This window comes from Crocodylus siamensis, unplaced genomic scaffold, assembly GCF_052110815.1.
Source record: "Crocodylus siamensis isolate JL-2025a unplaced genomic scaffold, ASM5211081v1 HiC_scaffold_210, whole genome shotgun sequence".
In the NCBI taxonomy this organism is placed as follows: domain Eukaryota; kingdom Metazoa; phylum Chordata; order Crocodylia; family Crocodylidae; genus Crocodylus; species Crocodylus siamensis.
In genome coordinates this window covers 91,286-161,916 of record NW_028324620.1, presented here as the reverse complement: position 1 = coordinate 161,916, position 70,631 = coordinate 91,286, and the positions used below count along the sequence as shown (strand labels likewise).

Sequence of the window (70,631 nt, the reverse complement as noted above, 5' to 3'; positions counted from 1 at the left end):
AATGTTGCCCATACCCCTGACTTGGTCTATTGCCTCAGCATTCCCTAACCCGGCAACCAAGTTGTAGCCAATCAAGTTTACATCGGACTCCCATAGTGGGACCAGGGAATGTATGGCCTGGGATGCCTAGTAAACTTACTTCTGCTTAGAGTGGTGTGGGGGCGGGGGAGGGGGAGAAAAAGTCCTTTGTAAATCCAGATTAGAACTGGTCTGATAAATGCTGAGCTGGGTGTGTGGGTTGATGAGCATTTGGAGCACAGATTCCCCATCATGCAGTGCTCCCTGCTTCTCTGATCCCAGAATTCACTGCAGTCTGCTTCAGGCTTTCTGTTCTCCATCTCTCATGTAAATGAAGGGTCATCTGGTTGCATCTTGGATGCAAATGAGACCTAAGGCAGTTGTTTCACTCTTGTCACCCTTATCTGGAGGGTTTTAGGTGCGTCTCTCACTGCATCTTAATCAGTGTCCGTTTAGGTGGGGGGAGGGGATTCTTTCTGAATCAGACAGTCTGCGTCCTGTGTCGGGGTCCCCAAGAACATGGAGCTGAGAGGTAAGACTTGCCATGTCCCACTTGCATCTGGCTTTGAGTCCTTTGGGTATAGGTGCCCTGGAAACCTGCTGAACAGTGACACTATTCAGTTAGCCCAGGAAGCAGCAGGGGCCAGCCCCTCAGTGGGCATGTGGGGCTGGGTGTGCAGGGGCTCCAACAAAGGCTGTATCGTCATTGCTTTCACAGAGACCAGCCCTTGCTTGGACATAAGGATTTAACCACATGAGGAAATCTATTGCACATGATGATGGGCCCAGTAATGGGACCAAGCTGGGCTATTCCAAGTGGGGAAGGTGGCTGAATCCACTGCTCCCTCTTGAAGTCTCTTCTCTGCTGAATAGAACAAAAAGGACCTGCCCGGGATTTCCTGGGGACTGGAGCGATATTTGTAGAGCTGGGCCAGGGGACAATTTTTGTCAGGGCTGATGGAATTGAAAGGAGCCTTGTAAGTGTGATTTGCTCTCCCATGTGCTGTGCATCTTCTCCTGTCTCTGTGCAGGGCTGTAGTAGGTGGGGACACCCACCCCACACATCACCTTAAAAGGGAGGTTCTGAGCTGGGTTTTTGTATTGTCTTAAATAGGGTTTGAATCACTGTACCTGGCGCAGTAATATTGGGTCGTGTCCTGAAGTTTCAGGTTGCTCATCTGCAGGTGCAGCAGGCTCTTGGAGTTGTCCTGGGAGATGATAAATCACCCTTTCACAAGCAAGGGGTGCCACTAGCTGGATCCAGTATTCCTTATCTCAGCCACCCAGCCCAGCCCCTTTCCAGGAGCCTGCTGGACCCAGACCATGTAGCAGTCCATGAAAGTAAACTCAAAGGATTTTCAGGAGACATGCAGAGACTCTTGAGGCTTCCTCATGTCCCATGCAGACTCCCCCAGCTGCAACTGGAACCAGGCACCTGAAAAACAAGGTAGGATACAAGACTAACTATAATCAGGGCAGCATCTGTGCAATGCTTCCCTCCCTCACCTGTGGGAGGATGAAATACTTGTCAGAGCTGCTGCCAGGACAAGGAGGTGGAGCCCAAGTCCCTTCTTTGGTTCTGGGGAAAGCTCTTGGGTGTTGGCAGCTCACTGCATAGACCCAAGGGGCTGTGGCTTGCCTGCGCGGGGGGTGTCTGGGCAGAAGGACAGAGGAATTTAAACAGAGCAGCCTGCTCCTGATTTGCATCTGTCCTGCCTTACCCCAGCCCTGCTGTTTTCTCCTGTGATGGGGATCAGCTGTGCTAAGCACAGACAGCAGATAATGGACCCTCCTATCCCACCTCTGTGCAACTCCCACTCCAGGCCCTGGGGCCCTGATTGCCCTATTACTGAAGGTACCTGTCCCCACCCCTGGCAGAGGAGTGCCTCCTGGGGTGGAGATGTCTGAGGCCAGGGGGAGGCTGTCCTGTGGGCTGCAGAGGAGCAGAGAGTCAGGGCTTGGCTTGCTGGGTGCAGTGAGTCCCAGGGGTGCTGAGAGCCAGAGGCAGACTGTGTGTATTTAGTGTTTCACCAGAGAATGGAGGCCTGAGGGGCCTAGCTCCTGACAGTGCCAGCTGTGCCTAATGCCTCCAGGCTGCTGGGAAAGCCAAGTCTTGGGTGGTTTCTGGATGGGTGCTGTCCATGGAGATATGAGGGTATTGGAGATTAAGAGGGTGAGGCCAGGTGAGTGAATAAAATCTTTTTATTTTATCCTATATCTACTCTGTAATAACTTCTATTACTAACATCCCATCTAAATGAGCCGTTGACCAGTTCTGGGACTACAGAGCTGGCAGCCGCACCTAGCTTTGAACTAATTCCACAGTTGGAGAGCAAGAGCTGACTCTGGAACCTTGTGAACCAACGGAAACCCTATAAATTAAGAAACATTAACAACTTACTCTAAGTTGTCTACTTGTGCCAACTCGGCAAACCTTGAGGGCGGCTATAAAACTACCTCCAATCCCGCCCCACAAGCCGCGCGCTCCCACTGCTCCACAAAGCCCGCGGCTCCCCTAAGCGGTGCCGGAACTGCTAGCCCGGCATTCCGCCACAATGTCCAGCCTGAAACGGTCTTGCAGGAGTTTGTGACTGTTTGACCTAGTCATCCCTTGGGGCACTCTGGTGAACAAACGTTCCCCCAGATCCTGGTGGTCACCCTTGATAAACTTATAGGTGGCCATCAGATCACCCCTGAGCCTACGCTTTTCCAGGCTAAAGAGTCCCATGGCTCTCAGCCTGTCATCGTAAGATCTGTTTTCCTGCCCTCTGATCATGCGTGTGGCTCTCCTCTGGACTCTCTCAAGCTTCTCCACATCCTTTTTGAATTGTGGAGCCCAAAACTGGACACAGTACTCCAGCTGCGGCCTCACCAAGGCCGAGTACAAGGGGAGAATGACGTCCCGGGATTTGCTTGAGAAGCATCTATGGATGCAAGTCAGTGTTTTGGTCGCTTTATTAGCTGCTGCATCGCATTGCATGCTCATGTTCATCTTGTGGTCAATGATGACCCCCAAGTCTCTTTCTTCTGTAGTGCTATCCAACGTAGCACTGCCGAGCCTATAAGGATGCTGCAGGTATTTCCTCCCAAGGTGGAGAACCTTGCATTTTTCGATGTTAAACACCATGATGTTCTCGTCTGCCCATTTGCTGAGCTTGTCCAGGTCGCAAGAGCCCCTCCTGCTGCCCATGGGAGGAGCAGCCTGGGCCTGCTCTCAGGTGCCAGGCTGGGCTGGTGCTGAGCAGAGAGCAGGTTCCAGGCCCTTACAATGTCTTCCTGTCTGCTTCTCCTGCTTTTCTCCCTGGTGCCCATTGTGATCCCTTCCCCCATTGCTGCCCAGGTGCAAGAGTGCAGCTGTTTGGGCACAAAGTAATGTCTGCCCTGCAGGTGCGCAGGGCCTGCTGCATGAGGAGGAGCTGGAGCGTGGGGAGGCACCAGGCTGGAACAGAGCTACAGAGCCGTGTCTGTGCAAGGAGGTATCCTTGTGCAGGCTTCCCCGTGAGAGTGGTCCCTGCAGAGGTTGTCACCTGAGAGAGTCTGTTCAGCTCAGTAAGAAGATGAGCTTCCAAGATGTCAAAGGTATTTGGCCACCCCAGTTCCATAACAACCTTTGGGATCGATGTGACAAGTATTCCTGAGTGGGGTTTGAAATATCTGATGAAGGAAGGTCCTGAGTGGCTGCTGAGGATGTGATGGCTTAGGAGGGTTCAAGGAGGTGGAGGAGTTTCTCTTTCTTGGTGGCCATGAAGATGAGTGCTATGGGAGCCAAAGGGAGTTAGGAACACTGTTGTGAAGATAGGGAACTGGCAGCAGCATAACCTGAAAACCAGCATGAACTGGGAAAAGAAAAGCGGAAACTACTTCTGGAGCAGCTGCTTGATGCACCTGGAGTGTCACCAGACAAAGGGAGAGGAGGAGAGAGGCGTGACACAGGGGAACAAAGAGGCAGCTGATTGCAAATATGGGGCAGAGAAGAATTGACTGTCAGTTGGCTGGGAAAGATGGGAGACTGCGTCGAGTCAAGGGAAAGGGAATAAATAATCACCAACAAGAATACTATCCTGGAGTCAGCGTGACATTGAGAAAGTGACGGTCTGGTGAGGAGGGACGGCGGAGTCACACAGTGACGAGTAAAAATTTTCTTAAATCCTTCATTGGCAAAATCGGGTCAGGCTGAAGCATCATTGTAAAGGAGAAACCTAAAATAAAATACCACAAACTCAACAGTGCTTAAAGCACTTAAAGGGGATGTCACCCTGTTTTGGGGCACTCCTGTTTTAGGAGAAAAGACAGAATCTTATTTGAGTTTACACTACTTGAATTTTCTTTGAAGGTTAAAGATTATAAGGGACATAAGACTTACCTCTACTGGAGCAGGCAATAATCAGTAGTTTGGGAAACAGGCTGCTGTCAGTTCAGCCAACTCAGGTGATGCTGAGACCTAAGAATCAATATATAAAAATGAGATAGACACCTAGGAAAAGATGTTTAGCCAAAGAACACACAGCGAGTTTTCATTTTCTGGTTAAAAAAAATCTTTTTTTGTATTTTCTTTTTTTTTTTTTTTGAGAGAGGTCAAAACCTCAATAGGATAGACCAGTACTCCATTGCTCAGTGGTGTTTAATGTGCATCCTCCCGGATGAACTCTTTTACAACAAGACGTGGGAGGCAAGACTCAGGATCACCACTAAAAGAAAGAACTGAGGAATGATCTGATAATTTGAGACCTAATATACTCGACTGTGATTTATATACGCCGAGAGATTAGAGTGAATACTCCACAAACCCTCACATTGTGCAGGAAAAACTGGAGTGGGAGAGGAGAACCTGGGTACTTCCTCTCAAGCATTTGGGAAATCCTTTGGTGAATGCAATTGCAGGAAAGAAGTGTTTCTTGAATTCAGGAGTATTGTGCTGGTGGCCCTTTGGGCAGGCAGGGCGAGGCAGTGAGGAGAAGCCGACTGCCATACCCAGACCTGCTGACAAGGCCCCCAAATGCTCTGTGATGAAGCCTTCTTGAGACTGGTACTGCTTGATAAGCTCTGTCTGGTCAAATGCCCAGTGAAGCTCTCAGGCCTTTGCTCTCTAGACTGTTATACGTCCAAATATAACAACCCTCAGATGGCCAAGGATGATCCTATTAGAGTTTCCCTCCGTGTGTGTGAGGTTTTCAGGTGGAAAATTCCTTGTCTGGGCTGTTGTAATTTTGCTACATTAAGAAGACCAGGCTTCCCCTTTTTGTGCAGCCCCTGCTCTGCTCTGTGTCACACTGTCACTGTCACTGTGCTTCTGGCACAGTAATACGTGGCGGTGTCTGTGGCTGTCAGGGAGCGCAGCTGCAGGGAGAACTGGTTCTTGGCGTTGTCCTTGGAAATGGTGATGCGGCTCTGGAGGGACGGGCTGTATTCTGTGCTACCACTGCTTCCATCTATGTACCCCATCCATTCCAGCCCTTTCCCAGGAGGCTGCCGGATCCAGCTCCAATAGTAACCATAGCTGCTGTAGCCAATGGTTTCAGTGCTAGAGATAGAGAAACCAGTGACGGTGCAGGTCAGGGTGAGGGTCTCTGCAGGCTTCACCACCCCTGGGCCAGACTCAATGAGCTGCACAGCTGAAAGGACACCTAAAGAAAAGAGAAAGTAGGTAAAGAAGAAGGTCCAGGGAGAAGCCCCAGAGCCCTGGCTTCTCACCAACCTTCCCCACAACCTACATGGGAGAGAAGAGAGAAGAAAGAGGAATAGAAATAAGGAGCTCATTTCTGTTGCCCTATAACAAGGGGGACTCCCAGCAAGCAAGAAGGGGCTGGGCATGGACTGAGGCTTCACAGCCCAGAAGCTGTATTTAACCCAAAGCCCCTGGACAGGGATTTGCATGCAGCTCCCAGGAGGGTGTGAGCAGCCCCAGGATGGGAGTGCTCGGTACAGGGCCCTCCTCTCTCTGCACAGGCCATTGAGCACCTGGCACAGAAGAAGATGGTGGGATCAGCACAGACAGAGGGGAAGGGCCAGTCCTTGGATCCATGGCTGAACCAGGCTGTGGGCAGAGACTCTGGCTTCAGTTCCCTGCTCTTCTCCACCCCCCTGATGACAGGGCATGAGTATCTCAGGGACCCTTGATTCTCAGCCTTGGTCCATTTGGGACTTCTCTCCTTAGTTGGGATAAGACTTCCCCATTGGCCCGGTGGACAGGAGACGATGGCATCTGGCAGGGATGAGGCCAGATCCCAGCAGGTCATGTTGGGTGCCCGTGTGTTAGTAACCTGAGTTAGGGCATGGGTACTTGGTTTTGTAGGGATTTGGGCACCAGAGATGTTCCCAGAGGTGCCAGTGCTAGCTGGGAGAGCCTGGGAGCCTGAGGTTCTTGGGGCTGAGGCCCCCAGTCCTGAGGTTTGTCCCTGATAGTCAGCCCCCTCTGGGCTTCACCAGCCCCTGAGACCTGCTTACAAACCCACCTTGCCCTGCTCCTGGTCTGCCATGGGCGGCAGCAGCTCCCCTCACTCCTGCCCCCCTGCAGCTACCTGCTTGTTGCCAGCTCAGGGGTCTTCAGAGGGCTGGGCTGGGAGTGGAAGAGAGGTCCCCCCCAAGCAGGTCCTGCTTCACATCATGGTGCCTCAGGCTCCTGCTTGCTCAGGGTTAGGCTGGCAGCTCAAGGCCTGAACCCCAATGTGACACCCCTCTTGGGTACGGAGATGGGGGATGCATCAGGACAAGCTGCAAGTCAGCCAGTGTGCATGCACATGCATGTGTGCCTGTTTGTGTGCGTTTTGTTCCCTGGGTCCAGTGCAGTGGCTGCTGCTGATCCCTGCTCTCAGGGGATGTCTGTGGTTTCCCTTTGCTCATGCCAGGTCCTCCCTTTTCCTTTCAGCTCTGACTGGCTACAGCTCTGGTCCAGCCTTTGTTGTGCTCGTGCTACACCAGCCCTGAGCAGACATCAGGGCCCTGCCCCAAGGAGCTCCTGCTTGTCCAGGAGGTGCAAAAGCAGCAGGTAGGGTCAGTGTGGGGCAGCACAAGCTGATGAGGAGGCCAAGTTGGAGTGGGAGATGGAGCTTGGAGCATACAGATCCAGGACGGGGCTTCCCCATGCTCCTGGGAATCACCTAGGGTTTGGGCAGGTATTCCAGTGAACAGCCGGGGCCTGGGGTGGATCAGGGGGCCGCATTGCTTTGCCTTCTGTCTTACTGAGCCCAGCCAGTGGAAATGCTGACAAAGGCACTGCCTGCCTGTAAGGGACCTGCTTCCCTTCCGCCCAGCTCCTGCCCTTCTCTGTGTCCTGTGCTGCCTGACTCCCATGCAATATGTGGAGATGTCTGCAGCCCCCAACCCTCACCTGGGACTAGGGCCTGGAGGAGCAGGGGGCAGAGCAGGGGCCAGAGCCCAAGAGGAAAGCTCAGCTCCTGGGTGCAGTGACCCTGAGTTTCCAGAGGCAGCTCCATGGGCAGGTTTGCTAGGTTGAGCTAAGCTTACACAGACAGAGTTTCCCAGGACCTGACCTAGGAATAATATGGAGGGACTTATATGTGTGTGCGTGAGTGTGCATATGTGTTGCTTCTCTATGTGTGCGTACATGTGCCCCTGTGCTATAGGCAGTGCCTGTTGCTCCATGTCTCTTCCCTTTGCCAAGGCACACACAGAGTAACCCTGCTGCTTGTCCCTCTGCTCTGGCTGGGGGTCTCACTCCCAGTAGGAAAAGTGGATGGTGTTGGTGCTGATGACTCCCTGGGCATCAGTGTACCAGGTCAGTGCTGCAAGGATCGCTCGGGCTGGGTAGGACCGAGAGACAGAGACTAGGTGTTCGGGAGATGCAGTGGAGCAGCTTGTATGCGGAAGCATGCCCTGCCCAGGCCAGGCTGGAGGAGGGAAGGGGCAGGCCAGAGGGAGCAGCACAGGAAGGGCTAACCTCCCCAGCTTGTTCAACCCCAGCTGCTCCAGCAGGCTGCAGGGAGGCTGTGGGCTGCTCGTGGCAGGCTCCTGCCCTGCAGCTGGGAGAGGAAGCTGAGGGGAGCAGTGTCTGCACCCCCTGCCCTGGGCTCCAGGTTAAGGCCTCAGAGCTGAAGCCCTGGAGTAAAACCACTTCTGGGAGCCCAATGCCTGGGGTTGGGGTTCTCGCTGCGTCCCTCTCTGACCACTGTGGGATGTGGTTGCCTCCCAGGATAGTGAGAGCCCCTGGAAGCTGAGCCCTGCCTGGCTGCAGGCTGTGGGGCAGGGGCTGTGTCTACATCCCTAGTGGGGAATGCTTAGGGGAAAGGGGCAGGAGGTTGTTTAGGGGCCTAGCAAACACAATGCAGGGTGTGTGGTGCCATCCCTTGCTGGTGGGAAGGAGCCGGGGTCTCATTGTGTTGGTGCAGTGGGACAGGAGCTGTATGGAGGCATGGCGGGGAGGGTGGTGACAAGTTGGGGGGTGCTGCCCCCTGGTGGAGGAATCAGCCTGGCTCAGCCTGAGTCTCTCCAGGGTCAGGGTAAGGGCACAGGAACCTCCCTGGTTCTGTCTGCCTCTGCCCCTGAGGGCCCTTGTCCCACATGCTGCAGAAAGCTGGGGCCTGGCAGGGCACTGAGTCTCTCCAGACATCTCTGCCTCTACATAGGCTGTGCTGAGCTAGAGGAAGCCCTCTCACTGCAAAGTAATAAGGGGCTGGTGGGAGGGTGTCTCCAGGTATTGGAGCTGCAAGGGCCTAGTCCCTGGAAGTGTCTGCAGAGGTGGGACGTGGTTCTGCAGAGGCCAAGGGGACAGCTTCCACCCTCCTGTGCATAAACAAACACTTTGTCCATGCTCTGATGGAGACCAGACTTCTGGAAGAGCAGTAGTCTGGAAAGGGTTAATGGGTCCCTAATTACCTCTGTGTTGCACTCATTACCTGCCCATCAGATCCAGCTGCTCCATCAGACTCATCCCAGGGAGGCTGTTTCCTGCTTTGGGCTGGCTCCTGTCCTGCAGCTTAGAGAAACTGTGGGAGGAGAAATTTGGAGAGGAAGGTGTGTGTCTGGGAGGTGAGAGTGTTGCGCACATTACCAATTAGCTCAAATGATGAGTGAGACCTTATGAGGGAGATGAGCCCAAATGCCTCGTTTATTGACTATAATTTTCAAAACAGCGCTCATACAAACACACACACTCACTCACAATCACTTTGCAGATGTTCTAGTTACCAAAGTTTGTGCTCAAATATGATAGGTGGCCAGCCGAGTTAGAATGAGATCAGGAATGGGGGATACAGACTGCTCCAGTGAAGGTCACAGTGTTTCCCCCCACCTCTTACTGCTAAGTCTCTCTCCTTTATAGGGATTACCAAGTTGGTGTTGGGTGATTGGTCCACCTTTCCTGACTCTGTAGCTTCTTTGTCTAAAATCTCAGCACTTTTCCATTTTGACAAGTGGTTAGGCTCACGCATCATTGTCTTCAAGTGTTGCTCTTCAATCACTCTGTTTTATGACATCCTTCCATTATCGCTGGTGTGTGCTGTGTCTGGAGCCTGTAGCTTTGAGATGTTGCAGACCTTGTCTTTAATCTTATCTTTTCTGTTTATTCTTTGCCTGGTACAGTCTGAGTTCTTCAGCTACTTCAACACGATTCACCATTTGGTAACTTCTTTGCTGACATAGAGCTTACTCTACTTTTGCAATTCACTCTTCATTTATTCATCCATGCATCCAAATATATAAGAACACAATAACAAAAGATAACAATACAATAAGTAGACAAGGTTCTTTGGGTGAATCTGATATCTTTTATTAGACCAACTTAAATAGTTGGAAAAAATAGCTAAGCAAGCTTTCGGGTTTAAAATCCTTCGTCAGGCTGAGAAAGTTTCTGCAGTCGGTGTGTGCTCTTCCTGGATGGAGTGAAAAGTAAAGAAGCCAGAGGCTGGGCTGGTCTGCATGCAAGACAGGCAGTCAGGGGAGATGTAAATTGAGGAGCCAGGGGGTGAGAGACAGGCTGGGGGGTGGGGGAGAGAAGGGGGATGAATAGTGGAGAGGTACCGGGGGAGTCAGATGTCAGGCAGGTTATAATGTGTCATAAATCCAGTGTCTATTTTTAGTCCATGATTTTTAGTATCCAGGAGGTTGATGAAGTGGATTTCATAGGCTCCTCTCTGGGAAGTGTTTTATAAGTTTCTTTTGAGGATCAGAACTGAGAGATTGGAGAGAAAGTGGTTTTCTTGTGAGAAACGTGCCCCACAGGTAACCGGGTATTCCTGTCTCTGATCGATTTTGGGTGTGCATTCATTCTGGTGCGCAGTTGTTGTTTGCTCTCTCCTACGTACTTTCCATTGGGGCATTTGGTGCATTGGATGAGATCTATTCCATTTCTGGAGGTGCAGCTGTAAGATCCGGGAATGCTGATGGCTCTCCTGTGGGGTGTAGTAATCGTGGGGGTGGTGGAGATGTGTCGGCAGGTTCTGCTTTTCTTGTCATGGCATGGGCTGGATCCATGTGGTGTGTTCTGGGCCTGAGGAAGTTTGCTTCTGGTGATGCGGTTAGCGAGGTTCGGTGCTTGTTTGAAGGCTAGGATGGCTGGCTTTGGGAAGATCTCTTTAAGAATAGGGTCTTTTTCTGGTATGGGTTGCAGTTGTTTGAGGATTTTTCTCATGGGTTTGAGGGAAGGGTGATATGTCATAACCAGCAGTGTGTGATTTGTGGGGGGGTTTCTTCTGTATTGCAGCAGTTCTTCACGTGGTATCCGAATGGCTCTTTAAAAAGTGCGGTCTCTCTCTCTGCAGGAGTCTCCTTGTTGGGTGAAAGTCTTTTGTAAATTAGATTGGTGAGGTGGCAATCCCGGGTGTTGTCCTCAGTGCAAATCTGGGGGTATCTGAGGGCTTGGCTGTATATCACAGCTCCTGTGGTGTTTCTAGGGTGATTGCCGGTTCTCTGCAGATATGTATGTTGGTCTGTGGGTTTCTTGTATAATGAGGTCTGTATTTTGCCATTATTGATGCTGATCATTGTGTCTGAAAAGGAGATGTTGGAGCTGGAGTACTCAAGAGATAGTGAGATGGAGGGATGGGGATTGCTGAATTTCGGATGGAACTCAATCAGAGATTGCAGGCTTTCAGTCCAAATGATGAAGATGTCATCCATATATCTGAAGTATAGCAAAGGTTTGATGGTGCAGTCCTTGAGGAATTCTTCTTCCAGGTGGCTCATAAAAAAGTTGGCATCCTGTGGGGCCATTTTGGTGCCCATAGCTGTGCCCATGATCTGGAGGAAGTGTTGGTTATTAGAAGTGAAATTGTTATGTGTGAGGATGAAGAGTATAAGGTCAGTAATATCCATGGGTCTTTACTCTGAGTTGTAATCTTGCTTTTGTAGATATGTAAGGCAGGCTTGGATGCCATCTTGGTGTGGGGTGTTTATATATAGGCTGGTAATGTCCCTGGTAGCTAGGAGAGTGTTGCTGGAACAACCTGCAATCGCTGTAAAGATGCAATAACAAACTTAATTCAGAATAGCAACTTAAAATCAATACATTAAAACATAAAAGAAAATGACTGCTATATTCATGCTAAACATTATTAATTTATGCTAAAGCTCAATTAAAACTTCGGGAGATCGAGTCCAGCCCCCTGCCCAAAGGGCAGGAAGTCAGCTGGGGTCATAGGATCCCAGCAAGATAAGCATCCAATTTGCTCTTGAAGGTGTTCAATGTAGGTGCTTGAACCACCTCTGCTGGCAGACTGTTCCAGACCTTGGGGGCTTGGACAGTAAAGAAATTCTTCCTTATGTCCAGCCTGAAACGGTCTTGCAGGAGTTTGTGACCGTTCGACCTCATCATCCCTTGGGCTCTGGTGAACAGACGTTCCCCCAGATCCTGGTGGTCACCCCTGATAAACTTATAGGTGGCCATCAGATCACCCCTGAGCCTGTGCTTTTCCAGGCTAAAGAGTCCCATGGCTCTCAGCCTGTCATCGTAAGATCTGTTTTCCTGACCTCTGATCATGCGTGTGGCTCTCCTCTGGACTCTCTCAAGCTTCTCCACATCCTTTTTGAATTGTGGAGCCCAAAACTGGACGCAGTACTCCAGCTGCGGCCTCACCAAGGCCGAGTACAAGGGGAGAATGACGTCCCGGGATTTGCTCGAGAAGCATCTATGGATGCACGCCAGCACTTTGGTTGCTTTGCTAGCTGCAGCATCGCATTGCAGGCTCATGTTCATCTTGTGGTCAATGATGACCCCCAAGTCTTTTTCTTCTGTAGTGCTAACCAATGTAGCACTGCTGAGCCTATAAGGATGCTGCAGGTTTTTCCTCCCAAGGTGGAGAACCTTGCATTTTTCGGTGTTAAACACCATCAGGTTTTCGTCCGCCCATTTGCTGAGCTTGTCCAGGTCAGCCTGGATCACCCGCCTATCTTCTGGCGTGGATGCTTTGCCCCAAAGTTTGGTGTCATCGGCGAACTTGGCCAGTCCACTCCTGACTGCAATGTCCACATCATAAATGAAGATGTTGAACAGGATGGGTCCCAGGACAGAGCCTTGAGGGACCCCACTGGTCACAGGGCACCACGATGAGTGACTGCCATCAATCACAACTCTCTGGGTCCGACCACGAAGCCAATTTCCCAGCCAGCGGATCGTGGTGGAGCCAAGGCCACAACTGGGCAGTTTGGCCAAGAGGTGATCATGGGATACCAGATCAAAAGCTTTTTTGAAGTCAAGATATATGACATCAATCTATCCTCCCTCATCCAGGTGATAGGTCACCTGGTCATAGAAGGAAATGAGATTGGTCAAACAAGACCTACCCGCAACAAACCCATGCTGGCTGTCCTTTAGAATGTTAGCCTGGGCCAGTCCCTCAAGGATGGCCTCCTTAATAAACTTTTCTAAGATCTTCCCCAGGATAGAAGTCAGGCTAATGGGCCTGTAGTTAGCCGGATCCACTCTCCTCCCTTTCTTGAAGATCGGCACCACATTGGCCTTCTTCCAGTCTTCGGGCACTACACCAGAGTGCCAGGAGTTTTCAAAGATCCGTGCCAGGGGCTGGGCTATGACGCTCGCCAGCTCCTTGAGTACCCTGGGGTGCAGATTGTCAGGGCCAGCTGAAAATATTATTAAAATAAAACAAATGCAAATTAGTTTAAAAACAAATAAACCAATGCTGGTGCAACAAGAGGTGTCTCCTCTCCATATCTGGGGCTCCAGGGTTTCATAGATTTCATAGATGTTAGCACTAGAAGGGACCTTGAAGATCATCAAGGGCAGCCCCCTGCCCCAGGGGCAGGAAGTCAGCTAGGGTCAAAGGACCCCAGCAAGATAAGCATCCAAGTGTTTCTTGAATAAGTCCAGAGTAGGTGCCTGCACCACATCCGGAGGGAGTCTATTCCAGGTCTTGGGGGCTCAGTAAAGAGATTTTTTCTTATGTCCAGCCTAAAATGGTCTTGTAGGAGGTCTTATGACTGTTGGTCCTTGTTTTTCCTTGGGGTGCTCAGGTGAACAGACGTTCTCCCAGATCCTGATGAACCCCCCTTTTGTACTTACAGGTAGCCACCAATTCCCCACTCAGCCTGCACTTTTCCTGACTGAAGAGTCCCCTGGCTCTCAGCCCTCTTCATAGGGCCTATTCTCTTGCCCTCTGATCATGTGCATGGCTCTCCTCTGGACTTTCTCAAGCTTTTCGACATCCTTCTTGAATTGCAGAGCCCAGAACTGGATGCAGTACTCAAGCTGCAGCCTCACCAAGGCCAAGTACAGCGGGAGAATGATGAGAAGCATCTATGGATGCAAGCCAGGGTTTTGTCTGCTTTACCACTGTGACATCACAGCGGTGGCTCATGTTCAATCATGACCTCCAAGTCTCTTTCAGCAGTGATGCTAGCAAGTGTAGCACTGCTGAGGCTATAAGTATGCTGCTGGGTTTGTTTTTTTCCTCGAGGTGGAGTACCTTGCATTTATCAGCACTGAACATCTCATGTCTATCAAATCATCAGGTTTGTGTCCGCCCACTTACTAAGTTTATCCAAGTCAGCCTGGATCACTAGCCTGTCTTCAGGTGTGGATGCTATGCCCCAAAGTTTAGTGTCATTGAAAAGCTTAGCCAGTGCACTTCTGACATGAATGTCCACATAGTTGATAAAGGTGTTGAAGAGAACTGGTCCAAGGACAGAGCCTGGGGGGATGCCACTGGTCACAGAGCACCATAATGACTTGCTGCCATCTACCACTACTGTCTGGGTCCGACCTTGGTGCCAATTTCCCAGCCATCAGACTGTGGTGTTGCTGAGGTCACAGTTGGCCAATTTTTTTTTTTTTTTTTTTTTACCATGAGTAGGTCATGGGACACCAGATCAAAGGCTTTTTTTAAAGTCCAGGTATATGACATCAATCTCTTCTCCCTTGTTCAGATGACAAGTCACCTGGAAATAGAAGAAGAGATTCATCAAACAAGACCTACCCATGACAAACGCGTCTATAACTTTGTCATTTCTGGCCAGATTTAGATAACACTTACAGAAATGTGAGCCCCTTCTGCTCATATCAAGCATGCCAAGTTTCAAGAAGACAGGTGCAGGGGGTTTGGAGGGCCTGCACCCAAAATTCTTGAGAGCCAAAATTGTGTCACATGTATGTGTTAAGCCACAGCAGGGTCAAAACTACAGGGATGCTATGCACTGATAAGGACACAGGGCCTGCTGTGTTTCAAGGGGATAGGTGCAGGGGGTTCAGAGAAACTGCACCCCAAAAAAGTGAAAGCTCTCGTGTGTGTTAATTCACAGTGGTGTGAAAACTGCAGGGGTGGAAGCCCCTGGTGAGGACACAAAGCCTGCCAAGTTTCAAGGAGATAGGTGCAGGGGTTTGGGGGGAACTACCCCTTAAGCTGCTGACAGGCAAAACTTATGACATAGATGACCCTGTGTGTGTTAAGGTGTAGCAGGTTGAAAACTACAGGTGTGGTGGCTGCTGATCAGGCCATGAAGCCCGCCAGCTGTCAAGGAGATGAGCCAGACTCCCCCTGCACCTCTGGGGCCCTGCACCTCTGGCTGGTGACAGGCAAAACTCATGACATGGGTGATACTATGTGTGTTAAGGCACAGCAGGGTGAAAGCTGCAGGCCTGCTAGCTACTGCTGAGGCCATGAAGCCAACCAGCTGTCGAGGAGGTCGGTGCAGGGGGGTTCTGGGGCCCTGCACCTCTAGCTGCTGACAGACAAAACTCGTGACATGGGTGCTTGTGCAACTGCCTGTCTGTCTTGGGGCATTTGATTGTCTGTATTGATTATTTCCTCTCCTTAGCCTGGTTTTGTAAGTGTTAATCCATGCTCATTAAGTCATTATGTAGTAGCTAGGTACTGTATATTGAGCTGGTCCCTGAGTGAATCATGACTAATTAGTACCTGGTAACACAGTAGCTTAGCAGCCAGGCCGCAGTAGTCCCCCTGCCTCGCATCCCCAACCTGTGTCCCAAGACAGACACAGTTGCACAGGCACCCATGTCATGAGCATTTGCTGTTAGCAGCTAGAGGCGCAGTTTCCCTGAAACCCCTGCACCGATATTGTTGAAACTTGCCAGGCTTTGTAGCCTTAAAAAAGGAATAGCATTAATGCACTTTTGACCCTACTGTGTCTTAACACAAACACATGACACAAGATTTGCTTTCAGGAATTTGGGGTGCAGTTTCTCTGAACCCTCTGCACTTATCTCGGGATTGGGTTCGTTGCCCGGTGTGCGTCGCGCCAAATAAACACACTGGGGGAGAAGCAGACAGTTTATTTGAGGTCAAGTAAAAGGCACAGGGAGACTGTATTGTCTCAAATCCTGCACTCCTAACCCTGCAACAGCGAGAACTTTATACCCCGGTCAGTTTCACTGTCAGTGATTTTTTTTTTTTTTTTTTCCCACCCGCTAGCCCCCCTTTTTCTCCCCTTTCCCTCCTCCTCTCTCTCTCCGAGCGGTGCCCTTGCATTCCACAGATAACAGTTTTAGCTCGCCTGCTTTCCAGAAGGACAGGAGATTTGCAGGCGCCAGAGAAAGGGTTGCAAAGGTTGGGCAAGGGGGGGCTTTGGCTCATCTGAGCCTGGAGCAGAAGGATTTCCTTGACACTCGTGGTCTTCCATCCCTCTGAGTTACCCAGGGTTATGCCCAGTGACACCAACAACATGGCACATTTTGTTGCCTCAGCAGGGGCTAGCACCCCTGCAGTTTTGACCCTGCTGTGGCTTAACACATACACGTGACATGTTTGGCTCTCAAGGATTTGGGGTGCAGTTTCTCTGAACCCCCTCCATCTATCTTCTTGAAAATTGGCATGCATCATGCCCACAGAAAGCACTAGAATTTCTGTAAGGGTCATCAAAATCTGGCCAGAAATGGCAAAGTTATAGCCTGTGTTGACCTTCTCCATTATATCATATGGGTGAAATGTCAAAATGGCAAATCGTTTCAATAGAATGAAATGGAACAGCCATGTTGACTCGAAACAAAAGTTGAAATGAAACACACTGTTCTCTCAAAATGTCAAAACACTGGTCAAAATGGAACGCTTCCATTTCACACAGCCCTACTAAGCACAGACAGCAGGTGATGGACCCTCCCGTCCCACCTCTATGCAACTCCCACTCCCGGCCCTGGGGCCCTGATTGCCTTCTTGCTGAAGGGACCTGTCTTCACCCCAGTAGACTGGAGCTTCCTGGTGTACAGCTGTCTGATGTCGGGGGGAGGGGTTGCCCCGTGGGCTGCAGAGGAGCAGAGTCAAGTTTTCGCTTGCTGGGAGCAGGCAGTCACAGTGGTGTGTACTTAGGGTTTGGCCAGATGACAGAGTCCTGGGAGGCCTACGGGCAGGCAGTGCTAGCTGTGCCTAATGCCTCCAGGCTGCTGGCAAACCCAAGTCCTGTGGGGTTTCTGGAAGGATCCTGTGTGGCAGGTGCAGTAGGGGGCGCTCCTGCGTTGAGCTGCCCACCTCCCTGCGCCCCACCACCTTCCAGACTCCAAATGCCTCCCTAGGGCAGCCTTATGCTCGGCCGACCCCTCTCCCGGATCACACTTGCTAGTCTGAGGGTAATGTCATCGCCACCACCCCAAGAAAGGACTGACTTGGCCCTGTGTCCTCGGGGAAACACAGGCCTAATAGTCCGACGGGTACTCGACCCGGTACAGGCATTTGGGGCACTTCCCCAAGTCAAGGGGGCAAAAAGTAAAGTCTCCCTTAGTCCGCAGACCTAAGGGGTCTCTTAGGCATAATTTAGACCCACCCCTCAATAAGTCTCCCACACCAGTCAAAAAGGAGAACTTTATTGATTACAGGGGGTAGGGGAAACTAGGGTCCAGGATTGAGCAATATCCTAGGAATCCTAGAGAGCAAACAGTGTGGCTGAGGTAGCCTTTTGATTATGCATCTGTGTTACTGCCAGCTAAATATCTAATCCGATTGAGTAGCTTACTCACAAGCATCTTCCAGAGTTCTCCAGTTTCCTCTCTGGAGTTGTGGGGTGAGAGAGAGAGCTAGGTCCCGATGGTAAGGCTCCTGCTTTGCTGCTGCTTCACCTCATGGCTGAAGAGAGAGAACCTCCTCCCCCTCCCAACCTATATAGCCCCTGTGACCTCATTCATCTGGGCCAGTGGAGGTCAGCCCCAGTTGGCTGTCAGCCAACCAATTTGAAATACATCACCTGTTACCAGGCAGATTCCAGCTCCCCAGGTAGATGCCCCCCACCCAGGTGGCTGATGCCAGTCAGGTAGGCAGAGGGAGCAGGTTTCCCCCCTCCCTCAGGAATGCAGCCAGCTCAGGTTACCTAAAGAGACACGCTGAGGTGTGAATCCTCCGTGCTGGCCCATCTAATCACAGAGTCACAGGGCAGAGATTTTGGGGAGAAACAAGGTGGCTTTCTGCCACATCCTGTCCATGGAGATCATCCCACATCCTGTCCATGGAGATATGGAGGTGCTGGAGATGCAAGACCCCCTCCAGCTGCAGCTGGGCCCTGCCTGTGGGAGGGGTGGCCTGGGCCTGCTCTCAGGTGCCAGGCTTGGCTGGTGGTGAGCACATCCCTGCTTCCTGCTGTTTTACCTGGTGACAGGTTTGGGCTCTTCCCTCATTGTCATCTGGGTGCAAGGGTGGTGCTGTGTGGGGATAGAGCTATCGCTGCCCTGCAGGTGCCCAAGGCCTGGGGCATGAGAAGGAGCTGTGGCCCGGGGATGCACCAGGCTGGAAGAAGCTGCAGAGCAGTGTCTGTGCAGGGAACTGTCCTCATCTAGGCTTTCCCATGGGAATGATCCCTGCAGAGGTTTTCACCTGACAGAGTCAATTCAGCTCAGTAAGAAGATGAGCTTCCAAGATACCAAAGTGATTTTGGACCCCCTAGTTCCATAACAACCTTTGGGATCAATGTGGCAAGCATTTCCGAGGGGGGTTTATCATGTCTGATGAAATATAAAGAAGCAGGAAGGAAGGCCCTGGGTGACTGGTAAGGATGTGAGAACCCAGGAGGATTCGGGGACGTGGACATCTTTTTCTTCTCTGGTGGCCATAAAGATGAGTGCTATGGGAGTCGAAGGGAGTTAGGAATCCTCCCACTGCAGGAGAAACTGGAGCAGGAGAGCAGAGCCTGGGTATTTCCCATCAAGCCTTTTGGAAATGCTTTGCTGAATAAAATTGCAGGAGAGTGTGTGTTGAATCCAGGAGTATTTTGCTGATGGCCCTTTGGGCAGGCAGGGCTGGGCATTGCACAAGTGCCCAAAGGAGTGAGGGTCCCCACTGCCACGGCTATTCATGCTGAGGAGACCCCAAAATGCTTTATGATGAAACCTCCTTGGGACTTATGCTGGTTGCTAACATCTATCTGTCAAATGCCCAGCGAAGCTCTCAGGCTCTTGGAAATTTATAGTCCAAAGCTGAAAAAAACCTCAGATGGCCACGGCTGATCCTGTTGGATTTTCTCTCCATGTGTGTGAGGCTTTAAGGTGGAAATGTCCTTGTGTGAGCTTTTTTTAACATTGCTACATTAAGAAGAACAGGCTTCCTCTTTTTTTGGTGCAGCTCCTGCTTTGCTCTGTGTCACTGTGTCTCTGGCACAGTAATAACGTGGCGGTGTCTGCGGCTGTCAGGGAGCACAGCTGCACAAGAACTGATTCTTGGAGTTGTCCTTGGAAATAGTGATGCAACTCTGGAGGAATGGGGTGTAGTCTGCAGTACCCCTGTAGCTAATGTGCCCCATCCATTCCAGCGCTTTCCCAGGAGGCTGCTGGATCCAGCTCCACTCGTACCCACTGCTGATGGAGTCACCTGTGACTGTGCAGGTCAGGGTGAGGGTCTCTGCAGGTTTCACCACCCCTGGGCCAGACTCAACCAGCTGCACAGCAGAGAGGGCACCAAAAGGAAAGAGAAAAAAGGTAAAGAAGAAGGTCTGGGGAGGAAGGCCACATAGCTCTGGCTTAACATCAGCTTTCCCCACAACCTATGTGGGAGAGAAGAGAGAAAAAAGAAAAGTAGGAATAAGGAGCTCATTGCTGTTTCTCTATAACAAGGGGGACTCCCAGAAGACAGGAGGGGGCTGGGCATGGACTGAGGCTCCACAGCACAGAGGCTGTATTAAACCAGAAGTCCCAGTGCAGGGATTTGCATGCGACTCCCAGGAGGATATGAGCAGCCCTGGGCTGGGAGTGCTCAGCACAGGCCCTCCTCTCTCTGCACAGGGCTCTGAGTCTGTGGCCCAGAGCGAGATATTGGATTGCCACAGAAAGAGGGGAGGGGCTGGCCCTGGGCCTTGTCGCTGTGTCTAGGCTGTGAGTAGGGGCCCTGGGCTCTGTCCTGTCCTCTTTTCCACTCTCCTGGTTAAAGGGTATTAATTTTTCTGGGGCCCTTGGATATCAGTCTTGGTCCCTCTAGGCCTTCTCTCCTCAGCTGATATATGACATTCCTATCTGCCTGATGGACAGGAGATGATGGCACCCAGTGGTGATGGGGCCAGGACCCAGTGGATCATGTTGGGTGCTGGTGTGCCAGTAACCTGAGTTGAGATATGGGTGCTAGAGTCTGTAGGGACCTGGACACCAGAAAAGTCTCCTGAGGTGCTAGAGCTACCTGGGGGAGCCTGAGGAACTTGTAGCTGAGGTCCCCCTCCAATACTGAGTTTTTTGCCAGGGATTCAGATCCCTATGGGCTGCACAGGCCCCTGAGAACTGCTGAGACCCCCACCTTCCCCTGCTCCTGCCCTGCCCTGGGGGACACCAGCTCCCCTTGCTCCTGCCCCCTGCATGTCCCTGCCTGCTGCCAGCTCAGGGGTCCCTGGAGGGCTGCGCTGGGCTGGGAGTGAAAGGGTGGTGTCCCTGTCCAGATCCTGCTTCACTCTGTGATTCTCCAGCACTGGGCTTTTCTCCCAGGCATCCCTGACCAGAGCATTGTCCGGCCCAAAGCGTGGTTTGGCTCTTCCATGGTGTCAGCTCAGAGTATGCCCATCCCCCCAGCAAGTGTACTAAGGACAGTGGCTTGAATAAGGAACTCTTTTTGGGCTGGGATTAGAAATGGAAATCCTTCTTGGCCACCTCACTCTATGACTCTGTGGCACCAGTTGACTCCCCCGGACATACCTGACCAGAGTCTTGTTTGGCCCAGAGCACAGTTTCTTCATACCATGATGCTAACTGTAGTCCCCCATGCTTACTGCACTAAGTATAAGGGCTTGAATAAGGAACTACTTTTGGGCTGGAATTAGGAATAGAAATCCTTCTTGGACCACCCCATGCCATTCCTCTGTGACACTGGGGGACTCTTCTGGACACATTTGACCATGCTTTTGTCTGGTCCAAAGAATGCTTTGGCCATGCTGGACACCAATTTACTTGCCATCCACATGTGCTATTTACATTGCTACCAAACAAGAGCTGCCTGTCAGCTGGGTTCATGGGGCAAAACCGTCGTGGAAACATCCCAAAACATGTCTCCACTACCAAAGAGCCTTCTGAAGAAATCTGGGCATGTCCCTGCTCAATGCAATGCTAGCTTTTTGAGTGTAAGCTTGCCAGCTGACACCCAACCTTTCAAACCTTTTTGTTGCTGTTCCACCAGGCACTGGATGGCAGGACGAATGGTTGCATGCAAATATAGGGCACCAGTGACAGACCTCTGCTACAAAGCATGTTATTTAGCATGTGTCAGAGCAGACTTGATTAATCGAGTCTGCTGCCAGTCTGTTGAAGTGTGCTAATTAGCAAGCTCCAGCAGCCTCTGTTTCATGTGTATTCACTGTGCCCATGTTTCAAAATGGCAGCAGCAGCGCTTTAATTAAAGATCTTCGAACCAGCTTTGTTAAAGCACCCCCACCACTGTTTTGAAGTGTGGGATGCTGAATACATGTGACAGTGTGGGTGCTGTAATTAGAGTGGCTCTCTCAGCTGTCCTGCTCAAAACACCCTTCTCCTCACCCCAGAGCATGTGTATAGAGGCCCCTAGGGATTTTTCAACAGCATTTCACATTTACGTCCAACCGCCACCCAGAAGCTTGGTAAAATAACTTAAAGCTGGATGTAGCAATTTATAGGAACCTGCTCGCTCACTAGTAAATGTTAAATTAAAACAATTTTATTACAAGGCAAAAGGGGAACAGTTGTATTCTCCCCAAGAAAGACCCTTAAGTATTCAACTTTAACTGTAGCTCAAAATGGATCACAGTCACAGTCAGTGGCAAACCAACCTGGGGAGCTCCCTCCTAGCCAAGTCACTTTGGAAGGGAGTTTCAACTCACGACTGCCATCCAGGGACTCTACTGCTTGCGGTCCAAAAGAAATTCCTTATTTGAGCCAGTATACTTAGTGCAGTGGGCGTGGCATGAAGAAACCGCACTCTGGGTCAGGCAAGACTTGTCAGGGGTGTCTAGGAGAGTCCCCCAGTGCCACAGAGGCATGGTGTGGGGTGCCTCAAAAAGGCTTTGCAAGGATAATCTCAGGCCAAAATCCAGTTCCTTATTCAAGCCAATATATTTAGTACTAGCAAATTTCCCATCAAGAATGACAGAGGGTGAGGAGGAGGGCATGGGTATGGGGCCCCGCGACTGGCCCACATCCCACCTTCCCCCACCCCACTCTACCTGCACCACTCTCCCACCACTTCATTTCTGCCACCCCCATCCCCACCACCGCTTCGGGTCCAACCGCACTCCCCTCCTCCCTCCCACCACTTCAGTCTGGTCCCACTCCCACCCCCTCGTTGCCGCTTCAGATCCAACCCTGCTCCCCTCCTTCCCCCAACAGCCACTTTTGGTCTGCCTGGCCCACGTCTGCCTGCCTGCCTGCCTTCCTCTCCCACACTTCCTGCCCCGCCCCCACCATCTCCCTGTCCCTGCCCATTGTCTGGGGGACATCCAGGATGAGTGGCCACCGTGATACCCCATTGGTCCTGAGGCAGGGGGCAGCCTGGCTGATCAGATGGCTGGTGCACATTTCCCACCACGAAAATTCCCCAGTAGTGGTGCAAACTTGTGCCCATGCAGAATGTGCCACCCAGCCCTTTACCACTTGCCCTCTTGGGGACACATACGCGGTTTCATAGATTTCATAGAGTTTAGGGCTGGCAGGGACCTCGGAAGTTCATTGAGTCCAGCCCCCTGCCCGAGGGGCAGGAAGTCAGCTGGGTTCATAGGATCCCAGCAAGATAAGCATCCAATTTACTCTTGAAGGTGTTCAATGTAGGTGCTTGAACCACCTCCGCTGGCAGACTGTTCCAGACCTTGGGGGTTGGACAGTAAAGAAAGTCTTCCTGATGTCCAGCCTGAAACGGTCTTGCAGCAGTTTATAACCATTTGATCTTGTCATCCCTTAGGGTGCTTTGGTGAGCAATCAATCCCCCAGATCCTGGTGAACATACCTGATAGACTTATAGGTGGGCATCAGATTGCCCCTGAGCCTGCACTTTTCCAGGCTGAAGATTCCTATAGCTCTCAGCCTCTCATCATAAGGTCTGTTTTCTTGACCTCTGATCACGTGCGTGGCTCTCCTCTGGACCCTCCCAAGCTTCTCCACATCCTTTTTGAATTGAGGAGCCCAAAACTGGACACAGTACTCCAGCTGCGGCCTCACCAAGGCCGAGTACAATGGGAGAATGATGTCCCGGGATTTGCTTGAGAAGCATCTATGGAAGCAAGTCAGCATTTGGGTCACTTTACTAGCCTCAGCATCACATTGAAGGCTCACGTTCATCTTGTGGTCAATCGTGACCACCAAGTCCCTCTCATACATAGTGCTAGCTAGCATAGCACTGCTGAGCCTATAAGCAAGCTGCAGGTGGAGAACCTTGCATTTTTTGGTGTTAAACACATTCAGGTTCTTGTCCACCCATTTCCTGAGCCTGTCAAAGTCAATCTGGATCACCCTCTTCTCCTCAGGTGTGGATGCTTTACCCAGAGTTTGATGTCATTGGCAAACTTGGCCAGTCCGCTTCTGACTCCAATGTCTGCACCATTAATGAAGATGTTGAACAATATATGAGCAAGGACAGAGCCCTGTGGGACCCCACTCATCACAGGACACCATGACAATTGACTTCCATCAACCACCACCCTCTGGGTCCGACCATGGAGCCAGTTTCCCAGCCAGCGGATTGTGGTTGATCCGAGGTTGCAGTTGGTCAGTTTTGCTTAGACATGATCATGGGATCACAGATCAAAGGCTTTTTTGAAGTCAAGATACATGACGTCAATCACCTCTCCCTTGTCCAGGTGATAGGTCACCTGGGTGTAAAAGGAAATGAGACTGTTCAAACAAGACGTACCCACAAAAATCCCATTCTGGCTATTCCTTAGGATGTTGCTGTCGGCCAGTCCATCAGGAATGGTCTCTTTAATTACCTTTCCTAAGACCTTCCCCAGGATAGAGGTCAGGCTGATTGTCTGATGGTAGTTTGCTGGATGCACTTTTCTCCCTTTCTTGAAGATAGGCACCACACTGGCTGCCTTCCAGTCTTCAGGCACTTCACCAGAGCAGCAGCTCAGATTCGTACAGCCATGCAGATTCCTTTTACTTCAACTGTCCTTGGACTAACCAATAGCAGGACAAACCTTGCATTCTTTTTTATAAGGTTAATTTTAACTACGCCACAGGGATTTACTACTTCAAGGCTAAGCTAAATTTACTAGGCCTTACTTTATACAAGGCCTTACTACATCTTAAACTTTAATTAGTCTCTGATCAGAGATGTCCAGGATAGTAACCTGCTGTCACAGAGGTGTGGTCTTTGGTGGCCCAAGAAGAATTTCTGAGTATAATCCCAGCCCCAAATCCAGTTCCTTATTCGGGTCCAGATACTGAGCACAGTGGCTGGGGGTTGGTGACAGTTGGCAACCTGGGGCAGTTAAACTGTGTTTTGGGCCAGGCAAGGCTCTGTTCAGAGATGTCTAGGAGAGTCCACTGGTGCCACAGAGATGCTTTCTGGGGTGTCCAGGAAGGATTCCTGGGTATAATTCCAGCCCAAAATCCAGCTCTATATTCAGGACTATACTTTTAGCACAGTGGCTGGGGTGCTGTCTACTGGCAGCCTGGCATGGCCAGACCACACTTTGGGCTCAGCAGGTGTTTGGTGACAGATGTCCAGGACAGTCCCGCGGGGGCACAGAAGTATTCTTGTGGGTGGCCCAAGCAGAATTTCTAGCTATTATCCTAGCCCCAAAGCCAACTTCTTATATAATCATTGTATTTAGTATAGTGGGCATGGGGGCTGTTAGTTGGCAGCTGGGCATGGTCAAACAGTGCTTTAGGCTGGGGCAGAGCTGTGGTCAGGGTTCTTTGGGACAGTCCCCCAGTGGCATCACCATGAAATTTGGGGTGGCCCAAGAAGTATTTTGCCCCATAATCCCATCCTAATCTGACTTTCATTTAGGGCTGTCTACAGGATGTAGGATTTTACTTTGCATATTAAATAGTACATATGCATAGCTAATGAAATTCTCTCTCTTTAGGATGTGAAATTCATTAATAACAAGTTTTTATTGGGTCTAGATTAGCTTTGAGACAAGAAACAGGAATAAGGAATAAGAAACTGGGAATAAGCAAGCAACTTCAGCCTCATCCAGCCTTTGTTCTCTGGAACGTTATAGGTCCAAATACAGCAAGCCCTCAGTGGCCAAGGCTGATTCTGTATGTTTTTCCCTCCATGTGTGCGGGGTTTCTAGGTGGAAACTTCCCTGCCCGAGTTGGAATTCTGCTTCCTTAGGAAGAACAGGCTTCCCCTTTTTTGTACAGCTGCTGCTCTGCTCTGTGTCACTGTGTCCCTCTGTCCTTGGCACAATAGTACATGGCCGTGTCTGTGGCTGTCAAGGAGCGCAGCTGTAGGGAGAACAGGTTCTTGGAAGTGTCCCTGGAAATGGTGATGCGGCTCTGGAGGAATAAGTTGTAGTTTGTGTAACCAGTGTAGCTAATGTACCCCATCCATTCCAGCCCTTTCCCAGGAGGCTGCCAGATCCAGTGCCACCAAGAACCACTGGTGATGGGGGAACCCGTGACAGTGCAGGTCAAGGTGAGGGTCTCTGCAGGCTTCACCACCCCTGGGCCAGACTCAACCAGCTGCACAGCAGAGAGCACACCTAAAAGAAAAAGAAAGTAGGTAAAAAATAAGGTCCAGGGAAACACCCCAAAGCCCTGGATTCCCCTGAACCTTCCTCATAACCTACATGGGGGAGTAGAGAGAAGGAACAGGAATAGGAATAAGGAATTCATTGCTGCTGCCCTATAACAAGGGAGGCTCAATAGGCAGCAAGGGGCTGGGTACAGACTGAGGATCCTGGATACAGGAACTCTGTTTAACCAGTAGCCCTGGCCAGGGATTTGCATGCTGCTCCCAGGAGGGTATTAGCTCCAGGTTGGGAGCGCTCAGCACAGGGCCCTGCTCTCAATGCATGGGGCTCAGTCTCTGGCACAGAGGGAGATACTGGAAGTTTGGGGCCTGAATCTCTCAGGGCCCTGTGAATCTCAGCCTTGGTCCCTCCTGGCCGCCTCTTCTCAGTGGGGATGAGATGCCTGCCTCTGCCTAAGGGACAGGAGGTGCTGGTGCCCTGGGGTGGTGGGGTCACATCAAGCCCAGGGAGTTGTGTTGGGTGCCCAGCTGCCAGTGCCCTGGGCTGGAATTGGGGGGCAGGTGTCCATAGATGACTGCTCCGGACACCTGGGAATTTCCTGAGGAACCACAGCCAGCTCTGGAGGCCTGAGGGTTTTGGTCCTGAGTCCCCAGTGCTGGGGATTCCCCTGGGAGTCCAATACAATGGTTCTGCATGAGATCCTGCTGAGACCCCTGCCGTGCAGCAGATCTAGCCCTGCCTGTGGATCCATTTGTGCAGCAGGAGATCTAGCCCTGCCTGTGCCTGCTCTGGGTAGCTGTGACAGCTTGTTCCACAAGAGCTGAGGGAGTCATAGTCCTGAAATATCAAAATCTAAGTTGGATACAGCAATTTTTGTGTGAAAAGAGAATCCTGGGGTGTGAGAGTTAAATGTAGTGCATTCATTTATTTTCTGGAGACCTGGGTCAAAAGCTAATAAACATTTGGTATTAAACTGGGCAAATGATGGAAAGAGGGGAAAATGCAGCATACAAATTCTTCCTGTCCTCACATTCACAGTTAATCTTTTGTAGTTCATTCTTTATATGCCTCTGTGTCAGTGGTGCTCAGCATTTTTGGCCTCTAGGCTGGATGGACAGTGCAGTGGATCTGATTCTTTGCCCAGGGCAGGGGAAGTGGGCCCCATCCAGCTGCGTAGCACAGGACAGTGGGCAACCTGGCTCCAATCCTGCCATGTAAGGGAGAGGGTCTTGGCCCAGCCCCAGCCTGCACCTCCAAGTGGTGGGGAGGGAGCACGGCTGATCCAGCTACTTTTTTTTTCTTCCAAAAATATTTATTTCTAGATATATAGAAATATATATCTGGTGGAGAGGGGCCTGTCACAGACTGTTACAGGATTAGCCCCTCTGAGAAGGGCAGTGGGTGGGGGTATGGATATATAGAGATGGGTGCGTGGTCACATGATGTGAACTATGTAATGGGTTTCTAGTGTGCTTTGAGCTGCCAAGTGAGCAACAAGAGCCACTTGGCAGTATGTTGGAGATGGAGATTATATATCTATATCTATATTGATATGTAGATATCTATATGACTGTGTATCTGTATCTGTATATCTCCACCTCCAACACTGCTAAGTGGCCTTTGTGGTTCACCTGGCAGCTCAAAGCACACTACAAACCCATTACACAGTTCACATTGCGCAACCACGTACCTATTCCTATACCCCGAAATCAGAGCATGTGGGTGTGCACATTTCTGGTCTCTGGGATAGGAGAAAGGCCAGGACTGTGTTGGGGATATATCCACCCCAGTTGTTATCACTTAGACCCAACCTGTGGCATTTCTTCCTGCAGCAATGAGGGCTGCAGGGCACGAGCACTTTCTGCAGCTCCAGCACAGCTGGCATCTCATCACCACCCGCAGACCCCCGAGCTGGGGAAGGAGCCCAACCTCTGGAAAACTAAATCCCTCGGGCTCTTGGGAGAACCCCACTGGCCCAGGGTTTTTAACCGTTTGGAGCCCAGTCTTGCAGAGCTGCACAGAGCCCCAGCCCCTGGTGTCTAGAGACCCCCTGCAGTGGCTCAGCTGCCCCAGGCCCCTTTCCTTCTGCTTTCCCCAGTACCAAAGTCTCCCTCGAGTGCTGAGTGATGGGACATCTCCCAGAGCAGCGCCCAGGGATGAGGACCCCATCCTGTCTTGTCTGTGTGTGCAGGAAGCAGGAGGTTGGCACTAGGCCCTGGCCTAGCAGGGACCCCCTGCTCCCCTTCCAATTTATCTCTGGAATGGACTTTCTGATGCTTGGCATGGAGATATGGCCCATGGGCTTGGTCATGTCAGAGCAGGGGATAGCAGGGTGGGGAGCCCTGAGCCCACAGTGGGCAGCCCACATCCATCCCTGCCCTGTGTACAAATCTAGGGGGCAAGTGCCCTTCATGCCTCACTCGTGGGCGGCTGTGCATAGCAGTGGGGAGCTGCTCTTCCGCACATCCACTGGATGAGCCACCTGTGGTTGTCGCTCCCTCCCTGCTGTCACCTGGGGCCCTATGCACTACCTTGGTTTCACAGTGCCTCCACCCCCAGTCCCTGCCACACTCCCTCCCTCACTATGGGGGTGTCATTCTGACCCCTCCTGCATCCTCTTCCAACCCCCCCGGACTTACCAGCAGGGAGCTGCACTCAGGGCTGCCAAGCCCTTTCCCAGCCACTTGCATGTGTGTGGGCATGCCTATGCACATAGTACCCCTTATGTCCCTTTCCTAGAAGCCCCAAGCAGCTTCCTGCAGTCTGGAATGATGCCCACCTGCAAGGGGAAAGCTGGATCCCTGCACAATACTGCAAGTCCAAAGTCGTGCAGCCCAGAACATGGACTTGATGATCCCATTGCAGGACTGTCCCATCCAATCAGAGATGGATGGTCACCCTATCTGCAGGGTGGCATCACTGAAGCCCCTGGGGAACCCCTGCAAGCATGGCCCATTCCTCCTCAAGGATCATGTTCTCCCAGGTCATCCTTGGCCTTAGCAGTGGGAATCTGGGACCGTCCTGCTTTGAAAACAAGCACTGAGCCAACAACCAGAGGCTGCAGCCTTGTGCTTCTGGGTGTTTCCCAGGGATGTGGGTGCTGGAGAAGCCCCATCCAGCCTGGCTGGGTCATGTGCAAGCAGCTCTGGCCCTGGCTGTGTGACATGCGGGTACAGTTCTCCAGGGCCCGGGTTCTTCTGGTTGGCTGGATCAGAGCCGGCTCCTCCAGGGAGGAGGGTAGGTGCTTTGGTGAGGCCCCTGCTGCCCAGCTGGGCAGGGACTGGGTGCTTCCATGTTCCCTGATCTGCACTATTCTCCCTGGGCATGGCAGAGGCTGGAGCCCAGAGGCAGGAATGAGTCTGGGGCCTGGTGTCCCCCTCTGCCTAAGATGCTCTGTTCAGGCCATGGCTGATGCTTTCTGCTGGCCCTGAGCTGGCAGGAGCTTTGCATGGGGGGTTTGTATTGGGACCAGCAGGATTCTGATACCTGTGACCTTTTGCACGGTGATATCGGGCCGTGTCCTCAGCCTTCAGACTCTTCATCTGCAGAGACAACATGTTGCTGGGGTCATCTCTGGAGATAGTGACTCACCCCTTCACCACAGCTCTGTAGTATGTGGTGAAGTAAGCAGTAGCAACAATTATATTTACGACCCACTCCAAACCCTTCCCAGGAGCTTGGTGGACCCATCTCATAAAGCAGTTAAGGAAAGTGAACCCAGAGGCTTTGCAGGAGAGGTGAAGAGTCTCCAGACTTTCTCACGTCCCCTCCAGACTCCACCAACTGCACCTGTGACCAGACACCTGGGAAGAAAAGAGCTTAATTTGGGATCCTCTGCCTGCAGGCCTGCCTGTGCCAACGTCCACGAAGCCAGGAGGCCACTCACTACAGATTTTCCATTGGCCTTTGGATCAGGTGAGGATTATTATATGTTGTCCCTGGGTCTCTGGAGGGTGCTGTGGGATGTGGCAGGGGGGCCTGGGATTCATAGCAGGACAGAGAAGAGGAAGACAAATTATCCCCAGGAAAACATGGTGCTGGGCTGCAGGACTGGCACAGACCCCTGCTCACCCCAACCTTGCAGGACCAGAGATCACCAGTATTTGAGGCAGCACTGGATTTGCATCTCTGTCCCCTCAGAGCCCCATGCTGGCTCCAGCCCTGCAGCATCATCTCTGGGAGGGAGAGGGTTCAGTGCAACGGCACATTGGGCCAGAGGGGCCGAGTGCGAGTCCTGCACAGCGGCTGATCCCAAGGGGGTGCAGTGGCATGGCTGCATCAACCTCTTTGATTGGATCCAGCCCAGGGGTCTCCAAAGCACATAAGTATCCCTCTTCATGATCAGGCATTTCCCTCCCCGCCAACCTACTGCTGCTGCTTTGCGCGGTATGGGGCAGGGGGTTAACTTTATCTAAGTCTTCTCCCCAAAGGAAGATTAGGGTGGGGAAATCTACTCCCCATCTATCTAGCTGCTATAGGTGCTGCTCTTCCCAGCCCACTCATACCAGGAGGAGCTTTGAAGCATTCTTGCCCCTGAGACAGCAAGGGCAGTAGCAGCATGAGGAGGGGAGCAGAGGGGGTGTGCCTCTGAGCATGCAAGAGAAGGTGGGGTGTGTCCCTTCCAGCTGGCGGGGGGAGAGGAAACTGGGAGTGGGGTTGCAGCTTCCTCTGCTGTGGGGTGGCTGCACCGTCACCCACTTTTGCAAAATCCTAGTCCTGCGTGTGGGATCATGGCTGTGCCTCTCCTGGGAGAGAGTCACTGCTTGCTAGAGAAATCCTCCCTGCTCCCACCCCTTCCTCTTAGACTCTGGGCATTTCCCTGACTAGGAGACTTCATTTCTGGCCCCTGCAGGAGCCTGTCCTGGCTCCTAATGAAGCAGATAAATAACCAGCCTTGGTCTCAGACTCCCCCTGCAGGCACTTGTCATGTAAAGGCCTGGTGCTACCACGAAATAACTCACACTTGCCAACCTCCTGTGGAGTGGCTCATGTGGAAGGAATTGCCAGCTGGGTTGATCCCCAACCCCCTTGAGTTGCTCTGCAAATGCCAGTGTGCAGAAGGGGGAGATTTGCAACTGATGTCACCAGCATGGCCTGTGGCACTTGGCTCAAAATAGAGGACACCTTGGGCAAGACAGTCATGGGCAAGGGAAGATGCACAGAGAGCCCGTGGCATCCTGCTGTGTATGGAGCACAGTCCCTGCAGGGCTGAGGTTTGTGCAGGATCCCCATGGCCTTTTTTACTGTGGTCTGGCACAGCAGTAGGTACCACTGTCTCTGGTTTCCAGGTCTCTTAGCTCTTGGATGTATCCCTGGAGGTGGTCAAGAAGGACTTCAGAGGGTCCCAGTAGCATTTGTCATGATCCCAGTCCATCCAGGTCTTTCCCTGGGGGCTGTTGGATCCAGTTCATTCTAGTACCTCTAAGTAGCAATGAGGGCAAATCTGGTTGTGGTTCAAGTAAATCTCAGGGTCCCTAAGGGCCTTGCCGGATGCTGCTCTAAAGCAGCATCCAGCAAGTCCCAGTTCCAGGGGTCTTGCTTAGTGAGCAGAGCAGCCTGAGGTGTGTGCAGGAGGGGCCAAGGGAGCCTATGAATAGACATTGTGTCCTGTTTTTGTGCAGCCCCTGCCCTGCTCTGTCTCCCTGTGTCTCCTGGCACAGCATTGGCAATGCATAGCGGGTGCATGTGGGTCCACGTACACCCTCTGAGTTTGGTGGTGCACCCCTACAAAAAGTGCCACCCCCGCCCCAGGGGTCAGGCCAAGCGGGGTGTTTGGCATTCACCCCTCTCCCACCACCTCACCACCAACACAGCGGCAGCTGCCTGCAGGAGCTTCCCGCTCACTGCTGCCAAGCCCCTGCCACCACCACTGCTGCCTGTGGGAGGTCGCTGTGTCCCCTAGCCTCTGGGGGCATGTGGCTTTCATGTGGCGCAGTAATACATGGTGGTCTGTGTGACTTTCAGGGAGCGCAGCTTCAGGGAGAGCTGATTGTTGCAAGTGTCTCCTCCAGAAGCATTCATTCTCTCCCTACTTCGCTCTGGGCCTGCCTCTGGCTTGACGTCCTGGTTCCTCCTATTAGTTTCATGCCTCCAAGTGGCTTGCATGAGGTCTGGCTCGCTTGTGCGTCCTCTCTCACTGGATTACCATCATGCTGGCAGGTCTCTTTGACTTCCAGTACAATTCCAGCCGACCAGCGGCACTTATCTTGGGTTGTACATGGCCCTGTGTGTTGGGCTGGTGGTGCTGCCGTTTTTTGGGCAGCTGGCTATGCAGCTCAAGTAATTGTGCTACTTTCCTGGAGTCCACCTGGAAGTTTTCTCTCTGACTCTGGTCTGGCGGGACAGCCAGGCCCATAAGAGGGACCGAAGCCAGTACCCTGTTGCAGGGTGGTGAAATGGGAAATTGTTCTTGTCCAGTGAGGAACCCAGATTGCAGCACAGTCCTGCCCCCCCAGCACCATGTTTGGACAGCATGCCCAGCCCTGACAGAGGGAGAGGGTGTTGGTCTGAAACCTGAGTTCCTTCCATGCACATCCAGCTGCAGATGAACATGGTGCCAAGTCAGGCCCAGGACATGCTCTCGCTCAGGCCCAGGAGGGTTTCTGGGGACCCCCCACTGTCCTGTGTCACTGTGCTCCTCTGGGACAGCAGTATGTGGCCATGTCATCTGCTTCTATGTTGTTTGGTTGCAAATACACCTGGTCCATACAGTTGTCCCAGGTGATGCTGATTTGGTTCCTGAAAGCTGGAGTGTACCACAGGCTTCAATTCCTCGGGATAAGCCCCAGCCACTCCAGCCCTTCCCAGGAGGCTGCTGGCCCCAGCTCGAAGGGTGATCCCAAAGGGCAACACCATAGACAATACACGTGAGTGAGGCAGACTCCATGGGCTTCACCAGCTCTGTTCCCCGCTGCTCCAGCCACATCTCAGAGATGCCCCCTGCCAGAGATGCACAGAGCAGGTGAGCCCCTGAAAATGCTGGGCCATGAGATGTCCCTCCCAGCACTCCCCACTGTGGGGCAAGGGGCACTGGCCCTGGGGCTCAGCCCAGCCCTGCTGGAGAGGGGCGAGCGCTTACCTGAGGGCAGGCCCAGGAGGGAGGGAAGAATAAGGAGCAGATACATGGCAGCTGTGATCTGGGAGGTTCACTCAGCTACTTCTTGCTCCTGTGCAGGGAGGGCACCTGGCTATTCATGCCCACTCTCCTGCATCCTGCAGGGCTCACCCTGGCTCAGTCTGTGGGGTCCTTCAGCCCTCCACATGCAGTGACCGTGTCCCCTCCTGTCCCTGGGCTCAGAGATGGGGGTCTCACTCAGAGCAGTTTGTGTTGGTGCTGACAGGTTCCTTTGGCATCACTGCTGGGCAGGGCTGAGACACGGGCACTCCTGTCTGGGGGGATGGGGGGAGGAGCTGGTATGGAGAAACCCGCCCCACTGAGGCCAGGCTGGGGTAGGAAAGGGGCAGGTCCAGGGGCAGGAAGGTTTAAAGAGGGCCCTAATCACTTCCCCAGCTGCACTCAGCCCCATCAGGCTTCAGGGAGGCTGTGGGCTGCTTCTGGGAGGCCCTTGCCCTGCAGCTGGGAGAGGAAGTGGAGGGGAGAGGTGTCTGCACTCCCTGCCCAGGTTGGGGCCTCAGAGCTGAAGTCCTGGAGTGAAACCTTCCCTGGGAGCCAGACACCCCTGGGTCCTCTCTACATGTCCTCTCTGGCCTCTGGAGATGGTTTGTTCCTCTCCCAGGTCAGTGAGAGCCCCTGAGAGTTGAACGTAAGCTGGGGGTGTCTGTGTCCCTCATGTGGCAGAATGACTTTTCCTCTGCTGGTAAAATCCCTGGGGAGCTCTCAGATATAATGTAACTGATTTGAGCTCCCACAGTCCCTGTCTCCCTGATCCTTTCCTTGTCCCTTGTAGCTCAGACACCAACCTCTTGTCTAGTGTGAGGGAAAGCCTGGAGTCTCCCCCCCGTCCCAGCAGGCAGGTCGAGGCAAGGAGTGGGTGCACTGGGCAGCTGGGGAAGCTGCAGGGCTGGGGCTGAATTGAGAGGAACCAGCCTTGGTTGGGCTCAGCATTGGGATGGGACACCCTGTGAAGGAAATGGTTGGGGGTGGGGGTAGAAATCCTCCTACAGGGGCTGCTCTCCTCTACCAGGCACCCAGGGGGCCCTGATGGGTCAGGTCATCCCACCTTCCCTGGGAGGCTTCAACACGTCCCTGTGGGGCAGCAGAGCTGGACCTGGGGGTGAGGTTGCCTCAGTATCCCAGCCCCTCTGCCTGTGCACAAGAGTGTGCGACTGCAGGGAAAGATGAATGTGTTTGAACTGATGCCCTGTGGAGTTGAAATAGAAATCATGGGCACAGAAACAGGGGAGCCTTTGGAAGGGGTGTGCGTGTGTGTGTATGTGTTTGTATGTGTGTGTGCGAACACGCGTACATGCACACACAGAGGACTTGACTGTCCCTGATAAACTAGCTCCATTTGGGGCACAAAACCCACTCCCCACTTTTTGTACAGGCCCTGCCCTGCTTTGTGTCACTGTGTCCCTGGCACAGTAATACGTGGCGGTGTCTGCAGCTGTCAGGGAGCTGAGCCGCAAGTAAAGCTCATTTTTGGAGGTGTCTCTGGAGAAGCTCAGGCGACTCTGCAAGGCCTGTGCTCCCTGCACTATTGATGTACCCCAACCAGTGCAGCCCCTCTCCTGGGGGCTGCCGCATCCAGTGCCAGCTGGCGCTGGTGATGGAGTAACTGGACACAGCACAGGTCAGGGCCTGGGTCTCTCCAGGCTTCACCACCCCTGGGCCAGACTGGACCAATGTCACTGAGGAAAGGACACCTGGGTAAAAGAAATACATATGAGAGAGAATTAGCGCCTGAACCAATTTCTTTACCTATTTCTAGTGTTGCCTCCTTTCCTAGAGACACTCACAGGGAAGACAAGAAAGTAAGGCAAGGACAAGCAGGGGAGCCTTCATGCTGATTTTCTTAAAGTAAGAAAGCTTCAGCAGTCAGGAGAGAGTCACAGCAGGGACTGAGCTCCTGGCATTGGGGCTTGCTACTTAAGGACCTGACCCTGTGCAGGGATTTGCATGTGGCTTCCCAAGGATGTGTATAGGAGGTGCCAGGCTCTGAGCACTCAGTACATGGTGATGTGCCTTTCGGGCAGCTGAGCACTTTGTTGTTTCAACTCCAGATGCCAAAGAAACAGTCTCTGATGGGAGTGGGAGAAGCTGTGATGTAGGAGCAGAGAGAAATGGTCAGAAATAGCATTTGTCCTCCTGTCTGGAGCTGGCATCTTCCTTGGTGTACATGAATGGGCTGGTGGCAGGGGCTAGGGCTGTCAGTTCAGTGCCCAGGGACTTTGTGTGCAGGGCTTGGGCCTACATGTAATACTTTTGCAAAAAAAAAGGATACCCGTCAAAGACTTGGAAACATCTGAAGCCTCAGGAGGGGCTGGTAGTAGGGTCCCTTAGGGTTCTTGACTGACTCACGGATTTGGAATTGATTTGCATCTGAATAAAAAAAAAATTGTGTTCCAAGGCAGCTTTCATCCTCTGGGGCTCTTGGCTTCCCACTGGGAGAGCAGAGGCAGGGCCTCAGGTGCCCTGGTGGGGGTTTTTTTGAGTAGGGCCCTGCCCTCCATCATTGTGTCCCTGGAGATATTGAATCTCCCCTTCACTTCATCAGAGTAATATTTGCTAATCCCACTGGGACCAGCAGTGTCTTCAACCCACTCCAGCCCTTTCCTAGGAGCCTGGTGCACCCAGATCATTTCGTTACTGTTGAAGTTGGCTCCAGACCATTTACAGCAGTCACAGAGAGTCTCCAGGCTTTCTCACGGCCCTTCCGGACTCCACCAGCTGCACCTCAGCCTGGACCCCTGGAAATGCAGGAAAGGACAGAGAGTTTGGGAAAGCCGGTAAATCCACAGGGGGGTCTGGAGCTTGTTCTGCTCCAGAGTGTATGTGATCAGGTTTGAGCTCTGCAGGCTTAGGGTTAAAAAACTTCATGGTTTTAAGCAGGAAATTAAGTCATAGCATTTGCATGTGCTCATTTTATAAAGGTGCATTGCAGATCTCACTGAACACAATGTTACTCTGCCTATTCACTAGTAGGAGCTTTAGGAGCCTAGGGGTTTAGGAGCATGAAAAGGTAGGCAATGGCATAGAGGAATTTTAGAATGTGCCTAAGGGGTTGGGGTGTTTTTTTTCCAGGTGAATCCTTTCAAAGCTCTGGGCTTTCCCTTTCCTGCAAGGAAAGGCTCCTTCCCTGAGATTTTTCTCATGAGATATAGATGTGACATGAGGAATATCTCCACGCCACTTCATGTGGACTAACTAATCCCTTGAAGATATCATAATTAATTTAAAAGGCCACAATGCTGGGGTAAAAGTGGCAGCTCTTTCATAAAAGTTGAGTTAATGACACTCTGGATATACCCAAGTCTTTTTATGTAAAAGAGCCAGATGATTGTTCAGCGCTCCAGTATGAAATGGTTGCAAGTCTCTCAGTTAAGGTTAGAGGGGAGTGCAACAAGGGTGATGCCATGGTAGGGGTCAGCTGTAGACCATCACATGAGGGAAAGTGGTGGATGAGGTTTTCTTCAAACAGCTAGCAGGCCCTGGTTCTCATGGGGGACTTCAATCACCCTGACATCTGCTGGGAGGGCAATACAGCAGTGTGCAGGCAATCCAGGAAGATTTTGGAGGGTATTGGGCACAACTTCCTGGTGCAAGTGCTGGAGCAGCCAACTGGGAGCCATGATCTTCTTGACCTGCTGCTCACAATCGGGGAACAGTTGGTGGGGAATGTGATAAGGAAGGCAACCTGGGCAGCAGTGACCCCAAGGAGTTTTGAGTTCAGGAGCCTGAAAATGCCAACACACAAGCACAGATGTGCCCACAAGCATGTGCCCCTGCCCTTGGTCTTGGACTCATGTCCAATGTATTGGAGAAGCCTTGACAATCCTGTCTGTGGTAAAGAGGTAGGCAAGGCACTTAGCGGGCATTGGGCACATAGGTTCCCGGTTCCTGAGCTTGGAACCTGTCACTGGCCGTGATGTGTACGTATGGTCCGGAGGTGTGTGTATAAGAGGTATAAGGATCCAGTGTCATGCTGGGCCGCAGAGAACTCTAACGAATGCCCAGGAAGACAGGAGTGCAAGGGAGGAAGGGAAGTTGTTGGCAAAAACCTGGTACAATCATTACAAGTGTGCAACAGAGATAGAGCTAAGGGAGCAGGGGAAGGTTCAGATTGCCTGGTCTTATTTGACCAAAGAAAGCAGGGAATGACATTTCCATTTCCAAGCAGAACCTGTAAGGGGCCGGAGAAGGGACAGAGACAGTGAATGCATGAAAGTCATAAGAGATGTGCAACGTGTGAGGTCCAGAAAAAACATATTATGGTCAAGGCGCCCAAGGGGGAGAAGGAGCTGCAGACTCACCCATACAAACCCAGGCAGAGATGAGGCCTGTGGGATCTCCACGTGGATGCCTAAGAAGACCTGCGGATCCCCCAGGAGGACTTTGTGAATCCCTGGCTGCAAGGAGACGCTCCGCCCTCAGGATTGTGTAAGACCTGGGCAAGGCTTTCTGGTTTCTTTTTCGTTTACTATGTTACATTTTAAGTCAGGCTTAGGTTTGTATGTTATCACTGTTGCTTGCTGGGCTGTGCCTCAGTTTAGGCAATGCTTTTTTGTTGTGCTTGAAATTGCTAATGGCAGCGCTCAATAAATGCTCTCTTCAGAGATCGGGCTATTCTTGTTCAAGCATTTCTAAATTCAGTCCACTACCTGTCATGTTACATTAAATCTGGTAACAGTGCAAGGTGCTCGTCTGTGGTTGTTTGGGCTTCAATGGCAATAATTATTTTCCATGACGTGCATGTGAAAGCAGACTATTTTCTATGGGGCACCCGGTGCCCTGGCTGAGCTGTCCCGCACTCTGGGACAGACGTGCAGGCTCCACAGATTCTGATGGGGTTTTTTCAGGGACTATTATAAGCTGTGCGGAGGGGCGAGGAATTCCTCCGTGAGGTCAGCTGGTCCCTGCCCAGCCCCAGAGGCAGTGAATTGTCTCTGCAGGTGCAAGTGGGTAGGGGGAGAGACAGAGGCTTCCCTATCAGGATGCTTGGCTGAGACTAGCTCTTTCCTCGGAAGAGTGAGACTCTCTTTGCTCTGATGCTCTGTGCGTTCAGCCCCACAGGCAGTGCTGGCCCTTCCTGACCTACCTGGGTCTGAGAGGCAATACCAGGGCCCCCTTCCTCCCTTGATTGTATTTACCCACATCTTCCATGTCTGTGATCAGCTTAGCCCCAGGGTCATCCCTGGGGGTGCGATTTGGGGTGACCACCCTGGGCCCTGTGCTTTGGGGGGCTCTACGGAGCTGGGCAGAGCAGCGGTGGTGTGGAGCAGCAGCTCCACGTCCAGTTGCTCACTACCTGCCCCCCCAGCCTCCAGTGCCAATGGCAGCGGCAGCTTCTTCAGGTCCAGGGCCCTGCATGGGCTGATTTGGCCCGGTTCCCTGCACCCTGCTCAGGTCAGCTCTGCTCAACCCAGCAGCTCTGGGAAATATAGGTGCCCCGAGGCAGGGCCATATCCCAGCTCTCCCTAAAGGACCTTAGGTGAAGCTCTCTCCGTTCCCCCTGGAGCATGGGAAGGACCCTCATGGGGACGGGCTGTGGGGGCTGCACCAGGGTATCTGTGGCAGGGCAGTAGCTTCCTTGTGGCAAGGAAGGGGTCAAGGAGGAGCTGTGGAGCAGAGGAGCTTTGTCCAGTGCATCTGCCAGTAGTGGCAGGTGTGGAGGGAGGATGAAGGGAAGGCAGCATCTGGGGAGGGGCCAGGCAAGGCTGGAAGAAGATGTGGTTCTCCTGGAGTCAGTGGCTGCCCAGTGAGGGGTGGGTGGGGGATTTGCCTTGGAAATAGGGTGAGTGTGATCAGCAGTTGGGCTGTGTAGGTGCTGCTTGGGGTCTATATAGAAGGTGCCTGGTGCTGCCCCAGGCCCACAGCTGTGGCTTCCCTTGCACGTGGCAGGTGCTGCAGGGGATGGAAGGACCTGGGAGGCACTGGGGAGCTTGGGGACATCCCCCCACTGCCTCTGGGCTGTTTCATCTTGCCTCTCTGTCCCAAAAAAGTACTGACAGCGCTGCTGAGTGGGCTGGGCCTTTACAGAGCTGATGATCTCCCTGACTGCAGGCTCCAGGTCTGGAGCTACTCCTGGTAACTCCTCTGTGTGCCTGGATCTGGTCTCCTTGGGTCCCTTCAGGGCCTCTTCTCACCTGCTGAAAGCGGTGAACACAAACCAGCCTTCTCTCTCCATCACCCCGCGCTCAGTACTGTTCACAAACAGGCACTCAGACCCCACAATTGAGGACTACAGTAAAATGGGGCTGAGTGAAATGTACTGGTACTACGGGAAGACAGAAGACGACGATGGGAAAGAGATGGGAGACCTCATACCATGGAGAGGAGACTGGCATAGATTTTCTAGAGGAAAACCCTGTGAAGAGGATGAGGAGGATGGGACTAAAATAGTTCAACTGTCCAAATGGGTTTTAGTTTGTCAGGTGCATCACAGTTGGTCACTTGATGGATTGTAGAGGTACTATTATATATATAGTGTAACAGAGTGCAAGTAAACCCTGTTACTTAGAGAAGTGGCCACCCTAGGACAGAGGTTGTACAGCGGCAGACTGATGTTACCTGAGGGAAACTGGCTGTGAGGAATTGCCCACCTGGAAGAAGCTGAGGCGATGGGCACCGGGGGCCGGATGGCCGTGGTGAGAACGGACAGCGGAGAAAAGAACGGCGCCCAGGGAGGGCAGCAGTGGAACGAGAGACTTTGGTGGTGACTGAAAAGGACTCCAGGAGCTGGGCACAGGAGCCAAACTTACCACGTTATGACAGACGGCGTATCCGCAGGTGAGACTGGGGCTCTTACCGCAGCAGTCGGCCACATCGCGGAGAGTTTGGGGATGGAGACAAGGCCACCGAGGAAGAGAGGAGAGAAAGTTAAAGGCAGAGTGAGTTAACCCCAAGCCACCTGTTAGACCCACAGGGTTGTGTTACTTTGTGTTGAACTTGTATCCAGCATCTGGGTGGGGAAGAGGAAACCAATGAAATGGCTGATTAAGCTAAGCACCCTGTGGCCATCTGTTCTAGTCTTCCTTCGGGATTAATCTTTTCCTTTTCTCCAATCAAAGGTGTGGCAGAAGAGCAGGGAGTGACTGCAACCACATAACATATATAGAAATAAATATTTTCACAAAAAAATAATAAATCTGTGGCTGAAGGCACAAGCCTGGACATGATCCATGGCCAGAGGTTTCCTGCTTCAGGGTGGGATGTTGTGGAGGGTGCTGTTGCCCTGGGAAATAATTTGTGACTGTCCTGAGATGAGTACTTCTTCTCCTGGCCTGTAGGCACTTTGCTGACCATTGAGTTGACTCCTGGGGCAGTTGGTGTGTGAAGGAGCTGCCTTGGAAGCAGAGGATCAGGTCCCTAAATCCTGGCGGATTCCTGTGGCCCATGAGCTCCTTAAAACCTTGCTTCATGGGACTTGACCGTGGGACTTGCTCCTTCCATCCTGCAAGTATTACTGCCAAGTGTGAGCGTGACAGGGGCTGTGGAGCCCTCCCTTGCCTTGCTGCCTCCTGAGCACCAATGTACAAATGAGCTGAGGTCCCAGGAGCTGTAGGGCTGGGGCGGGGGAACCTGATCCGGGGGTGTTCTGGGCTGAGCCGTGTGTCCTTGCAAGAGGTGGGCTTTCCCCACTGCTGTTCCCAGGCAGAAGCATCTCCCCAGGGAAGGAAATGGGTGGAGATTGCTCGTCAGTGGAAGGAGGCTGGTGGGGTGATGAGGGAAGGAGCCTGGTGTGGGGACATTGTTGATAGTGGCCCACGTCTGGTCACCGGACCCATTGGAGAGCAAGGCAGTGTGTAGCTGGGCCACTTAGGAGTTTGGGGCCTAAAACTCCCGAAAGCCTCAGGGATGTCTGTCTGTGTCGTGGCCAGTGGCTGGCTAAGGTCGGGACCATGGGCTGCATAAGAAAAGGGGCAGGTGGTGAGTTTAGGGGCCTGGCAGACACACTGCAGGTGAGTGGAGATGCCTCTTGTTGGTGGGAAGGAGATGGGTCTGTGGGTGCTGGGGTTGGGGGGAGGGGCAGGAGTTGGGGCTCTATGCAGGGGGTGACACATGGGTGGGGCAGGTGCTGCCCCCTGGTGGAGGAATCTGCCTGGCTCAACCTGAGCCTCTCCAGGGCCAGGGGAGGGAGCAGGAGCCTCCCTGGTTTGTGTGTTCCTGCTCCTGGGGAGCCCCAGCAGGAAGCTGTGAGCTGGCAGGAATCTGAATCTCTCTGGACATCCCTGCCTCGGCACAGGCCCTGCTGAGCTCGGGGACGCTGTGTCCTTGGAGGGCTCCACAGAGTTGGGGTGGAGTCCCCAGCTGTGGGAAGCTCAGCTGCAGGGATCTGGCCCTGGGTGTGTTGGCAGAGTGTGGGATACGGCACTGGAGAGACCAAGGGGAAAACTGCCACTGTCCTATCTATAGGACAGTATCACCCCTTCCATGGTCTGCATGGGACTACACGGCTGGGAGGAGAGCAGGCTTGAAAGGGTTAACATGGGACGTAATTATCTCCCAGGGCTGCAATCACTTGTCATCAGACTCAGCTGGTCCTGCAGGCTCAGCCAGGGGCTCCAGCAGCAGATTGGAGGCCGTTCCCTGCTGTCCTCTACCCTGTGGATGGGCACAGATGAGGGAGAGGCAGTGTGCAGAGGAAGATGCCCGGGTGAGAGGTATTCCCCTCCCTGGCCTGGGATCAGGGTTGGCCTTTAGAGTTGAAGACGTGAAGTGAAATCTCCCCTGGGAGCCAGACACCCCTGGGTGTGAGGCTGGGGGATCTCTCTGTGTGTCCCTCCAAGGTGGGTGGGAGGTTTATTCTCCTTCCTGGAGCTTGCAGCTGCTTTGGTGTGGCTGGTGCTGTCACCATCAGTGCAGTTCTGGTGCAGCATGTGCAGGGGTGTACAAGGATCATCCCGGGTGCCTGTGGTGGTGTCTGTGTCAGAAGGCCACCTCTTGGACTGGACTCCATCAGCTGCACAACAGAGATGAATCCTGAAGGGACAAGAAAGCAGGTGAGGAAACAAGTTGTGGAGAGGAAGCCCTGGGTCCTGGACTCCCCCCGTGCCCTCCCCAGCATCTACGTGGGGGAGAAAAGAGAATCAGTGGAAGTGGGAACAAGGCTTTCATTGTTGTAACCATGAACCTCCCCAGCAGGCAGGCGAGGGCAGGTTGGGGGGGTGGGGGCTGGGCAGGGACTGGGGCTCCAGGCCCCAGGGGCTGTATTTACGCAGGAGCCCTCGGGCAGGGATTTTCATGTGGGTCTCCGAGGGGGGATAAGAGCTGAGAGTATTTGACGTTTGCCTGCCCTGGGGGGACTGTGTGAAATGTTTGTTCCCCTGAGAGAAGTCAGGGGGTGGAGAAGGGACTGAGGTAGTTCTTTGTATCATTGTGATGGTTTCAGGGTGATTCTGATGACCGTGTGGGCGCGCAGGAATGTGGGTATGTGGTGTGGTCCTTGCACTTGGACTGAGACTGATATAACTGTGAAAGTGTGTTTTGGACTGTCTGGTGAACGATAGCAGTCGCAGGACAGGTTGTTAGAGGTACAGTTATGTGTCCAGAGAGAGAAGGAGAGAGAAATATGTGGGCAAAAAGATAAAAAGGGGCTCGGGGGGGGGGGCAGGTTTGCTAAGACTGCCCAAGGGATTCAGACAGCAGAGATCCAGCTGCACTTCTGTGACTCTTCTCCCCATCCCCACAACCCCCTCCCACCTGCCCATTGCTAGGGATTATTCTAGCTTGCTCTTCACATGCTTCTTCCTATAGAGCCTGAATATCCTCCTCCCTGAATAGATGTGTCCCTTCAGAAATAAGGCTGGCGATTTTCTATCCAGCAAAAACTCATGTTGCAGCCTGTTTCACTGTAACTAGCTTTGTTGCTGCTACTTTCCTGACTCTTTTTAAGGAAAAGGGGCCCAGTCACAATGTCCCACTTCTGTAAGCTGATGTGACTCTTGGTTTTGACTCATGCTCCATGTCCTGTGGTGGCCAGGGACCGGGTCCATGGTGTTCCCTGAGGGGTGTAACAAGCTCACAAAAACCAGATAGCAGGTTCCCCCCATAAAGCTTCTGGTTGCGTTCATTGGGCAGGGAGCTCTGCCCTCACTGGAGAGGACCATTTGTGATGTCTCAGAGCTTACATGGTGTGTTGGATGCCAGCTGGACCCTTGTGATGGTTTGCTGCCCCTTGATGTGGACCTTGGCTTGCTGTCTTGTGGGGTAGTACACAGGCTGCCTCATTCTACCTCATGGTAGGATATGGGCAGCCCCCAGCAAAGAGCTCCTTTAATTCTGGCAGCTATGGGTACCTGCTTGGGCACCCATAGGACTGAGGGTGGGACAGAGATGTGGGGTGCAGGGCTTCAGCAGGTGTCTCTGGAGAGGATGGATCACTCCTTACCATGCTGGGGCACTGTGCGGCCAGTGGTAGGAGTGCTCAGTCTCACTCCTGCACCTCCAAGGGCTGCTTAAGGGGAACCCAGATGTGTTACCGAAAGTGTCCTCAGGTCTTTTCACTGGGAGGGAGCTGGGAGAGCTGCCCTTACCCTCCATTCAAGGCTGGCTGTACCCCAGTGTGTCGTAGCCAGAAGGACATGTCTCCAGGCAAGCCCATGGACCTGAAGAAGGCAACAGACACTAGGCCCTTATTCCCTGGAGCTCTTCCAGGAAACTCGTTGAGGGTAGTGTCTGGTGTGTAGGGTGTCGGGCTGGGTAATACGTGAGTTGTCCTTCCAGAACTCATACAGCAGGGAGAATTTCTCAGTCTGCTGTGAGACCTTAACACACTGCCCTGCCCTTGATCAGGCTCCCTGAAGGCGGCCTAGGACACTGGTTGTGTTTGTAGAAGGGAGCTTGTCCCTCTCCTCTCTCTGTGCTGGCTGGGTTTCCAGAAGAGCGCAGAGCATCTGGGAGCTGCAGTGTAACTCCGATGGCAGATGTCCTAAGCTCCTCACTCTGAGACCCCTTTAGCTCTGGCCCTGCAGTGGCAGGAGGTGGCAGAGTCGCTTCTCCTTCTCCCCACCCTGGATCCCATCCAGGGCTGTTCCCAGGGAGTCTGGGCCAGGGCTCCAGGGGTCTGACCCACTGTGAGACTTGGCATTGTGCACCGAGTCCCCTTCCAGGCTACTGCAGGTCTCAGACAAGTAGAAGGTGAGAAATTCATACAAATTATTGTCCTAGGTGAAGGAAAAGTGCTGGTCTTCTCTGCCAGTGCAGGCTGGGTGTCCAGAACAGTCCAAAGGAGCTTGGATCTGCAATTCCACTGTCAGGCCAGAAGCCCTGGGTGCTCAGGATGCGACCCATTTTAGTCCTATTCCCACGCTGGCAGGAGGTGACAGAGCTGTTGCAGCCTCTCCCCACCTGCCTGAGCTCTCAGGCAATGTAACTGGTGTGAACATTTCCAGGCCTCATTTCCCTGCCAAGGTCCTCAGAGCTTGTATCTGCTTCTATCACATAGGGTCCCAGAGGGCCCCCACCCAGCAGGTGGGCTCTGCCTGCACTTCCAAGGCAGGTGTGTCCCTTCCTGGTTCCCTGCATCCTGCTCTCTGCCTGATGAAGGCTGAAGTTGGGGACACATCCACTGAGGTTAGCAGGGCTCAGACACCCACCTCTCACCATGCAGGGGGGCAGGAAGGGTTAATGAGGGGCTGTTCCTTCTCAGCTATGACAGAGCCTCTTTCAGCCCGGCTTCTCCCCACACTGCAATAGGAGGCGGTAGCTGCCCTAGGGAGGCCCAGGCCCCAGGCTGGATGAGGAGAGAGGTGCAGAAGAGACCAGGGCCTGACTGCCAGGGAGCACCTTGTAGTGAGGTGAGAATCAGGGCACCAAAGGCCCATGGTCCACTGCATCTCATGTGGCCTGTGCTAGGAGCAAGGGTGCTGGGCCTGGGTTGCCATTCCCTCCCTCCCTGGTGGCTTGTGGCTTGTGCGATTCCTTGGCTCCTGGGTGGTGTTCTGACCTGGATGCCATGTGTGTCTAGCCCTGCTGCAAGATGACTGTGCTGGCAGCTTCTGCCCCAGCTCTCACCCAGGCAGGCGGGTTCCTGCAGGAAATGGTGTTTCCAGATCAGAGATGCAGGACAGGTTCTCAGGCTCTGGCTGCTCAGTGCAGGTGAAAAGTGGAGCTAGGGTGACCCACTTTTGAAAATGGAAAGGTGGGACATATGCCTATTCCCCCCTGCCCTCTCTCTGTAGGCAGCACAGCTGGAGCGGAGTCTCAGGGGCCAGGACAGAAGAATGGGAAGCCCCAAGCCCACAGCAGGCAGGATGCATCTGCCCCTGTCCCATGCACAAATATGGAGGGGCATATCCCCACCCTCATGGTCTGGGCCACAGGCATGGGTGCAGCAGCATATAGCTGCCACCCTGCCCCCTGAATGACCCATTTGTGGCTCTGTCCCACTGCCCCAGCTGGGTCCTGGGGCCATAAATTCCCACCCCAGGCCAAAAGCACCATCCCAGCTTGGCAGTCCCAGCCCCAGCTTCCAGCCCTGCCCCACCCCCTCCTACACTGTGGAGACCTCAACTGCCCCTGTGCCCCTTCCTTTGCCCCCTCTCCCCCTAGACTTACCTGCAGGCAGCTGGGCTAGCTGTTCTCCACTTATGCCTGGCTGTATGATTGGCTACGTGCATGTGTCTGCATGCATGTATGCATGTGATGCCCCCTGTGTCCCGCTCCCCGCAGCCCCAAACAGCCCTTGCAGGGGAAACCCACTATTTCCTGCATTTTCCTGTGGTGAACAGAAAGCCTAGATCATCTAGCACAGCACAGATACTTATGGAGACTTCAGATATGGCACAGCTCAGGCTGAGGGTCTCCCCAGGACTCCAGACTCCCTCACCACACTCAGCAGGTTGAGATGGGTGCGCACACCTGTGGGGAAGGAAGTCCTCAAGGCCTTGGGGCCAGAGTATCTGTGGTGCTGGGTGCACGTGGGGACATGCTGCATTTATGCACTGGGAGGAAGAGGAGGAAGGGGCAGATGGTGTTGGAAGCTGTTGCCCTACTGCGGTGCTGGCTGACGGAGGGATGGGATTGCCTCAGTGCTGGGGCCTGCCTGCAACTTCTCTGCGCTCAGGGCCACAGGAGCTCTTTGCAAGGGCTGGGGGTGGTATAATGGAGAAATTACCAAGTTTGTGAACAGTGGTTTGTACATTCAAACAAGCACCTAACCTCATCACCAGAACTGAAGCCAACTTCCTACAGCTCAAAACAAAATCTGCCACCTATCTCCTGTACCCCCCCCCCCAAACTGCACCCCAGATCTATTGTAGACAAGAATACCCAACTACCTGTGGGGGTGCATTCCTCACCAGAGAAACCCACTGCCTCCAGTCGCTCAGGCCTGATCCTGACAGGGAACAAATTAGAAGCCACTTTTCACAGCCAGACCTATGAACCTCACTTCCTCAGTCTCCTAGGTACAGAAACACTTGGACTCTACATAGATTAGACAGTGGAGTTCTTGCACGCTGCGACCTGCCAGACATCTGACTCCCCAGGTACAACTGCACTTTTACCTGTGCTGCTACATCCCCCTCCCCCTCCAGCCTGTCCCTCACCCCCTGATGCCTCCATTTCCATTTTAATTGACTGGCTTTCTTGCCTACATTGTGTGCCAGGCCAGCCTCCAGCTTCTTCACTATTCCTTCCATCCAGGACCAGGAGGCACACCAACTGCAGGTACTTCCTCAGCCTGATAACAGGTTTTTCAGTGCAAAAGCTGGCATCCCAGGCAGCTCAGCTGAGCTCACCTGGAGCCTCACAACTCCACTGCAACCAGCAAGTGTCAGGCCTGTCAAAGATGTGACAGGTCTGGGCATTCCCCAGCCAGGACTGTGTGCATGCATGTCTTAACTGGAGGTTATGGTGCCTCCTACCCGCCTTTCACAAGGGGATAATTGGTTCTGGCATGTATGGAGCTGCTGCACCACCAGCAGTCCCACCAGGCCTCCCTACCTTGGCAGGGTGCAGTTTTAGTGGTCATGCCCAGGACCTGGGGCCCCCTCCTTCCCCATAGCCCCATCCCATACCTCCAAGTTTGTCCTGGAAGGGGAGTGAGATCAGCAGGGACATGGTGGCTGGTGATGCAGTGAGTGCCCCCTCCAGCTGAGAGCGGGACAGTAACTGGTTTTTAAAAAATGAAAATAGGTGCAGACGGAGTGAAGAGGGTGGCACTCAGGCCATCTCTAGGTAGATCTTGGGGAGCCCCAGCAGCGGGAGGATCACCTTCAAGAACACCAGTGGCTCCATGAAACTGGAATCCAAGCAGGTGCAGTGGGGTGTGATAACATCCCCAGCGATGTTGAACACTCTCTCACTTGAAACACTGGTTGGCGGACAGGACAGGTGTTGCTTGGCCACTGTGGCCAGATCCTGCCACATCTGGCTGCAGGTTGCCTAGTAGACCAAGGGGTTGCAGTCCAATGCCTCCACATCCTCAGTGAGGTAGATAGCCATTGACGCTACCTGCCTGAGCCTGTGGGTCCAAATGCACCAGACCCTAGCCATTGAAACCATGCCCTTGGCCCACATTGACGGGGCTGGCATGGAGAAGGCTGGCTCGTGCTGGTGCCTGTGGGAGTGCTGGCATGGGAAAGTGGATCCCCGTCTTCCACATCCCCTTGCCTCTGCCCTTCTGCCTCCCTGACTTTGTTAACCAGCACCTGGATCCAGTGATTGAGGGTTTTGGTGCTGCCAATGCACATGCTCCCCGTTACCCTTGGGTCGCACATGCCTGCCAGCATGGGGACCATACTAGAGCACAAGGGATACAGCCATCTCCTGATGCCCTCCTTCAGCCACCTCACCAGTGCCTGCACATCAGGTGACTGTGGCCTGCCCCAGGCAGGGGCATTGATCTCCTGGAACTTCTCCATTTGGTTCTCCAGTTCCCTCACTATGGGGATCACCTGGCTGAGGAAGGCATCACCAGCGCTGAGGGTCTCAGCGGCCTCAAGGAAGGGCTTGAGGACCCCCAAGATCTGGGAGATGGTACCCCACTCAGCTCTGTTTAGGGGGGCCACTGATCCCACTCTCCCCAAGCAAGGCCACATCATGGATGGCCTTCTGTTGCTCCACCAGTCTTTGGAGCATTGGGTATGTGAAGTTCCACCAAGCCTCCACATCCTGCATGATTTTCTGCTGCGGGATGCTCATCTCTACCTGTTTCTCTTGCAGCATCTTTCTCCCCTTGATGGTGTGGTGGTAGTAGCTCACCAGCTTTTGCATTTTGCAATCAGCTGGCTTGTACTGCTAGTGGTGGCGGTGCCATCACTGGCAGCTCTGTCCCCCTCCAAGGCATCTCTGACTGTGGGGTGGAACTTGTGTGCCACACTGCGGATGCCAACAAAGATGGCATCACAGACAGCCTTGATGATATTGGCCCCATTGTCAGTGAGCATGCACCCGCTGGTGAGCTCAGCCTGCCCAACAAGCCACTCCTGTACCATGCAGTTTATAGCAGGTTTCAGGGCCAGGCTGAGGGGGCAGGAACCTCCCTGGTTCCCTTGTCCCAGGAAAAGCTGGAACTTTGCAGGGCTCTGAGTCTCTCTGGACATCCCTGCCTGTACCCAGGCCCTGCTGAGCTGGGGGGCTCTCTCTTCGTCTAGAACTGTATGGGGCAGGGACAGTGGCAGGGGTGTCTCCAGCTGTGGGGGAGCTCAGCTGCACGGACCTGACCCATGGGATTGCCTGCAGAAGGGTAATGTGACCCTGGAGAGCCCGGTGGGGCATCTTGAATCCTCCTATGCATAAGTTTGATGTACCCCTTCCATGGCACGAAGGGGAATAAAGGGCTGAGAGGGCAGCAGGCTGGAAAGGGTTAATGGGGGACCTAATTATTTCCAGAGCTGCAGTCCCCTGACCATCAGCACCAGCAGGTTCAGCTCAGCTCAGCTGCACCTGGGACTGCAGTGGGGAGGGTGTTTGCTGCTCTTAGAGAAGCTGTGAGAGGAAGGGCCTGGAGAGGAAGTGAGGGGAGAGGATTTTGCCCCTGGCCTGGGCTTCTGGTTGTGGGGGGCCTCAGAGCTCAGTGCCAGATTTAGGCATAAATCACTTAAACTACAGTTTAGGGCCTCACAATATGAAGGACCACTAAAAAAGTATGAAAACCTGACTCAATATCAAGTTTTATAGTAAATGAAGGAGACATGGGAAAATTACTCTAAATATGGCCATTTTCATTCTAATATGACAAAATAGACATATATATGGCTCCACAGTTGTTATTCATATTAAGTTCATCAATGTGTGCAGAAATAACAATAATTTATATTAAAATTACATAAAAATCCATTTTTCTGGGTTACAGAAACAAAAATTCTTTGTGCCTTCAGCTTTGTCTATATAAAATATAAAGCTTTCATATTTCTATTCTCACTGTCCTTCCTATGAGAATAATCAAGTATTATTTTTATTGTATGGGGTCTCTTAAATTGGACATAGTTTAGGGCCTCAACATGTCATAATCTGGCACTGTCAGAGCTGGATCCCTGCAGAGAGGCTGGGAGTTGTCTCAGTGCATCCTTTTTGGCCCCTGGGGGTTTGTTCTCTTGGCTGGAGCTGACAGCTCCCTTGGGTGCTGTTCACTGTGTCCCCCTTGTTACTCTCATTTTCAAACTCTTACCTCCCTGCTGTGCCTGCTTTTCTTCCATTGGTGTTTCTGGGCTGGCTGCTTGCACTGTTGCTATTGCTGTGGTGTCCTTTGGATTTGGGTGTAGGAGTAATCCCATGTCCTGGTGTGAGAGGGTGAGTGCAGGAGTGTTGTAGAGCAGGGGTTTTCAACATTTTTTAAGAAGTGTAACTGGGGCCACAGAGTGGCGGGGTAGTGGGAACCAGACATGGAGGAGCCCTTTAGTAAGTCAGGCCCAGCGCACTGCAGGGGGCTGCTAGCTTCCTGGAGCCATGGGCTAGGCCTGGAGCTAGAGGCAGGTGCTAATGTTGGTGCTGGCATGTTTAGGGCTGGAGGGGCATGGTCAGGCCACCCGGATGTCCTTTGCTTGGTGGTGCAGTGCTGCAGTCCAGAGACAGGCCAGCCAAGGGTCAGGCATACTCAGGTCACCTTGTCTGGATGGTGCGGCTGGGCTACTTACAGTGGGAGGAAGGGAGCTGAGCTCCAGGCCAGGGGTCAAATACCCTCCAGGGCCACAGGGCACTGGTGCAGGGCTTCATATGCTGCACCTCATCTTCACGCACTGCTTTGGCCCCATGGTGAGGTCTCTGATCCTTGAGGGCACTGCACAGGAGGGAGAACAGGCTTCAGGCATGGGCGTGGGACCCAGAAGGTTCAGGAGCTCACCCAACCTGTCATGCACCCTGGGGCCAAGCTGCTCTGGCCCTGATCTTGTGCACATAGGCACATGTGCCCTGAGCATGATGGGGGCAGGATGAGGGAGGCAGGTTCAGAGCTACTTTGCCCATGCCCACGGTGTGCGACAGGAAGGGGAAAGCGGGGCAGGACTAGGCAGCAGGAGGGAAAGGAGCTCCACAGCCGCCTGGGCAGGAAAGAGGAGGAAGGAGCCGGGACAGGCCCCTGGAGAGGTGGGAGGATGAGGGCTCTGTAATCAGGGCTGTCGCATAGGGTTTTCCTGCAGTGCCTAGGCTGCAGAGCACGCCGTGTCCCTCGTGTCTCTGGTGCCTATGAGGGTTTCCATGGGGATCACCAATTGGGACCAGGAGGCTGGAGTAGCCATTACCTCCTGCGTGCCCCCAGTCCCCTGCAGTCTGCTTTGCCATGGCTCTGTGCAGTCCCAGGGCAAGTTGAGCCCAGCAGGACCCATGCTCACGGCAGTGGATGGGCTCTGCCAGACTCAAATTGGGGAGGGGGAGGGAGGCTTATACCCACCACCCCATACCGTCGCACCCTGCTTTTGCATGGCCAGTCACATGTGCAGCTCTGAGGACTGCTGACAGGTCATGCACCTGGCCAATTGCATGCCACCCATCAGCAGCCCAGAGAGCTGCATGTGTGACCAGTTATTCGGGAGCGTGGCTTAGTGGTGGTGTGGAGCGGTGGATGGTGACAGTGTCCACCACGTGTGAGCTCCTTGCCCCACGTCCGGCTGGTACCTGTGTGGCCTGCGTGGGGGTGCCACTGCCCTCACCCTGCCCCAGCTCTGCTCCTGGGAGGTGGCAGCGCTCTGTCCCCACTCACCCGCATGTACCCATTGAGTTATTCCCAAGACCCCCAGAGAGACTGTGCTACAAGGCAGCGGGTGCTGAACCTGTGCTGGCAGTCAGCAGGCAAGTGCAGGGGTTTTCAGCCCAGTTGATGCAGATGCCCTCTCCATCATGATGGTGTTGTATAGAGTTGGGGGTGCGTTTTTCTCCAAGCCCCACTCCCAGGTGGCCCCTGCAGAGGTCATGGGGGTGTCTTGGTGCTCACAGCTGTGCCTGTAGTTTGGAGGCAGTCTTGGTTATGGAAAGCCATGTTGTCATGGGTGAGGATGATGCACTGTGCTGATCTTGCTGCCCACGTAGAGATGAAGGGGGAAGTGGCGATGCATCGGGATCAAGCTGTTTGTGGGTACAAGGGTGTTGGGGTCCCTCCTCCTCCTCCCATCAGCCCGATGGGCTGTGACAGGCCCTGAGCCATCGCTGGTACAATGGGCAATCCCAGCCTTCCCCTTCAGATCCCAGAGCTCTCAGCCACAGCAGCTTCAGGGAAGTTCAGCCCCTGGAACCAGTGGCCCTGAGTGATATGGGGCTGTGTCTCTGGGCTGCAGGGCTGTCACTTGTAGGTGCACTCGGCCTCTGGCAGTGTCTATGGTGATTGTAGCAGAGGCTGCTGGAGCCAGCTCCAATCACAAGCCCTGCTGATGGAGTCACCTGGGACAGCGCAGGTTAGTGGGAGGTTTCCCCAGTATGCAGCACCTCTGGGCTGGACTCAACTAACAGGGAAGACACCTAAAGGAAGGAGTAAGTGGGTAAATAATAAGGCCCAGGAAGGAAGCCCCAGCCAGAGCCCTGGATTTCCACAATCCTTCCCCAAACCTACATGTGGAAGAAGTAAAAAGAAGCAGGAGCAGGAATAAGGAGCTCATTAATGTTCCCCTATCACAAGGGAGACTCTCAGCAGGCAGGAGGGAGCTGGGTAGAGACTGGGTCTCTGGGGCCCCAGGGCTGTACTTACTCATGGCAGGCATATTTTGTTGCTTAAAAATGCAGATTTTTCTCATTTAAAGGAGGAAAAAAATGTGGATTTTCCTCTTCAAAGGACAACAACACAGACACAGTGGATTTTCTTTTGCAGGCTGGCAGGCTTCCTGCCTGCAAGGAGTTCTCATGCCCGGCAAAGAGCCAGGCAGGGTGGTGGGATCAGTCCAGGCAGCTGCAAGCAGGTTAGTGTCTGGAGTGCAAGGGTTGGAGGTCTTGGCTTGGGCACTTTGGGGTGGTGGGGGTGGGCAGGCTGTGTGCTGGAGTGGGTGCCTGCTGAGGATGGGGGAGGGTGTCCAGGAGTTGGGGCTCGAGGGAGAAAGTGGAGGTGCCTTCTTCTCCAGCAGGGGAAGTGGGTAGGGAGGTTGTGCCCGGACTTCCTGGCATGGTGCAGGACCTGATCCCAGGCCGGGGGTTTCACCTCTGCCTTCCTCCAGCCCACGCTGGGCAAGACTCACTCTGCTGATGTTCATATGAGTCAGAGCTATTGCAGTTGCCATGCTCTGGCCCAGGTGGTAGGGGCGGCTGGCAGCCCACTTCAGCAGGGCTGAGGGGGCCAGGGGCCTGCAGGTTAGGAGCGAGGGGCACTGGCAGGACAGAGGACACCCACCTCACCTCCAGCAAGGGTCTCTTGGTGCTGGGGAGATGCCAGGGCCTGCAGTTCTCTCCTCAAGTAAGGACCTGAGCTGGGCAGGGAAAGCTCCCTCTGTCTGTATCTGCCTAACTGGGGGCTGGATGTGCCAAAATAATACCAGAGAGCAGCTTTGAGAGGAAAAGGAGACCATGGCAGACAGATGATCCCAGCCCTGGTCTTTGGGAGGACTGGGCTGGGCAGTAGCTCACTAGTGGAGATGATGGAGCACCTGGGACAGGTGTTAAGTCTGCAAGGGTGACAAGGATATCATGTAAGAGCCACAGAGATGCTCAGTTCTGGGCATACGAGAGCCCCTTCCACTCTGAAACCAGGGTCTGAGCCCTGCTGAAGATGAGCCCGAGAAGAGAGGGGCCTCGGTGTGGACTGACCTAAGTCAGAGCAGTGTCTCCTTCACAGTGATGCAACCTCGATGCTGTGGGGAGCTTGGGAACAGCTGGGCACTCTCTGGGCATCTCCATCCCTGAAGAGCAGATCTGCGTGGACCCGAGCTGGAGGGAACTGGGATCATCTCTTTCCTTGCTGCCCTCCCTTAAACCTGCAACCTCTGTTCAGTGTCTTCCACAGCAGCTACTGGGAATCTGCTTCCCCTTTTTGTGCAGCCTCTGCCCTGCTTCGTGTCACTGTGCCACCCCTGGCACAGTAATACACGGCAGTGTCTGCGGCTGCCAGGGAGCTGAGCTGCAAGTGGTACTTCTTGCTGGAAAAGTCCCCAGAGATGGTGATTCTGCTCTGGAAAGCTGGATTGTAGTTTGGGCTGCCATCCCATCTTCCCATCCACTCCAGGCCTTTGCCAGGAGCTTGGCGGATCCAGTGCCACCAATAGCTGCTGGTGAAGGAGTCACCAGTGACGGTGCAGGTCAGGCGGAGGGTCTCCCCCGGCTTCACCACCCCTGGGCCAGACTCCTGGAGCTGGAGCTGGGACTGGACACCTGGAAAAAAGAAGGATCAGTGGGGATTGGCCCCACATCTACCCTTCTCACGGCCACCTCCCACAGCCTCCCCAGGCACTCGCATGTAGCCAGGGCCAAGAGGAGCAGGGGGCAGAGCAGGGCAGTCATGGAGCTGGAGGAGAGGAACCAGGAGCACAGGAGGAAAGCTCAGCTCCTGGGGGCAGTGGTCCTAAGTGCCCTGGGGTGGCTACTTAAGGAGGGAGTCATGAGGGGGATTTGCATAAAGGGGTCAGCCCAGGGCCTGGCCTGGGGGAGGTGGTAAAAAGAGCAGATCGGTGTGCGTGGTTTGTGGTCTGTGATCAGGCCCTGTCTGAGCAGCTGAAGACTTGTGGCCTGAGAAGGGCGGTTTGTGTTGGGGAGTCTCCTCATTCCTCTTCTGCTTGTGACAAAGTCCACTCTGAACCCTGGTCTGGGCCCTGGGAAACGCTTGTGGTTGCTTATAGATCATCTCCTTGAGCTCTCTTTTCATGAGAGTGATATCAGGGGCGGGGGTGGGGTGGGGTGGGGTGGGGGGTGACTAATGGGTGACTGTAGCATGTCACAGTCTAATGGGTGACTGTAGCGTGACTGTAGTGAGTGGAGCGTGGCTGGACCCTGCAGGTCCCTTGCAGCTGCCCCCTTCTCTTCCCACTTAAGCAGGCCCTCCTTGTGCCCTTTGGACTCCCTCAGACAGACACATTGGTGGGGCACAAGGGACACTGGGGGCAGGACTCCTGGGTTGCAATCCCAAGCCTGGGGAATCAGCCCCCTGCTTGCTTTCTAACCTAACTCAGGATTTAACCCACAAACCTGTAAGTCACCTGGAGTGGGGGTGCCCATAGGGTTGAACAAATTGGGAAGGTTCATTACTAGGAGTAACTGCTGCCCTCTGGAGCTCCTGCCTGAACCAGGCTGCCAGCAAGAAGAGTGTTTGTGCGGGCTCCAGGACATGTCCCTTCTCAGTCCTTGTCTGGTGCATTGATCGTGGGCCTGTCTCTGGGCTGCAGGCCAGTCATCCTAAGTGCACTTGGCCTTTGGAGGTGTCTTGATGTTTGTGATACAGATTTTGAAAGCATTATTATTCTTAGTGCTCCCATCCCCTCAGAAATTTCCCAGCCAGTCCACACTACTCTCCTCTGCCTCAGATTTTGGCTGCCAGTTCAGTTGCTGAGGGAGAAAGTAGGCACAGCAAAGGTCAGCCATGGGTATCTCCAGGTCTTCAGGTCCACCAGGATCCAGCACACTGTGCTGAGTGCTCTCACCTACCAGGGGAGGGAATGAAGACTTGATTGGGCTGAAAGCTGGGGACAGTGTAATCACTAAAGCTCTAGGCCGGGTGTGACAGCACAGTGCCTGGCAACAGTCCAGACCCCTGTGTTGTGGCAGCGATTAGCCCAGGCTTGCAGGTGTGCTCCAAGAAGGGGGTTGACCAGACATTGGTGCCCCATTAAGGCATCCAAAGCCTGGTTTTTAGTGGTGCATGGTGAGGCGGGTCTCTTAGTGGAGAAGCATCCGTGTCCTGGCCTGCCACAGGGACAGCCTGGTCACACTGGGCTCTCTTGTCACTTAGGTCCTTGTTGGAATGGAGCCCTGCCAAGGGGCCAAGAGCCTTTGTGGGGCCTCTGAAACTCCAGGCCTTGTCCTTTTATTTAATTTTACACATAAGGAGCTAAAAAAATCCATGCCTGAGCTGCAGGATACCAGGGAAGATGCTCAGGGAACGGGTCGCCTGATGCCCCTATTGATGCAGGAAGGTTGGCATGGGGAGGGCAGGGTTTGGGGGTCATTTCCTCAGTGATGAGGTTTTTCTTCCAGGCTGGATGATCTTGTGCAATGAGCTTCCAGGTTGGTTCTTTGGGGGATGGGGACACAGAGGAACATGAGGACACTTTGCCGTCAAGCCAGGTGACATGCACTAGTAGTATCCAGGTAAGTGACAGGGGCCAGGGCAGGCTTAGGATCAAGGGGGTGGCACATGCACCTACAGGAGGCCTCAAATGGCTCTACACAAATGCTTGAAGCATGGGGAATAAGCAGGAGGAACTCAAAACCCCAGACTTAGTGGGGCTCACAGAAACCTGGTGGGATTCTACCCACGACTGGGCAGTGGACATTGAGGGCTAGAGGCTGTACACATGGGACAGAGCAGGGGAAAAATGTAGGGTTGGGGGATGTAGCACACTATGTCAAAGAGCAATACACATCCTCAATGATCAGAATGGGGTCAGAGGAGGGGAAAATGAGGCACTCTGGGTAAGAATGCAAGGGGGTTGTGGGGAAAGGGACTTGATAGCAGGCATCTACTACAGACCGCCTCACCAGGGGGACGAGCTGGACCTGGAATTCTCAGGCCAGCTCACGGTGGCTGTCAAGTCAAGGGATGTGGATCTTGGGTGACCTAAACTTCCCAGACGTCTGCTGGGAAGAGCAGTTAGCCAGCTCCGACCACTCACATAAGTTCCTAGCCTGGATACAGGACCTCCACCTAACCCAGGAGGTGCATAATCCCACCAGGGAAAATGCCTTTCTGGACTTCGCCCTTGCCATAGGTGATGACCTGGTGAGGGATCTGCGGGTACTGCACCACCTGGGCAACAGTGATCATCACCTGCTGGAATTAACTATCCAGTGCAGTGTGATGAAAGCAAGCAGTAAGGCAAAAGTCCTCGACTTCAGGAGGGCTGACTTCAATGAGCTAAGAAGATTAGTAGGAGAGACACTGGGGTTTTGGAGCTTCAATGACATGGAAGTCCAAGATGTGTGGTTGCTCCTCAAGCAGATGATCCTCCAAGCTCAAAGGGAGTCAGTCCCAATGTGCACCAAGGTGGGCAGGAGTGCTGAAAAGCCCCCATGGCTTGGCAAAAGCATCCAGGAATGCATGAGGGCAAAACAGGATTTGTACAAACAGTGGAAACAAGGGGCTATCACCAAGGTGGATTACACTACCATTGCCCACAACTGCAGGGAGGCTGTTAGGACGGGCCAAGGCAGAGATGGAGCAAGGGCTAGCCACCAGAATTAGGGATAACAAAAAGTCCTTTTTCAAATACACAGGGAGGAGGAAGGCGGCACTGGGGAACTTGAGGCCCCTACAGGACAGGCTTGGCAATCTGGTGATTGCAGCTAATGAAAAAGCTGACCTCTTTAACAAATTCGTTGCCTCCATGTTTCTGAACAGGGACCGGGACATTTCCTGGATTGACCCAGGGAAGGCACTGCCACGCCTAGGGTCAGGGATGACCTAGCTAGGGAACTGTTGGGTGGGGCTGGATGTGTTTAAATCAGCAGATCCAGATGCTCTTCACCTAAAGGTGCTGAGGGAATTGGCGGGGGTTATAGCGGGGGCCCTGGAATGGCTTCATGAGCACTTGTGGGGCTTTGGCCAGGGGGTGTCGAAAGTACGCTGTCCAAATTCACTAATGACACCAAGATTGGGGTTAGGTGGGCACACTGGAGAGGAGGGACAGAATCCAGCTTGATCTAGACATGTTACAGAGGTGGGCGGATGAGAAAAGGATGGAAATCAACACAGACAAGTGCAGGGTGTTGCATCTAGGGAAAATTAGGAGTAATAGTTACAGTCTAGACACCTTAGTTGTGAAGTAGTTTTTCCTAATGTTGAACCTGAAAGGAGCCTGAAATGATCTTCCAGGAGTTTGTGACCATTATTCTTAGCTTTCCCCAAGGGTGCCCTGGTGAACAGCTGTTCACTGAGCTCTCGATGTATGCTTCTGATGTAGCGGTAAGCTGCTACCAAGTCCCCTCTCAGCCTTCTCTTTTTCAGACTGAGGAGTCCAAGGTCCCTCAGCCTTTCCTCATGGCTTGCCATGCAAGTCTCTGATCATATGGGTAGCCCTTCTGTGGACTCTCTCAAGATTTAACCATGTCTTTGTTAAGGTGCGGAGCCCAGAACTGGACAGAGTACTCCAGCTCCGGTCTTACCAATGCTGAGAAGAGCAAAGCAGCACAGGAGAATCATTTAATTGCAATGGTTTTGCTGGAGAGGCATCAATTGGTGCATGCCAGGGTAGTATTGGCCCTTCTGGCTACAGCATCGCATTGCCGGCTCATGTTTATATTGTGGTCAATTATAAACCCCAGGTCTGTGGTGACACATGATCTTCAATCCTGGTGCTGATGAGAGACAGCAGTTGCACAAGCTGTGGCAAGTTGGGAGGGGGAGCTACTGAGTTTAGCCTCCCTGCTCACTACACCCGTCCACCTTCCAGACTCCATGCGTCTCTCCAGGGCACCTAAGCTCTGGCAGACCCTCTTTTGAGCCCCACCCCAGAGTCCGGGGGCAATGTGTGCTGCCACCACCCCGAGAAGGGACTCTCTTGGCCCTATGTCCTCGGGGAAACACAGGCCTAATAGTCCTATGGGTACTCAACCCAGTACAGGCACTTGGGGCACTTCCCTAAGTCGGGGCCAAAAAGGAAAGTCTCTCTTAGTCCGCAGACCTAAGGGGCCTCTTAGACATAATTTAGACCCACCCCTCAATAAGTCTCCCACACCAGTCACAAAGGAGAACTTTATTGATTACAGGGGTAGGGTGAAAATAGGGTACAAGATTGAGCAATATCATAGAAATCCCATTGAGCAAAACAGTCTGGCTGAGGTAGCCTTTTGGTCACGCATCTGAGTTACTGCCAGCTAGATATCTAACCACATCTCGAGTAGCTTACTCACAAGCAGTATCCTGAGGCTGTTGGAGATTCCCTCTGGAGGCAGGCCATTCCTCGCTCATGAGTTATGGGGGAGAGAGCCAGTTTCACATGGTGAAGCTCCTCTCTAAGTCTGAGTCCCCTGCATGGCTGCTGCCCCCTCCTCCTGTGCAGTCTTAACTTATATAGCCCCTGTGACCTCATTCACCTGGCCCAGTGGAGGCCAGCTCCGGTTGGCTGTCGATCAACCAATTTGAAATACATCACTAGTTGCCGGGCAGACTCTAGCCCACCAGGTAGATGCCCCTCACCCAGGTAACTGATGCCAGTCCCGTAGGCAGAGGAAGCAGGTTTCCCCCCTCCCTCAGGAATGCAGCCAGCTCAGGTTACCTAAAGAGACAGGCTGAGGTGTGAATCCTCTGCTGCCCCATCTAATCACAGTCACAGGGCAGAGATTTTGGGGAGAAACCAAGGTGGCTTTCTGCCACACTTCCCACCCCGCCCCCCCCCCTTTTATAAAGCTTGGATCTGTAGCTTCACAGAGGTATGGAGACAAGCGTGCTAGTTTGGAGGGGTCACCTTTCAACCCTACAGAGAAATTACACACCACATAATACTGATCCTAACAATAAAACATATAAAACATAACAGCACGTTCAGGAACTTCCCTGCCCGAGCGCTCTCAAACAGGTCTGAGTCCATCCGACCCACTACCCAGAGTCCTTTCGTGACAGGGCATGTGCGACCACATTCTGGCTTCCCTTGATGTGCTCGATGGTGAAGTTGAACTCCTGAAGCTGCCAGGCCCATCGCTGCAGCTTGGCATTGGAGTTTTGCATCGTCTGCACCCACTGCAGTGGGGCATGGTCCGTTAGGACAGTGAACTGCTGCCCCCATAAATAGGGCCTCAGCTTGTTCAGTGCCCAGACAATTGCCAAACACTCCTTGTCGATAGATGACAGGTTTCGCTCCCAAGGAATTAACTTCCGGCTGAGGTACACCACAGGGTGCCGCGTCTCTTGGTGCTCTTGTAGGAGTACGGCTCCTTGTCCTGCGTCGGAGGCATCCGTGGCGACGTAGAAGGGTTCATCAAAGAGCGGTGCCTTCAGGATCGGTTGTTTGACCAAGGCAGCCTTTAGGGTGTTGAATGCTTCTTGGCACCCCGGCCTCCAGACCACTGGATCCGGGCTTCCCTTCTTGGTCAGCTCGTGTAGGGGTGCTGCTGTCGCCCCAAATCCCGGGACAAACCGTCTGTAATACCCGGCCAGGCCAAGGAAGGCTCTGACTTGCTTCTTGGTTTGTGGAGGCAGCCAGTCCTTAATGGCCTTGATCTTGTCCCATAAGGGAGCAATATGACCTCCACCCACCCAATGTCCCAAGTATACTACCTCGGCTAGTGCCCAATGGCACTTTTTAGCTTTCACCGTAAGACCAGCTTGCTTGATCTTGCCTAACACGGTGGTCAGATGGATGAGGTGCGATTCAAAGTCCTGACTGAAGATGGCGATGTCATCGATGTACGCCATGGCAAACTGCTCGCACCCTTGTAGCAGGTTATTAATCAGCCTTTGGAAGGATGCAGGAGAGTTGCACATACCAGAAAGTAAAACTGTAAACTTGTATAGTCCCACAGTGGTGGTAAATGCAGACTTGGCTATGGCATCCGGATCCAGTGCCATTTGCCAGAATCCTTTGGACAGATCGAGAGTAGAGATGACCTTGGCTGGGCCCAGGCAATCGAGCAAAGTGTCCATCCTGGGCATAGGGTATGCATCAGGGGTGGTGATAGCGTTCAGCTTCCGGTAGTCCACACACAACCGGATGGACCCGTCCTGCTTCCGGACAAGTACCACCGGGCTGGCCCAGGGACTCACTGAAGGCCGGATTACCCCTAACTCCTCCATCTCTGTGATTTCTCGCATTATTGCTTGCTTCACATTCTTGTTAATTGAGTACGGTCTGGAGTGTATAGGGCGATGGCTGCCCGTGTCTATGGAGTGTACCACCAGGTCCATTTTACCTGGTTTGTTGGAGAGTACTGCAAGCAGCTTGTCCATGTCCTGGGAGGGCAGATGGTCTGGCAGGCGCAGTTCCTCTATTCCTGCCTCTCCATCCCAGTCCCCATACATGACCAGCTCCTCTGGGTCCTCAGGTGATCCTTCTGCTGAGGAAATCCAGAACACCGTATCACCTCTATCAAAGTAAGGTTTAAGCATGTTCACATGAACAGTCTTAGGCTTTCTCCCACTCCTGGCCACAGCATAGGTCACATCATCCAGCTTGTCCAGGACAACATGAGGACCTTCCCAAGCAGCTTGTAGCTTGTCTGTCTTTAGCGGCAGGAAAACCATAACCTTATCACCACAGTCAAAGGTACGCAAGTGAGCCTTTTCATCGTACCAGGACCTTTGCTTTTCCTGGGCCTGTCCCAGGGACTCTCGTGCCACTTTCATGATGTCAGTCAGTTTCTGATGAAAGTTCAGCACATACTCCACCACAGAGGTCTTGGTGGAAGTGATTTTCCCTTCCCACTCCTCTCGCACCAAATCAAGAGGACCTCGAACTCACCTCCCAAACACCAGTTCGAATGGCGAGAACCCCGTGGACTCCTGGGGCACCTCCCGGTAGGCAAAGAGCAAATGTGGCAGTTTCTCATCCCAGTCATTGGGGTTAGAGTCCACATAGGCATTTAGCATCCCTTTCAAGGTCCCAATGAACCTCTCCACTAGCCCATTTGTGTGAGGGTGGTAGGCTGTGGTCTTGAGGTGTTTCACCCCACAGCACTCCCACAGGCACTTCATCACCTCTGCCAGGAAGTTTCCACCCCGATCCATCAGGACCTCAGAGGGAAAACCCAGCTGACAGAAGATTTTGGTTAGGGCATCAGCAACCACAGGTGGCTCGGTGGAGGTCAGGGCAACTGCCTCCAGGTACCAAGTGGCAAAGTCCACTAGAGTCAGGATGTACCTTTTCCCTCTACGAGACTTATGCCTCAGAGGGCCCACAATGTCTGTCCCCACTCATTGGAAGGGTTAATCAATGACAGGGAGGGGCTGTAGGGGAGCCTTTCTCTTGTCCCCACTTTTGCCCTTCTGCTGGCAGATTTCACAAGATCTGCAATAGTCCATCACATTCTGGGCAATTCGGGGCCAATAAAAGTTTGCCTGTAGTCGCTGGCGTGTCCGTTCCCTGCCCATGTGACCAGCACACGGTAAATTGTGAGCCATGGAGAGTAATTGTTGTCTATATTTGTGAGGTACTATGATCTGGCGATGGGGTTCCCAGGTCTGGGCTTGGCTCTTTGGCACCCACAACCGGTAGAGAAGTCCCTTATCCCAGATCACCTGTTCCCTCTTCTCTGGGGTAAACTCACTCTCCTGCACCTGAGCTATCTGCCAGAGGTCCTCCAAGCTGGGGTCCACCAGAACCTCCTGCTTGAACTCCTCTTGTATGGCTAAGCTGTCCACAGAGAGTTTGGGGGCTCCTGCAGGGAGTGCACTGTCACCCTCAGGGACTTCCTTGGACTCCTCCTTGAGGGTCTCACCTCCCTCTGCCACTGACGGAACAGACACTTCCCTGGGACTGTCATTTAGCCCACCCTCAGGGTTGCTAGTTCCCTCAGGGTCTGGTGTGCATTCTCCCTCCGCTGGGACCTCTCCCAGTGTAGCCAATGGTGTGGCTGTCTCTTGGGGAGTTTCTAACCCTCCCCCTCTAGCCTTTTTGCTCTGCAAACGAGTCACCGCATTAATGTGGTAGGGCTCTAGCTCTAGGGCCTGATCCATCTCTCTGTGCAGAAGTTCTCAATTAAGTATATCCCGTCCCACCAGGATGGGAGCTGGAGCCCCTTCCATCAGACCCATTTCTACATGCATCGCACAGCCTCTCCACTCGATGGGTGACCGGGTTACCGGTATCTCAAACGGCGGAGACCCTACCCCTTGAATGGTCAGGGTCCTCCCTGGGATTATATCTGCAGGTTAAACTAGGTTGGCATCGATTAATGTCACGCTGGACCCCGTGTCCAGTTCCCCAATAAGGGTTCTCCCATTGACTGTTATCTTGGTCCTGTGGGGGGCCATCACCTCCTCCGGGTTTGTGATCCTGTAGCAACAGGCACGCCCCTAGGAGGGGCTCGGGTCTCCCCCTCATTGCTTACAGCTGTTGCATGTCTGATGGGCTTGGGTTTGTTGCTTAACTTTGAGCAGTTGGGCTTGATGTGGCCCTGCTCCCCGCAGTTATAGTACCCCCTCTTTTCCAAATTGGGGTGTTTGGTCCAATCAGGGGCCTGCTTCCACTCAGTCTGGGATGGCCCCTTTTCCCTTTTGGACCTGGCCCTCCCTTCCCTCCTCTTTGGAACCCTTTATGTTCCTTCCCAGAGTAGGGAGGCTTCTTGTCTGACCCCTCACGATTAAGCAACAGCTGATCCGCAATTTCAGCAGCCTCAGGGCCGGTTTTGGGGCCCCTGTCCTTGACTAGGGTTTTAACCTCCCTTGGACATCTGTAGTAAAATTGGTCCAGCACCATAAGATGGAGCAGCTTCTCTCTAGTGTCAGCCTTGGCTCCGTCTGCCCATTTGATGAATGCATCCCACAACAGGACCATAAAATTAGACATTGACTTCTCCGACTGTGGGACGAGATTCTGGAATTTTTTTCGAAAATAGTCTGGTCCTAACTTGAACCTCGAAGCCACGGCCTGTTTAAAGGTATCATAGTTTTCAGCTGCATCTCAGGGCAGGGTGTTCAGGACCACCGCCAGGTCGTCATCTACCAGAGCGGCTAAGTGCAGCATATACTCCTCTTCAGGCACCTTCAACCGTAGGGCTTGCCTTTCAAAGATGCTGAGGAATATGTCGGGGTCATCTCCGGGTCGGTAATGAGCGAAGGCTGAGGAGTTCGGTTTGGGGCGTTCCCCGGGCACTTGTGGAGGGCTCTCACCTTCCCCGTTGGGCTGCTGACTAGGTGCCTCTCGCAGTGCTGTGTTCTCTGCCAGCTCCATTTTTTTCAGCTCGAGCGGGGCCTCCATCTCCTTCTTTTTCAGCTCCATCTCCATCTCCATTCTCCAGCTGTGCCTTCTCACGCTGGGTCTCCATTTCCATCTTTGCCTTCTCTAGCTGTGCTTTCTCACGCTGCATCTCCATTTCCATCTTTGCCTTCTCCAGCTGTGCCTTCTCACGCTGGGTCTCCATCTGTATCCTTTTCAATTCCAGCTTATACTTGAGCTTGCTCTGTCGCTCCCGCTCTTCAGCTTCTAGCCGCATCTGGTACTTCCAGTGCTCCTCCATAGGGGGTGATCCCCCGGAGGGCTGTGGGCTTGGCGTGCGGGGATGTGACTCTTGGGAGGACTCAGGAGTTGGCATGTGTGGAGGTTGCTCTATGGCTGAGTCATGGTCACACAGGAGTTTAATCAGTTCCTCCTTTAGCACTTGCTTCACATGAAGGCCTCTCTCTTTTGCCAGCTCTTTCAGTTCAGGCACGGTCTTTTGGACGTACTGCTCCGCCATCCTGGCTATCTACACTATCCAGTCGACCCGATGCCAAATTAGAAATTTTTTGATCAAGGGATTTCAGTGACTCTATCACTCTTCCCAAATTATGCCAGTAAAACTGCGGGGTATCCGGATCCCATCACTGCCAACACGTGTAGCGGGTGCAGGGATCCCACCAAAGTAAAACAGCAGGGTATTCGTATCCCACCTCTGCCACCACATGTGGTGAGCCAGTAAGGTGCGCTCCTGCATTGAGCCGCCCACCTCCCTGTGCCCGACCACTTTCCAGGCTCCGAATGCCTCCCTAGGGGCGTCTTATGCTTGGCCGACCCCTCTCCCGGAGCACACTCACCAGTCTGGGGGTAACGTTGCCGCCACCACCCTGAGAAGGGACTGTCTCAGCCCTGTGTCCTCGGGGAAACAGGCCTAACACTCCGACGGGCACTCAACCCAGCACAGGCACTTGCGGCACTTCCCCAAGTCAAGGAGCAAGAAGTAAAGTCTCCCTTAGTCTGCAGACCTAAGGGGTCTCTTAGGCATAATTTAGACCCACCCCTCAATAAGTCTCCCACACCAGTCCAAAAAGGGGAACTTTATTGATTACAAGGGGTAGGGTAAACTAGGGTACAGGATTGAGCAATATCTTAGGAATCCTAAAGAGCAAACAGTCTGGCTGAGGTAGCCTTTTGATTACGCATCTGTGTTACTGCCAGCTAAATATCTAATCAGATCTCAAGTAGCTTACTCACAAGCATAACCCAGAGGCAGGTTGAGTTTCCCCTCTGGAGTCTTAGGGTGAGAGAGAGAGCTAGGTTCAGATGGTAAGGCTTCTCTGTCTCCCCTGCTTTGCTGCTGCTTCACCTCATGGCCAAAGAGAGAGAGCCTCCTTCCCCCCGCAACCTATATAGCCCCTGTGATCTCATTCACCTGGTCCAGTGGAAGTCAGCCCCAGTTGGCTCTCAGCCAACCAATTTGAAATACATCACCTGTTGCCAGGCAGATTCCAGCTCCCCGGGTAGATGCCCATCACCCAGGTGGCTGATGCCAGTCATGTAGGCAGAGGGAGCAGGTTTCCCCCCTCCCTCAGGAATGCAGCCAGCTCAGGTTACCTAAAGAGACAGGCTGAGGTATGACTCCTCTGTGCTGGCCCATCTAATCACAGAGTCACAGGGCAGAGATTTTGGGGAGAAACCAAGGTGGCTTTCTGCCACAGGCACACGGGATTGCACACAGCACCCATCATACTTCAAGGAGCCATTGGATGCTACCCAGTAGCAGCCAGAGCTCCTGAGGACAGGAGGTGAGGAAGCCCTGAGCATGGGGTGCAAGTGTATGTGCACACAGGTATTTACATGCATGCATGAGTGTGCACATGCTTCATAATCCTAGTCTACTCTTCCCCATGCAGGGTTCATAAGGGCATCTGGTGCAGTGGGTGGGAGATCCCACAGTCTGGGACAGCCACATGCAGCTCTGGTCTCTCATGGTTGTGGGCAGCGGAGATGTGCTGACTGGTTTTTGCATCTCTGTCCCTCGGGCAGGTTGTGCCCCATGAGCATCCGGTGCATCCGGGATTTTGCTTCTGGTATGCAGTTGTCTGAGGTTTGGGGGCTGTTTGAAAGCCAGGAGCTGGGGTTGGGCATGTTGCTCTCAGGCCGACACTCTCCAGGCCCAGGCTGTGTGCGCGTGTGCCCCTCATTCTCAGTGCTGTGTGGGAGGATGAGTGAGAGCCAGGCTGGGGCAAGCAGGGAGGGTTTCTCTTTGGGTTGCACTTCAGGCTGCCGGATCCAGTCCCAACCATAGCTGCTGTCAGTAATGGAGACACTAGAGACAGCTGAGGTCAGGGTGAGGGTCTGTGCAGGCTTCACTGCTCTTGGCCCAGATGTAACCAGTGTCACTGCAGAGACAGCAACTGGGATAAAAATAAGGCAGGGAGTAAGTTAGCTACTAACATATCCATTTCTCTGCTGTTTTTGTTGCTTTTTCCCCAAGGTTACTCAGAGGAGAGAGAACAGGGAAAGCAGCAGCAGGGCAGTCTCCATCCCGGGCTTGAGAAGAAATGAATATCCCAGGAGGCAGGAGGAGCCAGCGTCGGGGCTGGCCTGTGACCGAGGCTCCAAAACTTGGGGCCCATATTTAAGCAGGCAGGCTGAGAGGGGACATGTGCATGTGGGTGTCCAGGAGGCTGCAAGAGGGGCCAGGCTGGGAGGGGGTATCCCCAGCAGGGACCAGTGTGTGGAGGAGGGGCACGGCCCTGTGTGTGCAGAGAACGTGCCTTGTGCCCTGTGAGCAAAGGGGCTGGGGCTGCAGTCACACCGCGTGCCATGCAGATGCCTGCAGTAATGGCCTCATCCCATAACATAAGGCCCCAAGACCATATCGAGAAAACTGGGGAGCTCTTGGGCCTGGCTCTTTTTTCAGATGTATGTGTGGGAGGTATTTTGCCATGTGTGCTACATGTTGTGTGTGGAAGGGAATGGGGGAGACAATCATGGTGCCCCTGGACTGTCCCACTGACCCAGCTCCACGTTGTTGTGCAGAACCCGCTCCCCAGGCTGCACAGTGCCCATTGTGTGGGGTGTCCCTCTGCATTCATGTCCGTCTGTCCTTGCTGCGCTAGCTCATGACTGTTTCTGCCCCCGCAGGGAGAAGCGGTGCTCGGAGGTGCCTGCAGAGATGGGGCCTGGTGTACCTGGTTCGTGTCTGTGTTGAGGGGAGGGGGTCAGAAGTGGTTTGCCCTGGGTCTGGGAGAGTTCCCCAAGGGAAAGCTGCTCTAATTTGCAACATGGTACCTTGTTATCAGGGGTTTCTTCAGGTAGCAGTGTTCAGTGGCAGGGCACAGGGGAGCGCTGGGGCAGTAGGGAGGTGCTGGGGCTGCCGTCGTCTCTATGCATGGGGGACCCAGCAGGGCCAGGGGCTGTGCAACAGCAGGGGCACGTGCGAGTGCCCTGAGCTACTTGCCATGTCCTCTGCTGGGCACTAGGTGTGACAGAGCAAGGACCGGTCTTATTCTGGGCTCAGTCAGCCTTTACTGTACGGTGTCTCAGTCACGAAGAGGAGACCTGGGGACTCAACCTTCCCCTGCTCCAGATAGCTCGTGGTAACCCAGATGAGTTGTGGGTTTCTTGCCTTATTCAGAAGGTTGCTGCTCTGGGGTAGAAGTGACAGCATTTCCCAGCAGGGTGCAGGGAGGGCTTCCTCCACTGTGTGAGCACTCAAGGTACTCTTTATGCAGCTGTTTGTGTGGGCACAGATACAGTCGTGTTTAAAGGTAGCACGTCCCATCACAGTTAGTTTTAAAAATTAAATTTTCTTTGAGCTTTCGAGAGAAGGAGGGAAAAATGGATCATGACTTTCTGTCCTATCTGGCTGTCATGTACCATCCTTGGCACATGTCTTTTGTGTGGAAGCAGAGACATCTCTCTTATGCCTTGCACACCCCTTCCTGCATCCTCAACTACTTTGGAAATCACTAAAAGGCCTCCTTGTTGCTTTTCTTCGATAGTACTTTCACAGATGGGGTCTCAAGCCATGTTTGAGGTGGAAATTCCAATGGCACAAACACTGTCCTGCCCGGGTAGGTCATTTCTTCTGCGCCCGCACAGCTCCTATAAGCATTGAACTGTGGCCAGTGCCTCCGAGGACTGGGTTTTATTAGTTCAGAGGCTCAACTGTTCCCTTCAGTACCTGAGCTGTAGATACTGGGGTTGTATAATCCTGGATTCCAGATTCACTTTGCAGGTAGAAAATACCTTGTAGAGCTGCTGCCATGAAAGCAAAGCTAACCCAGGGGCCCATCTTCACTAGAGCCGGAGGACAGAGACCTCAGGACACTGGCTGGGCACTGCATACAGCAGGGACGGTGGAGTCTCTTGAGCTGCAGCCTGGGCAGATTGAAGCAGGGACCTGGCACTGCCCTTTGCATATCCTCCTTGCTATAAGGGGCATGAGCCTGCCCCACTAAGAAGCCAAGATGTCTGCACTGGGGCAGTGACAGAAGTTGGAGCTACACAGCCCACAGCAGGCAGAGGGCTGCCAGTGGATAAACCTGAGTGACCCCTCACAAGTAACCTGTGGCCTGGGGACCAATCCCCAGTTTGCTGCAGCCCGTGCCAAGGGCCTGGCTCTGCCCATGAGCTCTGGATCTGATTCTGCTGTGGCAGGAGATTCCTTGGGGACAGAGCAGGGCAGGTGCAGGGGTGACCTGCCGTGGCCTGGGGTGTGTGCAGCCTGATGCCCCCTCTCCAGACTGGGGTGGATGAAGCAGGGTTTCCCCATGTGTTTCCAGGGAAGGACTTGGTATCTCTACCTCTGTCCTCAGCACCCACCGCCTCAGGCTGGGAATGCAGCGTATGCACACAGCAGGCACTGCTACTGCCAAAAAGATTCTCAGCACTGCCTCCTTGGGCCCTTGTGGGAGAAAACCCATGGTCCAGCCCAGCTGCTATCCATGCCTAGGGGGAAGGTCCCCTGGCTCTGCCAACTGCGAGAGGCCTGATGGCTGACAAGTTAAAATACAAACAGGGTTGTGCCTGGGCTCTCTCTTGGTGCTTCTGTGGTGCAGGGACATAGGACAATTCCTAGGACCTCGCTTGAGTCCCCTCCCGATGCTGCAGGTCATGTCCAGGCATTAGTACAAGTGCAGAGCGGGAAGCACTCCCCTGTTTCATCCCGGGCTGCCCTCCCCTGGGACAAGGCAGAGGGCAGGTACAGATGTGCCTGCATGGGCTGAGCTCTTCCTGGAGCTGAGTCTCCCTAGCTCAGCAGTTACTCACACCCAGGAGGGGCTGCCCTGCCGCCTGGACCCCACAATGTGTTTGAAACATGCAGTAATCTGGCCTGGAGGGAGAAGGGTCCTTGGTCACAGCGACAATGTGTGGGGAAGCTAAGTCCCTTGGGAGGACATGAGTCCTGCAGGTGAGCTCAGGGCTGTCTCAGGGGCTTCAAGCAAGTGGTGGAAGTGGGGATTGCCTCAGCCTGCAGAGACGTGAGTGCGGGCTGGTAAGACTGTGTGTGTTGAGTGGAAGCAGCAGGGGCTGGGTGTTGGGCTGGGGGCAGAAAGGTGTGCAGGGACACCAGCAAAGGCTTTATCATATCATCATTGCTTTCATAGAGAGCAGCCCTTGGTTGGATACAAAGATTTCACCATGTGATTTCACATAATTCTGGGCCCAGTGATGGGACCATGCTGGGTTTTTCCATGTTGGGAAGGCAGCTGAATCCACTGCTTCCTCCAGTAAGTTGTCCTCTGCTGAATAGCCAAAAGGGATGTGCCCGGTATTTTCTGGGCACTGGAGCAATGTTAGTAGAGCTGGGATTGGGGAAAGCTTTTGCTAGGGCAGCTGGAGTTGAAAGGAGTCTTGTAAATGTGAACTTTTCTCCCCTTCAGGCTCATGCCTTCCTGCCTCTGTGCAGGGTTGTGGTGTGTGTGTGTGTGGGGTGGCTGTCCCCTTTCTGGCACCTTAGAAGGGCGGTTCTGACCTGTGCTTTTATATTGCATTAACTAGGGTTGAGATCCCTTTCAATCTGCCACAGTCATACCTGATCAGATCCTCAGCTTTCAGGTTGCTCATGTGCAGGTGTAGCAGGCTCTGGGACTTACTCTGGCATGTGGTAAATCACCCTTTCACAGCCAAGAATTATGACTAGTTGGATCTAGTATTCCTTATCTCAGCCATCCAGCCCAGCCCCTTTCCAGGAGCCTGCAGTACTCAGATCATGCAGTAGTCCATGAAGGTAAACTGAGAGGATTTGCAGGAGATGTGCAGAGTCTTGAAGCTTTCTCATGTCCCCTGCAGACTCTCCCAGCTGCACCTGGAAACAGGCCCTTGAAAAGCAGGGTAGGATACACAAGTAACTATTACCAGGCAGCAGCTGTGCAGCCCTGCCCTTCCTCTGCATGTCTTGTGGGAGGATGAAATACCTTGTGGAGCTGCTGCCAGGACAAGGAGTTGCAGCTTAAGTCCCATCTTCAGTTCCTGGGGAAAACACTTGGGTGTTGGTAACTCATGGCACAGACCCAAGGGGCTGTGCCTTGTTCACTCAGTGGCCGCCTGGGCAGCAGGATGGAGTGATTTTGGCATGGCAGCCTGCCCCTGATTGGCATCTCCCCTGACTTAGCCCAGCCCCTGCTGCTCTTTCCTGTGATGGGGATCAGCTGTGCTGAGGGCAGAAAGCAGGTGATGGGCCCTCCTATCCCACCTCTGTGCAACTCCCACTGCCAGGCCCTGGGGGCCTGATTGCCCTTTTGCTGAAGGGACCTGTCCCCACCCTTGGCAGACTGGTGCTTCCTGGGGTAGAGGTGTCTGAGGTCAGGGGGAAGCTGCCCTGTCCCTGGGGGCTGCAGAGGAGCAGAGAATCAGGGCTTGGTTTGCTGGGTGCAGGCAGTCACAGTGGTGTGTACTTAGGGTTTGGCAAGAGGTCAGAGGCCTGAGGGACCCAGCTCCAGGCAGTGGCAGCTGTGCCTAATGCCTCCTGGCTGCTGGGAAAGCTGAGTCTTGGGTGGTTTCTGGAGTGATCTTGTCCAAGGGGGTGCTGGAGATGCAAGAGCCCCTCTTGCTGCAGCTGGGCCCTGCCCATGGGAGGGGTGGACTGGGCCTGCTCTCAGGTGTCAGGCTTGGCTGGTGGTGAACACATCCCTGCCTCCTGCTGTTTTAACTGGTGACAGGTTTGGGCTCTTCCCTCGATGACACCTGGGTGCAAGGGTGGTGCTGTGTGGGGATAGAGCTATCTCTGCCCTGCAGGTGCCCAGGGCCTGGGGCATCAGAAGGGGCTGGGGCCCAGGGATGCACCAGGCCGAAAGAAGTTGCAGAGCTGTGTCTGTTCAGGGAGCTGTTCTCATCCAGGCTTCCCTGTGGGAATGATCCCTGCAGGGGTTTCCACCTGACAGAGTCAATTTAGTTCAGGAAAAAGGTGAACTACCAAGATGACAAAGTGATTTTGGACACCCCAGTTTCATAACAACCTTTGGGATCAAGGTGGCAAGCATTCCCAAGGTGGTTTGAAATGTCTGATGAAATCTAGAAGGAGGAAGGAAAGTCCTGAGTGACTGCTGAGGATATCAGCACCCAGGAAGATTTGAGGAAGTGGACATCTTTGTCTTCTCTGCTGGCCATGGAGAGGAGTGCTA

At 53.3% G+C, this 70,631-nt stretch overlaps 1 pseudogene; it reads right to left on the bottom strand.

Moving 5' to 3' along the window:
• Positions 1-10,065: 10,065 nt before the first annotated feature.
• On the bottom strand, positions 10,066-55,955 carry LOC149851782 (uncharacterized; annotated as a pseudogene).
• Between the last annotated feature and the right edge of the window lie 14,676 nt (positions 55,956-70,631).